The following is a 72,089-nucleotide window of genomic DNA, read 5'->3' on the forward strand; positions in this document are numbered from 1 at the left end:
GGAAAAATCCCATCTTGGCTTGATTTTCTCTAATAAATCATTTGGAATTTGATAAGCAAGCTGGTCTGGTGAGTATTTCCATTTTCCCAACTTATCCATCACTAGGTCTTCAATCTTCTTTTGCTCCTCTGTTGTCCTGATTTCATATTTTAATGATTTAAAAAAATTTATTCCAGCTCCTGCTTCTAGATCTTTTAATTTGTCTTGGAAGGTGGGTGGAGGTTTTTTTAATACAATGTCTCCTCCTACCTTTTCAATTTTTTTCCTTGAAGATCTCCTTGTGAATACTGCACTGGATGGCTTTTGGGGCTTGGTGATAATCACCTTGCCTTTCTTCCTTAATGGTTCTTCTTCCTCAAATTTTTCCTCATCCTCTCCTTCCACATCCTCTACTTCCTCATCTTCACCTTTTCCCTCAATTAACAAAAGGGTCTGGTTTTCAATTTTGCAATCCTCTTCTTTCCTTTGTTCACCGCCTAAGGAAGCTTTATTTCAAGTTCAATCTTGGCTTTTTGCTTCATCATATGTTCCAAAATATGTAGCCTTAGGATCAACTGGCTCATTAACAAGAGCTTCGATGATGTCCTTAGTTTCATCAATATTAACCTCATAACCAAGAGGTTTTACCCACGTAATTCTAGGCTCAACTGCCTAAATGTACATTTTATCACAATCCACCAGAAAACAAACATCATCCATATAATCTTCAACTAGTTTCTTGGTGATTTGGAACCTATTGTTCATTTTCTCTTTGAATGCATCAAAACAATTATCCATAATACTATTGTAGTTTTTACCCATTTCAGCAATAAACTCATTTATCTAATATAACACAAGAACATCTTTTCTCCACACAATAGTGCCTTTTGAAGGGAACAATTTATGAACATAAAAGAATAGACAAGTTAACAAGGAACCAAACTCACATGGGTTATTCTTTGAAGTCCTTATGCTTTCCATATTTTTGTTGGATTGTTTCAACAATAGCTCAGCAAGGTTGAATGATAAGTTGTTCTTTACCACCTTGTATGCCAAGTCCATAGCTTCACATGATACACTATTCAATCTACTAGAGCTATATATCTTGTGTGCAATGATGTGAATACCAAACTTCAACTCCATATCTAAAAAACTACTAATTTTCATTCCTCTATCATCCCATTCTACTAGGGTTTTCTTTTCAAGTTCAGCCCAACCTAGGGTTTTTGTCATTTTAGCCTTGGCTAGCATTGGGAGGCTAGTGATTCGATGAATCATCTTCTTTGTGACCAACACTGATTGTTCCAACCACAACTTCCCATTATGCACCTAACTAAGCATAAACCTAATCCATCTAACTTGAAATTCATGGAGCATGTGAGGGATGTGAGTTAACCCTTTGGTTTCTAGGTGTTGGTGCTCAGGTTTCAAAACTCCATTTATACACAGTTGGCCTAGGGCATCATCCATTTCCAACATACCAATCTCTTGAATAACACATTTGAAATGAGTGTGAATATCGTTGATTGGAAGTACCTTTAGAGGGATTTGAGATTGTGCTCCACTCAGATCTAGGGTTTTAGAGATTGCAGGAGTGAGCTTGAAATTCAGTGCTTTCCATTCCACTCCACAAACCAACATTTCAAATTCTCACTTAACTTTGTTGTTGTTGAATGCCATCTTCGCTTAGTAGGGTTTGAGGGAGTTTGAAAACTTTTGGTGGAAATTCGCTCAAATCACTTGGAAGCTCTAAAGATCACACTTTTGCAATAGCACTCAAAATTTCATAGTAAGAAATGACTTTGATTTCATGTTTTTTGTCAAAATTTCATCATAAATGCTTAGTACAAAAGGTAGATCGACTGACATCATGTTGATAGACTGTCATCCACTATACTTGCATTGAACACTCAGTGAAGTCTCATGACTTGGTAACCATATGCATCTTTTATACTCCTGACCTTGCTTGATAGAGTGTGTGACCCAACCTCACTTAGTACTCGGTAGACACTTGTACTCAATGATCCCTTTGTATCTTGAATATAGATTTGGATCATTTTGTTCTTTCAATTTGGAACTATTCTTGGATGTCTTCTTTGATAGCATAGTTCCAATTTCTCCTTTGAGAACTCAAGTAGAAATTATAGAGTCACCCAATTCTTGCATGACTTGATCATCATTACTTGGACTTGTATCCTTAGTAGACTTAGGAACCCATTGCTATCTCATCTTTTTTTAGATGTTATCAACTTTTGCCTTTTTCTCATCTTCAATTTTACTAGTATTCATGCATTTCTTGGCAAGATAATCAAGTTCTCTACAAATGAAACATCTTTTAGTAGTGTGTCTTTTCCTCAAATGATGCTTTACACAATTTATTCCAATGTGTCCAAATTCTCCACAATAATGACATCTACACTAGGTGTTGTAGTCCCAATCAAATATTACTTTCACAATTTTCTCTATTGGATTCAATACCTTGCATTCTAATGAGTTGTGTACATGTTTCTTACATTTGTGACATTTTCCTTCAAATCTTTGTTTCTCTTTGCATTCATTAGCCTTATGACCATGCTAATTGCAATTGTAGCATTTTCCATTGAATTTTGCTTTTTCCATTGCTCCAACATTTGTTTGATGTATGATCTATCTTACCACCATGATTGCAAGTAGGTCTTTGTTTCTTATGAGCTCCTATCTTGGATGATTCTCCTTCTGTATATCCAATTCCTACTTTTCCTTTCTTCCTATAGAGATTTTTCTCATTCAATTGATTCATGTTTGCTTGGGATTTCATCATTCTTTCATTGATTTTCTTCTCAGAGTTTAGATCATTTTGTAATCTTTCATTGATTTTCCTTTTAGAATTTAGATTATTTCTCATTCTTTCATTGATTTGCCTTTTAGAATTTAGATCATTTCTCATTTTTTCATTTTCAAATCTTAGGCTCATGATTTCCTCATTTGCATTGGAGAACTGATCAATAAGGTCTACTTGCTAAAGGGATTGGTTCTGAATTTCATTGTTCCTTCTATCTATCTCTTCTTTTATCTTTTTTTTTTTAATTCCATGACTTCACATAACCTTATTGCCTGAATTTCTTGCTCTCTTTTAAGTTTTCTTACCTCTTCTTGTAGGGAACCATTCTTTTCTAGGAGTTCTTTGATTGCTTCATTTACTTTATGTGAATTTCTTGAATGAAGGTCTTCAATGTAGAGATGATCATTCATTTTAATTGCAAGTTCTTTTCTTCTTTTCAAGGATTGAGAGAGTTGCTCCTTTGCTTTCTTGAGTTAGGCAACTGCCATTTCCAAATCCAATGTCTCATTATCAATAGCTTTGTCAAGTCTAAATATCTCTATGGTCTTGATCTTTGCTCAAGCTATTAAACTTTCTTCTGAGAACCACAATGGTCTGATAACAATTGTTGAAAATATTCAAGACTATGTTAAGTTACTGAGAAGGGAGGGGTGAATTAGCAACTTCTAAAACTTCAACAATTTCAACTCCTAATCCAAAAATCCAATTAGCATATAATCCATCACATATAATTTGATCTAATTGTATGCATAAGAAATTGAAAACATGAAAGCATTTATAACACTGTGACACAAAGATTTGGTGACCTAGAAACTTTCCAAATAGAAAGTAAAATTGTGGTGGGGATGATACCCACAAACTTTAGTACTGCAATATTAAGTTAGATTGTTAAAGCTTACATTGATCACTTCTGATGATCTGCCCCTCTTAGGAGCAGTTGGGACTGCTAGGTCCACCTTGTTAAAGGATTTACAAACATATAATTAAGTATGCACTCAGTAAAGAGATTTACAAAAGACTGTTAGGTCTACCTTATTAAAGGATTTAACTAATCCATCTCTTAGGATGAAATAGTAGATGATCTCTAGTCTACAACTTGGTTTGTTGAATGAGATTTCTTTATGTACTAATCACCTTACTATGATAGATATGACTTTACTGCTCCTTATACTACTGTAGCGTTTGTAATTCACTCTTTATGCTCTTCTCTAATTTTATTCACTTATATTGCATTCACATTTACATCTTCATCATACTTTTTTTTCACTTTGGAAATGATACAATACATTACATATATACCAATCCAATTATACAAATTACAAAGTCGGCCACAATACAAGTTAACAAAAATATTACAAAGTCGCCCCACATGAAGACATTAAGGTTATGAATACTGACTTGGTGAGGTTCTGATACTCAACATCCACTGTCAATGCTCGGCATCGTCATGCACTTGGTAGATGTAGAAGCTCGATCCATACTAATCACTTCCAAGTAGTCTTGAACTTGTTCTGTACTGGTGACTCAATAGATACTATGAAACTCGTCATATAAATTGAATCACTTGGTTATCATGGCAAGACTTGGTAAATACTATCACCTCAAGTTCGGTATAAACTAAGTCACTTGGTTGATACTAAGAAGCTCAGTTAACACTAGACTCACATCACAAACGTTGCGAACTTGGTGAACACTACATAGCTCGGCTTGCACTGGTAAACTCGGCATACACTAAGATGCACGATTTACATTGTTGTTCTTCACTATAACTGTGATTTCTTGATAACCAATGAGATTTGTCCAAAGGACTTGGTAGCAACTGTAGAACTCAGTGACAACTGAAATACTTAGCAAACACTAAGAACTGTACGAAGAGCTCGGTAGCTATATACAATCTGAATAAGTGTGTGTCACTAATAAAAAACTTGACTGATATGTTGATAGTTTTCAACTTGAAAAAAATGGTTTATATAAGTGGTTGTTCCATTCCAAAATCAAATACAAAAATTGTTTTACTTGGCACATATACTTATTGTCATTCGGCTATGCTTTTTCTTCATGGTTTCTCTCGACATGAACTTCACTTGGCTTGAACTATTTTCTCTTATGATCTTCCCAACTTATATAGAACTCAGAAACAACTAGAATTCTTGGAGATTACAATGTTTTTGACAACTCCATCTGCCTCGACACATATTAAACGTGTATACTTCTGCTTAATGCAACTCGGCTTTCATTGTGGCTTGGTCGCAATATTGACTTACTAACTCTACCTAGTAAATGACTAAGTGTTTTGCACTAATAAACAATACTACTATTTCCTTTACGGTCAACAATCTCCCCCTTTGGAATTAGTGGAAAAAATACTTATCATGTTCAGAAATATTTCATAAAATACCTTCAAAAATGTGAACTCCCCCTTAGCGTGTACTCCATACCTATAGCTTGGTCATCATATCATTGTTACTTTACACTTTCAAAATCTTTTCCAAAATATATTTTTGTGATCAAAATCACTCATTACTACTCCATACTCCTTAGGCATAATATACATTATCTTCATACAAAAACTTGTATTTCCCCATTTTTTATCACTTATGTCGGGTAGTGACATTCAATTGTGTCTCGAGGAGTATACTAAACTCTTTCAAAAATGGGTGTTGAAATCTCATAACCATAAACATTGTGTTATCCCAATTTTTCTTGAGTGTCTCAAGAACCTGTCTCTCAATCTCCAATCTAGCTACAAGATTCACCATGTTGTCTGCAATAGACACTTGTGGACTTTGCATTAGGTCCTTTGAATCTTGTAAATGTCTCTGCATAACTTCCAAATGAGGTAATAATAAGGCTTGAATAGAAGTGGCCTTATTTCTAGTATTGTATTCCTCATGCAACAATTTTGTCTGTTTACCTTACAAAAATCTAATATTTGAAAAATAAATTGACCTAGAACTAGGATCCATGTTTAGATCAAATCCACACATCCGTAGATCCACATCTATTTTATCCATTTTCTCCCTTATCTCCTTTTTAAATCCTAGAACATTGAATATTTTAGAGAATAATGTATTGGTACTAGTTACTAATTGCTCCAAGTTAGTAATCAAAGTGTAGAGCTAAACCTTCTTAATAGCAATCTTAGGAGCAACCTTATCTAGTACTCTATTTTTAAATTTAATTTTTGATCACTGCATAAGTTTCTCTTATGTGTAGATATATCAAGGCCATTCCTCTTTTCCACTATCTTGATTAATTGCTCAATTATAGGAGCCTTCCCATCCAAATCATCAACAACAACAATATCGAGAGACATATCTCTAATGGCATATAATACTTGCCTTTGTTAATGTTCTTTCCTCATCTCCTCCCTCTTGGCCTTCCTATCCAACAAGTCACTCGATGTTCTCATCTGCTCAACACTCAATTTGGATGTGTCCCAATTTGGAATCACAATCTCCTCATCTAGACTAATTGGTCTACTCTTCATGGATTGAGGCGACTACTTCACCTTCTTCTTCAATCACTTCCCTTTAGAGTTTGGTGTGTTGGAACTCAACACGGATTGTTGTTCTTGCACTGGAACTTCTAGACTCAGCCTTTGTGGTTCCTCTTTCATTTCTTTGGCTTTCTTAGGCTCTGCATATATCTTTTTCTCCTCAAGTTTTGTTTTCTTATTGTGTTGGCTCAGTTGTCTTCTCTTTTTCATCACAAGATTTGAGTTCACTAGTTGAAATATGTTGTCTCGCCTCCTTTTCTCCCTCCTATAGAGGTCTTGAGGCATCTAGTCTAGTATCAGTAATAGATTGACCTCTTATGTCGTCTTGACACTTTTCATTCTTATCACCCTCAGTATTAACATTTGTATTGCCCTATGTGGAAATATATTTCTGTTATGGTTCTTGGGTGTTCTCACCTTCATTGATCAACACAGTCTATTGCTCACCTTCACCATATTCTCATCATCCTTATGAAAATATAGACTTAATGAAATAATACTAATAGGTGTTGAGTCTACATTTTGAGTGTTTACATGTGTTTCAATCTTAAGGTAATCTTTGACTTGCACAATCATAGGATTTAGATTCAACAAAACTTCATGTGATGACTTTAATAATAGAGCTTCCTCCTTCCTCTCTAGCTCGGTCAACATGTCTTCTTTTCTTGCACAACCTCAACATTATCTTCAGTTATCACATCTTTGACTAGACTTTCCTTGGGTTCATCTTCAATGGTGACAGTTTTGATTTGTTCTCCACATTGTGAATGGTATCATCATTAAAATCTTTAGTATTATCCAACTCAACCTTTTCTAGCTCATTATGCTCAACCTCTTTCTTCTTCTCATCGTCCACCATAAGCTCGTAAACTTTCTTCCAAATAATTTTACTCTCTTCAACCACATCCTCTACATTGTGTTTCAAACCAAAAAAATGATCTCCTCTTAGAGACAAACTTACTAGTGTATTGATTCATAGCTTTGGAGATTCACTTTCTATTCAACTCAGGCATAACATTTGCTAGAGTTCCTTCCCTTATCTACCTTTTAGTCTTCAAGGCATACTACCATCTCATCAATCTCATTATACAACTCATTAGGTATGAGGTTACCTAACTCCAATGGCATGTATTTGAATGTTGTCATTAATGCAAAACATTTGTAAGTATTTCTTCAACTTGAAAGATAGGGCACCAGATGAATCTCCTTTCATTGAAATCTCTGGATAAGCTTTGAATTTTGGTGGCTTAATAGCTTCATTCCTAATCAATTGAGCACTACTAACCTTTGATTCAATCTTCTTTTCTGTCGTTGATGAACTAGATTCCATTTCCTTTGACTAGGGTTTGATCTCAAAACTCTGCTTCACTTGGTTCAAACAAAAATCTCACAATCCACGTCAAACATTGATAATATACAAACAAATCTCACAAAATCACTCTACATTGCTCAAAAATTGCTCGAGCTCTATATACTATTGAAAACTCGAAAGCAAAGTGACCAAAATGATCGTCAAAATTTGTTAAATAGCTCAAAAATTTTGAATTTAGGGCCTCATTAATATTTCATACACATAGTGGGTGCACAACAATTGTCTTGACCAATACTGTAAAGCTCGGTAGTAAAAATTCAAACTTCTTCAAATCAGCCACATTTATGACTCGATAAATACTAAAAATTATGCTCGGTCACTAAACACTTTTCATCCTTCAATGCTAACACTTAGCCATCACAAAATTTACAACTCTACATTCAAACACATTCACTCTCCATACCACAAAATTTTCCTTATGCATCTAATATTATGCTAATTTGGACTTTTATGCATTCAATCTTAGGAAATGATGTATGATTTAGAAACTTGAAATACAGTTCCATACTTACTTCTTTATCTATTTTGTGGTGTTGGAATCACCTGATCCATTAGACTAGGTGATCACAACTGCATCATCGGCATTGTTGCTTCCATTAGATTTCTTCTTCTAGGATTGATTCGTATGGCTTCTCAATTCTTCAACATTAACCTATTCTTTTCTATTGTCCTCTTCATTATTGGATGTCAATGCTTGGTTCGTACAATCTCTACTTAAGTGACTAGTCTTCTAACAATGAAAACATACCAGAGAAAAGTTTCTCAATTTTCTTGTCCTTCCTCTTAGATCTATCCTTGCACAATGTGTTGCAATATGTTCATACTTTCCATACAACTAGCAATTGACCCAAGTATTATAATCCCAAATTATTGCATTACCTTGTCTAGTTGCATTGCCTTGACCTTTGGGTGTCCAACTTTTCTTTGCATTAGATATGCAATCTCCTGCATTGTGAGCATACTTCTAACATGTATAATAGTAACTTCAAATCTAGATGTGGTTGGTGTCTTACTAATCTTTGATCTACACTCATATGCTTGATGTCCATGCTTGTAGTGTTGCAAACAATTCTTCAAATTTTATGTTGTCATTGATGTTACACAAATATCAATATTAAGAGCATTCAGGCAATGAAGGACATATCAATTTTAACCGAGTTGGATAAAGTATTTAATTATTAGTGAAAAACTTGATTTGACATCTAAGGGCAGGGAATTTTTTTCATGTTAACTAATTCACCCCTCCCCTCTCAGTTACTATCTTTATTTCCAACAGGTAGATGATATGAACTTGTTATAGCCTAATCGGATAGTATAATGAGGTCTTCTCTGTGTTCTTAGCTATTCATCAAGTTGTCTCATGGCCTCTCCAAATCTATTCATTCTTTCAATGATTTAATTCTTAGCTCTCAATTCATTTTTCAGTTGATTATTCTTTGATCCCATATTTGCAATCCCTTCCACTTTCCTTGCAATTTCATGATTGGCACCTAGTAGTTGATTGACCATGTCAAATTGATTATGTGTCAACCTTCATACTTCATGGATCCTTTTGTCAAGTCTTGTAACCATCTACCTCTTATCTTCATGAGTCATTACCTTGTCTTTTTTAGCCTTTTTCCTTTGCTTAGTGATTTCACATAGCCTTACTGAGTGTATTTAATTTTCTGTCTTTAGTACTCTTACTTATTCATTCAAGATGTTGCTCTTCTCCAATAGATATGTTATTGTTGCATCAATTTCACTAGATCTGCCTTCATCACACAAATCCTCAATGTTTTCTTCATGGTATTGTGTGTCATTTTGTTGGATTTCCATATCCTTCCTTCTTTTTATGGATTTCTTCAATTCCTCCTTTGCATCCTTTACTTGTTCCAATGAAATCTGCAAATCTAGTTTTTGGTTCTCAATCACCTTTCCCAACTTGTAGGCTTCCATCTCCAAGATCTTTGACCCTCAACTGGTTAGACTTATTTCTTAGAGAACTCAGTTTTGATACCAATTGTTGGAAATCTAATGGGAAACTAAGATCTTGAGAGGGGGGTGAATTAGGATCTTCAAAACTTTTATCACTTTAGATACAAGCCATATAAAAATTATTTCGCCACATTAACTTTAACCATGCAACATCATGTAATAAAATGCAATATTAAATCTACCATCTACTTGCATGAATAAAATACATAACACAATAAATGATTATGCAAAAACCCTCCAAGGTGAAGGTAAAACTATGGTGGGGATGGCGCCCACAAAATCTTCACTACTACAACAATAAAGAGCTTGTTAGGGCTACAATTTTAATCACTTATGATGATATAGCCTATGAGGGGTCTGCTTTGCTAGGAGCTTATAGGACATTCAAGTCTACCTTGACTAAAGGATTTGAACTTCATAATTAAGTGAGCACTCTATTAAGAGATTTACAATAAGCTTGATAAAACCACAATTTTAAGAGATTTAGTTGATACACTTGTTAAAATGTAACAGTACCTTCATCCTTCGATTTGCACTAAAATGCTAATAACATATCTTCTCTATCCAAACTGTAATCACCTCTCTCTGACTAATTTGCAATAACTCCTTATTGCACTATTCAGTTTCCTTACTCTTTCTCAACATTTATTCACCTTCAGCTTCGCATTCATGTATTCATCTCACTCACAAAAACAATTTAACTTGAAACCCTTCTTTTATAGTGATGCAGGAGCATCTTGGGTGTGAGAGAAATCTTACATCACCCAAAAATACTTTTATTTTCAGCCTTTTCTATTTTAATCGTGACTAGTAAAGAGGGGATCACTATTTCTGGGAACTTACTAATTTTAGTAAGCTTGTCATACAAGCTTGAAATGTCCTAATTTCAAAGGTGGATATTTAGCTTGGATATATTAGCCTACCAGTTGAAGGTCAGTGCCATATCATGTGTATTAATGGATTTACTGTGAATTTTTTGTTTGCAATTTTGTTATATAAACTTCAAGCTCATTTTTGGAGGCCTTAGAGTGCCCGAAAGAGATGTAAAAACTTGATGGATGGGCGCTTGCACCAATTTGAGTCTGTAGGTCAAGAGCTAGGATTTTTGAAAAGTGGTTATAATAAACAATTGAAGTAATGGTTCGAGAGTTATGGCCTTCTGAAGTTGGTCTGGCCAAAATGTCCAAAATAAATGTTAAAAAAGTATTTGGCCACTTTATATGTATTGTTAGGGTCTATCGGCCATAGGTATTAAATTTGAGTGTCTAGAACCTTCCCAGGTAGCATAAAATTGCCCATTTAAGAAATGCATGAACATTGTCTAGGACAACTCTGGGTGATAGTTCACAACTTTGTCTTGCAAATTACTGTAATGAAGGTGCCCATGTGGGTTAGCATATTGTAATTGTAAATTTTACAATTCGCATTTGCAGCAATTATAAGAAACCCATTTTTTTTTCTCACAACTACTGTTGTTTCTTTGTTTATGTTATGTGTTTATGGTATTAAGGGGAGCCCCTTCATCATATAGCCTTTTGACGAATCTTCTAGATCTTGGTCAACAATTAAGATTCATCCTTTTTGTCGTTTAGTTTTTCCCATTTTTTGATTGGTTGATCATATAACATAGGGATTAATGATGTGTAATCAAAGGCGTAATTACTTCCTTGATTCTCTCCTCAAACATAGAAACACCTTTCCATCTCGGCAAAAATGGTCTACATAAGTGTTTGTGTCATTCCAAACTCAAAATAAGAAAAATTGTATTACTCGGCACATATACCTTATTATCACTTAGCTATACTTATTCTCCATGGTGTCTCTCAACATGAACTTCACTTGGCTTGAACTAGTTTCTCTTATGAACTTCTTGGCAATAACTAGAATGCTTGGCAACTACAATGTAAAGTCTATCTACCTTGACGCATACTGAACTTGTATACTTCTTCTTAGTGTAGCTCGATCTTCATTGTGGCTCGGTCACAATGCTGACTGACCATATGTACCTAGTAAATGACTAAGTATTTTTCACTAATAGACAATACTAAGATTGCCTTTAGGATCAACGAAAAGTTAGACTTTGAACCTTTGGTTGATCTAAGTCGAGAAGCCCCTGTGTGGGTTCATATGTCGAGTCTCCCACTCAAATACTGAGATGAACATATTTTTTGATGTTGGATTGGTAGTGCCTTTGGAAACTAAATTTTCACAAATGAAGTCACCAAGCCAAAATATAGGTTAGTGTTTGTTTGTTTATGTGTTAGTTTGGCTATCTTAAAACTCTACCCAATTATATTAAAATACAATCTAAATTGGGGAAGTGAACACAGGCACTAAAATATTAAAACATTATTGTCTTCTATCAAAAGTGTAACAGATCAAGTCATATGTTGTTTAATTGTAAAGCTCCCAAGAAGGAGCATAAAAAACTAAAAGATGTCTCTACCTCTCCTCTAAGGGTCACTACAACTCCAAAGGGTGTGGGTTCTAATCCTAATTATGTTGAGTACTCCTTCATAGATGAATTTTAAAAGCTATTGGAAACTCCTAAGAAAGTTGACCAAGACCAAGGGAAGGCTCCAACTAGTACTTTAGACAAGACTAATACTCTATAGGAGGGTGAAATATTTTCTACCATACCCTAGCCAGAGGTTATCTCAACCCCTCCTCAAGAAAGTGGGGTTGGCAATCAATTCAAACTATTTTTCATGCCCTACCTATAAGATAAACCTTCTCATCAATAGGAGGATCTACTAGTACCTTGACAAGTGATAATGATTGGGTGATCCATATTTTTAAAAAGAAACAAGAAGGCTAATGTTAGAACTAACACTGAAGTTGGTTAGTTGTTGTAACATGTCACAAGGCATTGTGAGGGAATTTCCAATGGTGGGTAGAGGACTCTAGTCTCCACAACCAAGACAAAGAAATAAAGTTCCTCTCCTATATCATGAGTGGGTTGAAGGGCTCCCAAAAACAAATTGCTTTAAACAATCTTACTTTAAATTTGATATTCTTCTCCTTCGAGAAACAATGGGATACACTCCTTCAGTGCTCTTGCAAGGTTTTTATGACTAGGACTGCACTTGTGCATGATTGAAGCTAATGGTGCTTCTAGTGGAATCGCCATCATGTGGAATTCATAGATGATTAATGGAGTTTTGACCCTCTCTAATCATGGTGTATTGGTTACCAAGTTCACCTCTAATAACTATGTTTGGTTCATAACTAATGCTCATGTGCTTTATTCCTGCACTAGCAAGAAAGAGGTTTGGAATGAGATCTCATCCCTTATTCAATAACTTAGTACCTCGCATTGGCTCCTTTTGACGAATTCAACTCACCATTGTCCCATCTAAAAATATGAGTGGTCTTAAGGACTATATTGGTAGTATGATTGACTTATTAGATTTCAATAATGCTACGAGGATAGTCGAAATTGATCTAACAAGATAATTTCTCACTTGGTCAAACAATAGGAAATGCATGAACCTCATTTAGGTTAGAGTGGATAGATTCCTCTCTTCTACTAACTAGGAGATGGGATTTAACTAATTCTTGATTGCTCCCCCTCAAATAGTGTTTTATAATAACCTACTCTTGTTGGAATGGAAGAATAGACAATAAAAGGGACATAGCTCATTTCTCTATAAAACCATCTCATTGCAAGTGGTGGGACTCATTGGTGTTTGAGACACCAATGAATCATGTGGCTCAAAAAAAAAGCATTGTAAGAAGGAATGGCACCGATTCACATTTTGGGGTAATTTTTAGCCAAAAAAAAGTCTATCTCTATTTAGGAACAAGTAGCTAGGGATGAGATTTTGGTGACAACGGATGTAGAAGATGAGGTTTGAAGATCCAAATGAAAAGGTATTAGGTATAGGGAGGAAATATTTTGGAAGTAGAGGTCCAGAGTCTAGTGGATGAAAGAAGGCGATAAAAACTCGAAGTTCTTTCATCGTTCATCTCACACACTATTGTCCTATAGCGGTTATTCAGATTACTTTTGCAAGGTCTTCGTAGATGATAGTTGTGATTTTAGTGGTGCTTTGGAATCCCATCCAGTGGGTTTCCTCCCAATGGTTATTACCGAGGTTGAAATGGGTAGTAAATGACACCAATTCCTGCAAGGAAGTGAGGACTGTCACGTTCTCTATGGGTGGTTTCAACATCCCAAGCACATGTGGTTTCCCTTTGGAATTCTTTTAGGAATTTCGGGATATATTTGGATTGGATTTGATTGCTACCACAAGAGATTTCTTCAAAAGAAGCAAACTTATTGAAGAATTAAATTGCCCTTTCATTTCCCTAAAATACCAAAAAAAAAAAGGAGTCACTCTCTCTTCATGATTTTAGGTCGATAAGTCTTTGTAAAACAATCTATAAAAAAATTCCCAAGTCTTAGTTAACAAAATTAAACCCAAAATGGACAATCTTTATAACTAAACTCAAAATGGTTTTGTCCTTGGGAAGCAAATCCTTGACATTGTCATTACTACCTATGAAGTCTTCCACTCCATGGAGAAATGCAGGTTGTTGAGGATGGCATTCAAACCATACATATCCAAAGCATGTGACCAAGTCAAATGTGATTTGCTTTTCAAAGTGTTTAAGAGGTTTGGCTTTGATATTAGGGTGATTGCCTTGATCAAGGAATGTGTGACGAGTGTCTATTATTTTGTCCTAGTCAATGGTGTTCCCAAGGGCTTCTTCAATGCAACTAGCAATATTAGGCATGGTGATCGCCTATCCTTGTACTTGTTTATTATATTAGCAGAAGGTGTAGGGAGATTATTTTTTCAAATGATAAATAAAAATAAACTTATTGAAGTTTCATACTTCCACCATGCTCCCTATTGTCCTATAGCGGTTATTGACAACACAATATGTTATATTTTTACATTAGTGCATGATAAATAGCGTGGAAATGCTTTCTCAGCCAATATACTTTTATGTTAGGAAAAAATATTAATTATTCCAAAAAAGAAAAATCTATTTTCTTAACACCTTTGATAGTCTCCTAAACAAAATAAGAAAAATTCTTGGACGCCAAAGTGATTATTTTCCTAATACGTATCTTGGGCTTCCACTCACAATCAAAGAGGTTTATAACTCCTTTTGGAACTCGATACTCAAGAAAGTGCAACAAACGTTGACCAGATGGAAGGGTAAACTTCTAAGCAATATTGGTAAATTGCAACTTTCAATGCATCTTCTACTTCCTCTCTTTCAAATCTGCAATTTTTCAACTTATTAAAATTGAGAGAATTCAAAGAAAAATCCTTTGGTCGTGTTTGGGGTAAAAGAAGAAGATGGCTTTAACCAAATAGGACTTTGTTTTCAAGCCAAAGACAATGGGAGTGGCATGATGTCTACAAAATACCTGAATAAGGAAAGGCTCTACTACTTCCTCAATATGCAGGGGCTCTCCAACAAGTTCGAGATACGAAATAGTATCCTTATTGTAGAACTTTGCTTTTGTGAGGCTTGAAATGGTGTGTTGGCGGATAGCCATATGATTCATGTTTAAGAGGATAATTGGCTAGATGAGGCACCTCTATCCTCACAACTGGCTCTTGTGTTTGAGGGAAGGACTAATTAATCGGTCTAGATCCTAGAAAAACATTTGGCTTTTTTGCCAGGGCCTTTGGCAACTAATGTCTTTGGCACTAATTTCACGAAGAAAACTCAACGATGTGAGAATTGTGATGTTTCCTACAGATGATAGCTTTGTCTGGCAAAGGAATGCAAGTGGTGGATTCACAATGAAGCCTTCCTATCTCCTTATTCATGAGGGTAATTGCAAAAAATTGTAGTAAAAAGTGGGGGACTCTCGTATTATCTGTAAGGTTAACCTATTCTTGGTAGAAAGTCATGAATAACAAAATTCTTACATAAGACAATCTCACTAAGTATATATTTCAATTGCCAAAATTGTGTCTTTTGCAATAGAATGAGGATTTTGTTGATCATCTACTCATACACTACATATTCACACGTAAACTATGACACGACTAACTGTGCTTGCTTCAAACTGAGTGGGTTATGAATAAAGTTGTTCAAAGAATTCAAGATTTGTTGAGGTTTGGAATGACAGCCTAATGTTGTTTTCATATTTTCCATAGAATATTGTTAGAAACTGTCACTAGGTGACCTTATTCCCCCATCACTCCCTCTCCTTTTGATCACCAAATCACAAGGGATTGGAGACTCTTGGTCTCCCTTGGGAAGTTTGATTTCTCCTATGCGTGGTTGGTCGAAACTTAGATTTGATGGTATCATGAAGTGCTCTCAGGGGTTGAATGTTGCTAGAGGGATAATAAGAATGGACATTGGGAAGAAAAAAAATTGCCTATAGTGATGCACTTCCCAAAAGGTGAATAACCAAACTAAGGGAATGGGCCCTTTGTGGGGACTCAAGGTTGTGCTCTCCATCTGTATTAGGACCTTTTCAATTGAAGGAGATTTCAAGCTCATCAATAATGTTGTTAAAGTGTTGTCCAAGACTCACTGGTCAGTTGAGGGCATTTTGTTAGATGTTCATATGCCCTTGTAGAGTTTTGACTCCTTTGTTATCAACAATGACAAGGAGATATTTTCGGCAGCAAACTCTCTTGTTGCTAATGGTTACGATCTAGAGGGGTTGAGGTGTTGGTGGAACCTCCACTCTCTCTCGCCTAACATTTAAACTCTCTTGAGTAGAGAACGGTCAACTTCCAATGGGGATTGCATGTAAAAGCTTGTATTGGAGGGAGTTCCTCATTTGTACTATATGGTGTTGAGTATTCAAAAACTAATATGTTATGTACTAGACGGGAATGTGGGACTGGTAGAATTATTTTGAATTTGAATAGGAAGTTGTCATGACAACGTTAGATTATGGAAAGGCCTCATCCAATGTGACATTAATTAATGTCTATAGTGTAATACATAGGTGACCCATATGTAATCATGAAAATATAATAACCTTAGAGTACCCTAAAATGATGAGATGGCATTACACAAGGATCACAAATGGTCACATTAGCATTTATAAATGCCCCTCTATTAACAGTGTGTATCATTTGTGTGTTGTATCGAAGACTCATTTGTGGGAAATTGAAGCTTGCATGAGCCTAATTTATGGGGGAAATGTTTTAATATCACCCAACCAAACAAACGGCGAGTTTTATTTCCTTTAATTAGTGTGTGATAATAGCAAGTTTCCCTTACCGTATCAAGGGTTACAGCTCTCTCCCTAAAGTTGATTACCTTGTGTATTCTATCATAGTGATGAGGGGTATCAAATCTGTATCAAACTTGGCAAGCAAGATGATTTCAAGTATGACCCGATAGTGTGTCATTTTTGCAAGGAATGGACGTTGCTAGCTTTATTGAATTCATTAACATAGTTGATGAGTGCTTGTCTGTCTAGTTTGCTAGCTCCTGCGACAATAGAAGAGTTTCAATTGGGGATAGATATCTCCTTTGAAATTAGTGAAGAGGTCATTGCCAAGGCTATTGGGTAATATATTAGTGGAAAGAAATGGAAGAAGATTGGTCGGTTAGTTGATAATGACAACTTGAATGGATTCCTTTAAAGGAACTAAGGATCTAGTCATAAAGCAGGGAGGACAATAGAGCCCAACTTGCACCACCTTAGGACCATGTTTGTCTAATGTTCATAAACTTTGTACAATGGAAGAGCACTTTGGAATTTATTTTCACCATATGCCTATTCATAACCAGTTTAGGTATCATGAAATCGTTGTCATTTTTTAGTTAAATTCGACTGAAAGTTGTGTTTGATTTTAAGGAACACTTAGGTTTCCAAGGCTAAAAACCAATCCCGTTGCATCAAGGACTTATCTTTAGGTTATACCAATTTCACTTATCTTTAGGTTATACTAATTTCACTTGACCCTTTGCCCTTCAAAACACAATATCTTAAATTTAATTTTAAGATTTTGAGTTCTTTAAAATAAACCCAATTAATAATTGTTAAAGACTATTTACATTTCCTTTTTTATGGAGTTTCTGAGAGACATGCAGCTTAAGAGCAACCTAGTTCCAGCAAGAGCCATCATGAAGAATTTTTTCTGCCCAATACAGGTACATGAGTCCATAGGTTGAAACCTCTTTAGCTAAGAGTCAAGGACTCAGGGATATCCAATCTGCCAAATTCGCCAGGGGCACAATCCCAACCTCATGCCTTCTGATATCAGAGCTTGGGACTCAATAAGACTTTATCCCTGGTGCACTCATTTGGAGTCATTCATGATGTCGGAGCTTGGCACTCAATAAGACTTTATCCCTGCTGCATTCATTTGGAATCATTCAACTTCACCTATTAATAGACCAAGAGATAACAATTACAAGACAAAAGGAACCACTTAGCCAGCCAGCATATTCAACCATTAATCAAAAAGGCACAGAAAAATGAATGCATTCACCAAATTTAAATAACTTTTTGGAAGTTTTTAACACAGTTTTTCCACCACATTTATATTAATAAACTTTTATATTATGTTACAAACAGACTTGTAAGACATTATATACTGTAAAAGTCAGATAGTAAAGACAAGGATGTTTGTCATTCTTCTTTACTAACAAAGACGCATTAGTTCACACCCTTTTTTTAATCAAATTGTGTGACATTAACAAATAGTAAAGACGAGGATGCTTGTCATTCTTCTTTAGTAACAAAGATACACTAGTTTACGTCCTTTTTCTGAATCAAATTATGTGACATTCTCTTCTATCAGTATTTCAGCTCACGCTCCATGATCCACCATCAAGATGTAAGAAGAGAGCTGATACATTTTTCTCCTTCAGTTCTCTTGCCGCATCCTTATTATCCAAAATGCCAATGCAAAAAGAATCTCTCAGTTTCATCCAGAAATAACAAAAATTCAACATCAACTGTCAATTTAACGTCTCTGCAAGATAAACGAGCCCCTTTGCTTTAACTATTCTGTATAAATGATTTAAAAAATGCATTCACTGATACAGATTTTAAAGAAAATTAAAAACCACATAAATTGAAATTCCAAAATAATTACAATCTGCCCACCAATTTACCAAATATCAAGCATGCTTGAAACTCTAAGTTTCTTTTTTCAACATATTCTTTAAAATTAATTCATATTCTGCATAAAATGTATGCCAAGTTACATATGATCGATAGAAAATTGACAAGTTATCAAAGAAAGAAAAAATAAAGGAAAAATAAACAGTAGAGAAAATGCGGTAAGTCTCTTTTTTAAGAAAGATTTAAAGCGAATATTGCCCATTTGGACCAATTGCAGTAAGACTTGTTCGAGGAAGATCAAGTGAAGAGAACAGCAGCTTTGATTATCAAACTTTAGAGAAGGAGAGACAAGTTAACAAACTTTGCAGCTAGATTAGTTCTGCTCCTGCCTTGGGGGGGTGATCGTGTAGGTCCCATAGGCTACTTTAGCCTTGTGGACGTCATTAAAATCTATCATATCATAATACTGGTAACTTCCCAAGCACAAATGACAAGAATCAAATAATTGCACATTAATCCCAAATGACAAGAATCAAAGTATTTGGCTGCAAACAGTTTCCATTGAGTTTATCTACGAGAAGGGCACAGCAGCCATGGCCTGCAAAGTACCCCAGCAAAGGATGTTTTGCTTCTCAAATTCTGAACACTATGAAAGGTTTAAAACAATGATTTAAACAATCTCCAACCAGCACTGGTGGTTAAATGTCCAAGGCACACAACTCACAACTAAGAGTGTGAAGTCGCAGATATCTTGTTGATATCTTGTTGCTTCTCTGAACAAGATATGGTTTGTTCCATTTTCAAGTATATGGTGACAGACAATTAAAAAGGATATGCCTAAAAGGCTAGAACCACAGAATCAAAATAGAAATGGCTGATCTGCAATGCTTGTGCATGCGAAAGAGAATTTATAAATAGTAGCAATGAGGGTGACACCGACTGCTCCATTCAACCCTCTAATTCATTTTGACAATATTTGAAATGATCCAACTGTCCCGGGCCCTTCCTTACTGAACAAAGGCCTAATCCAGTAAATTGAATCAGTTATGACTCATCAGATACAATGCTTTTTTGTTTTCCACTTTCCTATAGTTACAGAAAATTCCATCTAGAGTTTGAACATTACGTAAACCTGACGCTTTGGAAACTTCAATGAGAAATAGTCCAGCCAACGGTAATGCTGTGAGAAAATTATTCATACTACCGAGCCATTTCAATGAAAAATGTATTTCACTTTTCCCAAATCAGCGACTAAGCAACAAAATGTTGTCATTACATATAGCAATAAGTAGTGTTTGCATTTAGAGTACAAAAAGTCCAGTCAAGAGTCTTCAAAGAAGGGGGAAAATTACAATACTTCAGGTCGTCATTATCTGTCAAGTGTGAAATATTGTTTACAGAGAGTGATATTTTGACTGAACCAGCAGTCCTACCAAAAAAATGGATAGCACTCTAGTCTATGTATCTCATCAGGATTTAAAAGAAACTTATAACACATGTATTCTTCAGATCCTCATCGTCTTTGGAATGTAACATATGGACTGTAGAGACACATGATGCTTTGACAAGAACACCAAACATAAGCACCATCTTTAATTTCATCAGAATTTTAATGCTAAGTATAACAGCTGTTGTAACTAAGAGTTATGACTGAGAACAAAGTTCCTAGATCTAAGACCGTCCTAATGTATACCTACCGTCAAGTAATGTATAACTACTTAATGATTTATTTATTTTTGGCTAGATTAGGCTCAATCAAAGTTGCAGTATTTATATTAATTTTAATAAAATATTTATATCAGTGAATAGCATGGCCAGCCAAATACATACTATTTCATAGATATTGAAATAACAAAAGAATAACTAAAGAGTATCTGTGGAGTGATATTCCCATGTAATTAGGATAAAAATGATATGACTCCTATTCTAAAAACGTTTGGAAAAAACCACATATTTCAACTTACTCGCAAAATAGCATTCAGAAAATTCCTCTAGAATATAATAGCAGACATTTTCCAAAGTACACAATACATGAATGGGATAGATCAACATGAACAGTAATCAGTAAACAAGAAAATTGAAAAGAAGAGCCTCATAAAGAGGGATACAATAGTCTTAAAAGGAATAACAAATATTGTAGTTCCATAGGGCGCACATTAACAATGCCCAAGCCAAACAACAACTATAAACTTGGCCAGATATATCTGTAATGTAATAAAATAGAAGTAATCATACATATACATTCTCCGAACTTCAGTTCCAGACCGATAAAGAAAATTTGCAATTACAGCCAATAAACAGCAAGAGAACTGTAAGGTTTATGCCTTCCTTGCAGATTCCTGCCACATGAGGGAAGCCAAGTGCATAATATCTACAACAATTATAATCCTGCAATTCGCAAGGATCCACCTGACCAAACATTTCAAAAGAAATGTTCCATCCACAAAAGAAATCAATGATAGAGCCCTGATAGCATCTCCATGAAACTATACAGCAACTGACTGATGAATGCTGTAAACACGTAACACTGAGACAAATTCAATACTTTGAAGCATTCAATCAATTTTTGTATTACTCTGTGGTCGAATTTGTCTCAGTCTGTTTCTAGTCATGCGGATGGTTTGTTCTAGTTGAGGAGCCTGTTCTTTCTTGACTTCTTCCAGATCAACTTCCATCTCCTCCATACTCTCGCTGGTTGAAGAAGATACACTTACTACTGAGTCAGCAGGCGCTGGTTGTAGAGGCTGAGGGGATTGTGAAACTGCATCTTGTGTTGATTGGGAACTTACCGTTGAAATAGGCTGGCGATTGACTTTAGATGGTTGAGATTGACGAGGAGCTGTGGGAGGTCCAGCCTGTTGAGAACCTGAAATAGGTCCAGCCTGTCGAGAACTTGTGCCTGCTCCAACCTGCCGAGAACCCGCAGCTGGCACAGGTGGTGCAGACGGCAAAGCTGGCATAGCTGGTCGGGAAGGCTGAACAACCTGTATAAAGTGTAAAATTATCATGCTTCTCACAACATTCCAGAATCTGTTGATATGCAATTACAACAAGCACCACGAGATCCGAAACTGGACACTCCAAAATAGATTATAAAGTATAATCCGAATTGATAAAACTGCCCAGCTTAGAAATATTCTATGAGAAGAAGGCTAGCATATAAATATTATATTCTTAGTACAGATAGGTTTGCAGGTTCTAATCCTAGAAGCCAGGAGAAAAGAACATTAACAAAACATCTCAATTCTATCAACACTACAAACAGATACTAGCAAAAAGATACTTTTTACTCAAGTGATGCCACATTAAAATTATTTTGCTAATTGCTGCAAATTGCTAGGTAAATTGTTAAGTAATATGTATTCTTTAAAGTAGCAAAATCCTATTTAGAAATTCAAACAACCAGTTAATTCATTGTGTTGGCTCACTCATTGTGCTTATCAATGAATCATTCTATAAGAATTTCAATAAATTATTCTTTTGTATTTAAGTCGTGCACCTTATAGGTATAAATAAATGCAAATCTACAACACAAATGCAAATCTATGAGAAGAAGGCTAGCATTTAAATATTATTTTTTTAGTACAGATAGGTTCGCAGGTTACAATCCTAGAAGCCAGGAGAAAAGAACATCAACAAAACATCTCAATTCTATCAACACTACAAACAGATGCTAGCAAAAACATACTTTTTACTCAAGCGGTGCCACATTAAAATTATTTTGCTAATTGCTGCAAATTGTTAGGTAAATTGGTAAGTAATATGTATTCTTTAAAGTAGCAAAATCCTATTTAGAAATTCAAACAACCAGTTAATTTCATTGTGTTGGCTCACTACTCATTGTGCTTATTGATGAATCATTCTATAAGAATTTCAATAAAATATTCTTTTGTATTAAAGTCATGCACCTTATAGGTATAAATAAATGCAAATCTACAACACAAATGCAAATCTATGAGAAGAAGGCTAGCATATAAATATTATATTTTTAGTACAGATAGGTTCGCAGGTTACAATCCTAGAAGCCAGGAGAAAAGAACATCAACAAAACATCTCAATTCTATCAACACTACAAACAGATACTAGCAAAAACATACTTTTTACTCAAGCGGTGCCACATTAAAATTATTTTGCTAATTGCTGCAAATTGTTAGGTAAATTGGTAAGTAATATGTATTCTTTAAAGTAGCAAAATCCTATTTAGAAATTCAAACAACCAGTTAATTTCATTTTGTTGGCTCACTCGTTGTGCTTATCGATGAATCATTCTACAAGAATTTCAATAAAATATTCTTTTGTATTTAAGTCATGCACCTTATAGGTATAAATAAATGCAAATCTACAACACTGGTAGTCAGTCCTGGGCTCAGTTATTTACATTGAATTAGATATACTAAAAATCATATTTGAATATAATGTCATTATACAGAGAATTTGAGAAAAGGTGAGTGAATATTTAAGGCTAACAATTATGTTTTCGCCCACATTTTGCCTGTCAAATTTATTTGGGCCAGAGGTAACTCTCTTTTACTTGGGCCCGGTATCCAAATAGTGTGCTCAGTAATGTCAAACTCTGAAGTGTTAAAAATATACTTAAGGGGAAATTATTTTCTCTCCAATAATTACATCTATATTATATCTCACATAAAACCAAGAAAAGTAGCTTCCCAAAGGTCAAATTGAGGGGACCATGTGCCTAAGAAAAACCAAAAAATGATAATTATTTATGATATAAAATTTTCACTGTTAATGAAATGTAAAACAAGTTTTTGGGAAAATGTTCTTAAAATTTGGGTTGCTTTCTTCATTCAGCCCATTGTCACCAATGGCTGGGACACAAAGTACACTTTGGGTGTCATTAATTTTCATATACAGGGGCAGATCAGTAATACAACATTCATATCTGTGAACAACCACTGAGAAGCACCTGCCCATTTACACTATTACTGTGCATTGTGGATCTAATTCATGTTGGCATCACAAACAGACTAGCCCCTAGGATGACAGGCATTGATCAACTGGGGAGTAACATTGTTTCTCATGGCCCCATTGGCACTAGACATTCAGTCATTAACAGAAACTAATCCTACTTCAGTGCCACTCATGGTGATAAGTGATAAACAATAATGTCATTCATTACTCTAGATCAAGCAATCAACAAATACGTTCAGCAACATTGGCTTCAAGGGTTTAACCATTTTTGGTATACCCTCAGTTGTCCTTTTTGTTTTAGCTCTAGTCTTTGACTCTTTAGTTAATTTCAAAGCTGACAAATGTTTTACCCTGATAGTATATTGGAACTGAATGCACATTCAATTCCAATCAAGAAAATAAGTACACAAAATGATTCGCTACCAAAGGCTCTTGCTATGTCCATAGTTAACTTTTAGGAAGTCAGGTTCACCTGCCTGTGACCCTGGTACCAGTCTGGTTTGAACTGGGTCTACATCCAGGAAGTCAAGGAAGGCTGGTTCGTTTGGGCCAAACCCAGGTTGAATCAGGGCAGACCAAGTGCGAAGTGGGCAGAACAAATCACCAATCTAAACTATTTTCTTTTCACAAATTTAAGTGAGACTTAATTCTGGTCAAACTGGCATAAATTCCCATCACAGGTCCCAGCTGATTGTTTCTACTTTCTACTAGTCATGGTAGAGAACAAATGGGAGATGTGATTTTGATCTTTTATTACCTCACCAAATGTAACATATTGGGCAGCTTTTGCTAAGATGTTGGCACGTGTTTGATTAGTTGTTAGTATCAATTTAAATTTTAAAACTACATGTCAATTATGAAAATTAGTCTTTGGCCTCAAGAACTTTCTGGACTAAGTACATTTCCACAAAGAAACATTCTACAATTTAGTGCAGGAAACAATTATTACAGAATTTGAATAAGATCTTTAACATTACAAAACAAAATTTGATGCAGTTCAAATATTTATAACATCAAACTGAACTAGCCCTTAAGATTTCTTCCTATGAAATTTTTATATCAAATTGCTCATAATGACCCCTGTCCAATTAACTGCAAGCTCTCTACAGTGATCAAGTACAATTTTAAGCATGAAAATAATCTTCAATAGGTTAAGGGAGTTTCAAGCTACTTTTTTCACATTTTTCAAGCAGGATGTTAATATTATGATACTAGATCAGCTTCTATTATTAGTTAATGGTTATCTATTTGTAATCTATTGTTAATATTAGAATGTTTCTAATATTAGTTAGTTTGTAGTTATCTATTAGCTTTCTTTAGATTTCTTTTAGCTAGAATAGAGTGTTTCTATTCTTTATGTGTACTGTTCCGTTTCAGACTTTCACCCGAGCGACACAAATTGATATGACGGAATAATGTAGTAAGAGCCGTACACCCAAAGTAGGAGAGACGAGGCAATGGCCGTACAAAGTGAAGACCTTACTGCAATTTCAAATGCCATACTATGTGTCAGATGTCGTACGGAGTGTAGCTGAAGAAGGCCATATGATAGGCAAATTGACTATACGGGATTATGGCCATACGGTGAGGGGTTGCTGGCAATACGGTGAGATTACTAGGACGTATGATGGAAGAGGCGCATCCGCTTAGGGAGAATAGATGTCATACGGTGGTTAGTGGAGACAAACAATGGTATATGCAAGCCGTACAAGGAAATAGGCGTTCATACGGTAATGTTTGAAGGTCGTATAGTTGACTGGAAGGCCGTACGGTAGACTAGAACTCGTCCATACAATGACAGAGGGATAATGAAGGTCGTACGGGTGGGGAGAGAGTAGCACGAAGGTCACACAGTTAGGGATCTGAGACACAACCTTGTTCATACATAGAGGATGTTGACGAAATCCACACAATTAATAGAATCTTGATTGCGAATAATAATTGCAGAAGAGAATGCCCAATTGGCCAAATCCGACAAGAAATTACATGCAACAACAGAATAAGGTGAGGGTTGAATCCCACTGAAACCGCACGAGCCAAATAGGGAAGATCTTTCACTTCCAAAATGGCGAACAATTTCTAACTCCAACAGGAATCCACAATACAGAGAAATATATTCCAAAAGCATACCTAAGACTTCCTACAAGCTGTGCTTAAATACCCATCAGGAAACCATTCCGAGGGTGTACAAAGATAGCCGATGGCGACACAAACTTCAAACACAAAAATAAAAATGGGTCCGAGATAAACTAAATCAATCGGAACCCCTAAATACAAACATTAATAAGTTGGGCCCAAATTAATTAAAATTGGAAACATTACAAATCCTCGCCGCCCAAAAATTGCTTGTCCTCAAGCAATTCGCAACTCCAGGATCCAAAACCATGCACTGACGCAGATAGCCATATCTGCTAGAAACTCCATGCTTCTTCAGGATCACATGAGCATGATTGAATTCAACTCAAGTTAGTAGACCACCATCAGGATTCCGATGCACCACTCTGATATAAACATTGTCGTATCCTAAGTCACCAAGATCCCAAGGATGCCAATCATAACATATATCGTTGTCATCACATTCATCAATTTCTTTGTGTATGGTCATATACATAGATGTCCGTGTTGGTATAAACCCAACACTTCTAGCTGTAGATAAAACCTTGGCAGCACACAGATCCCTAGTTGAAACCTTGACGATGGATAGAACCTCGACAATGAGCAATGTCTCAACGATTGTAGCTGCACTGGCGGACACACAATGATGACATGGATGACCACGACGATGACAATGAGCACAAACTCGACAATGGACACAGACACGGACTCGACGTCGGTGATGGACAAGACAATGTCGGACACCACAATGACGATGACAAACACCAACTTGATGGACACGACGGTGACGGACATGGACTCGGCGTCGGTGACAAATACAATGATGATAGACACGACGATGACGGACATGAACTCAGCATCGGTGACAGACTCGATGGTGATAGACACCAACTTGACGGATACGATGGTGACAGACACGACGATGACGGACATGACGGTGACGGACACGACGACGGACATGGACTCAGCGTCCGTGACGGACATGATGGTGACAGACACGACGATGACGGACATGACGGTGACGGACACGACGACGGACATGGACTCAGCGTCCGTGATGGTGATGGACACCAACTTGACGGACACAACGGTGATGCCAACTTGACGGACACCAAATTGACGAACACGACAATGATGAACACGATGGTGACGGACATGACAGTAACAGACATGGACTCGGTGTCAGTGACGAACATGATGGTGATGGACACGATGGTGACAGACACGACAGTGACGAACATGGACTCAACGTCGATGACGGACACGACAGTGAGACATGGACCTTAGCAACAGACACCGCTTCTATGATGGACACAACTTCGGCAACTAATAAAGCTTCTTCAAGGGATATTGCGTTAGTGACAAGCACAACAGCATGATCCGTCCATATCTTCACAAGATCCATGCAAGCGACCTCTTCATTTTTTTGGTGTTCTCCCCATGTTGGTGTAGAAGGAAGTTTTACCAATTCCTCTTAGAGCAGCCCTGAAATAATGTCTTCCTTCTAGTGTAATGCATCGTCCTTATTGCTGCCATTTATTTTCTCCCACTTGTGCAAACGAGATATTAGTTTTTCTTCACAATGCTCGAAAATATGACTGACCAATTTACATGCGGCTATAGAGGGGACACATTCAAGATTACGAACAGCCCATAACATAGATGTGTTGGGTCGGGATATTTCATCCATCTCCTCAATGCACGAAATCATAAGACTCTCCATAGCAATTGGAATCTTAGTATCATGATCTTCCTTGATGGTGACCAAGAAGTGATGAAACATATCATGGACCAAATTTTGCAATTCGAGATCTAAGAGAGATTACTTACTTTGACATTTGCACAATTCTCCAATATTGTAGATCTCCTACCAAAAGGGTCACTACTGAAGTCATCAAGACTCTGAAAGCTGTCAACTATCAATTGCAATATCTCTATCATGGTGTTATCATCATACGGTGCTTCAGGAGCCAAAATTCTCAAGGCCTCACTAAGACATGTTGCAACTGCCAATCTTTTATCCTTGTCATGGTGTCTCAAAACCCTGGGTTGACTTAGGGCATCCTTAATCGGCGAGAGGATTCTCTGTATAAATCTTGAAGGTAATTGGTCCACCCAACACAAACATACTTCCAATATATCTAATGGAAGATCAACACCTTCGCTGAGCTCTTTGCCAATCCTTTGTAGTGTCTTCAACCACCACTCTCCATTGCTGTTCGGGGCCATAGTGTGATCCAAGTACCAAAATCTCTCAATCATCCCAACGGCCTAGCAAGATAATGATGAAAGGCCACACCACCCTACCAACTCATAACCAAGAATGCAACAATATGGAGACCAAGAGAAATAAAAAAATGCTTCACAAGCAATATTATTATACTTGAAAATCCTTACAAGACCCAAAAGATGATATCATAGATATGACTTCTTCAAAAAAGAAGTTTACAAATTCTTCAACATAAGAGAAATCCCAAATAAGAGTCTTCACACCAAGAGCTTCACCAAGAACTTCTACTTGAAGAGCTACTCCCTTAGAGCTTTCACACCTTGAAGTCTTCACGCCTTCTAGCTTCTACTTCTCGAGCTTGATTAGAAATGCTCATATGCCTTGCTTAAATAGGTACTTACCACCCAATACATGACTTATCCACAACCTTCTAGAATTCCACCTACACAATATCCACAACCTTCTACAACTTTCATAACCTTCTACAATATCCACAACTTTCTACAATATCCATAACTTTCTAGAATTCCACCAACACACCTCGATTAATGGAATGACAACTAGTTTTCTTATTTTTCTATTTATGCCACCTATGCACCTCGAAAATAGAAATTCCTCCTTTTTTTCTTTTCCTCCTTTTCCCCCTTTTTATTTTTTATTTTTTTTCCTCTAATTTTCGTCACTTTCTCTCTCCTCCAATTTTATTTTTTATTTTTTCAATTTTACATTCAATATGCCTCCCCTTTATTTTGGATGCAAGATGCTCCTGCATCAGACTCCCCAAGTCCAAAAAGATGTTCTAATAACTGGAAGAACATCTTTCGAGCTTCAGCACATAAATCCCAAACTAGTTCTTCACATATATGTCCTCCAAATCTTCAACTTGCACACTCTTTCCCTTCTTTTTCTTCTTCTCCTTCACATCCACCACAGGTGCTCCACAGGTCTACTTCCCATGCTGATTTTCAATCTTCTCAAAATTTGCCAACTCAACTCGACTGCCAATACTCAGGTTTCTCCTACCGAGCACTTCATTCTACAAAGGAATCAAGGAAAACTTCCTACCACCTTTCTCAATAGTAAACACATTCCTAACACAATCATGCATAGCCCTGCAATCATACTGCCAAGGTCTACCAAGTAACACATGACAACTGTTCATATCCACAATATCACACAATACTTGATCTTTATACTATCCAATCTGAAAATCAACAAGGCATTGCTCCCTCACTTCCAAAGCATGCTCACCTTGCAACCAGCCAATCCTATAAGGACAAGGATGTCTCAATCTCTTCAAACCAAGTTTTTGAACCATCTCCTCAGCAACAAGGTTATCAGTACTACCACCATCTATAATCACCTTGCAAACTTTCCCACCAGACTTACAACAAGTTTTGAACAAACTAGTCCTCTGACAAAAATCCAATGTCTTCTTACCCATCAGTACTCGCCGAGCCAACAAACTTTCTCCTTCCTCAGGCTGACTTTCCTGGACTTCAACCTCATTCACAACAGTAGCTGTCCTTCCAATAGAACATTCAAAAGATCTATGCCCTTCTTGACCACACTTGAAACAATTACCTCTGAATACACCTCCACCTGTTCAATAGGTTTTGGTTCACCTTCTGCTTTTGGTTTAGCTTGTACCAAACTATCTTGCTTCTCCTTCAGGGATAACTTTAAGGAACCCCCCCCCTCCCAAAATTTATAAAATTGTGGCGAATCACATGTCATTCGGGTGAAAAAAAATTAATAGTGTTGGCAAATTATGCGTCAATCGATGGATATTTGGTGGCGAATTTTTTAATAGTTTAGACAATTTTTATAAAATAATGGCGATTATAATTTTTGTTTTTAATAAAATTATTAATATTGATGGCGAATTATGTTTTGAAATGTAATTATGTACATGTATTATTTGAGAACTCAGAGCGTCTGATGATCCAAGATTAATCGCTGAGGTTTAATTTCGGCCAACATTTCTTGAAGGAAGAAGAACTGTCGAGGTAGTCACCGGAATGTTGACACGTATCAAGGTAAGTTGTCTGTGGAGTACAGTGTCACTTGTTAAAAAAAAAATTCACATAGGAAAATGGGAATTTGGCGAATGATGATCGTCGAAAGAGACACTCAATTAATTCCGTGGCGAATAAGAGTAAACATTAAAGAGAAATATGGGCGAAGAACCCGACTACCAAACTAAAATTACATAATAATAATGGTGAACGTTCCGACCACTATATGAGTATTTTATAAAATCTGGGCGAACCGGTCAACTAGTATACGGTGTTTTTTTTAGCCAATTTCTATAGCCCAATCGGGACATATTAGCCAATTGGCGAATAATAGCCACTAAAAAAATCCCTGTTCTCCTTCCCTCGGGAACTACCTTGATTCTTCCTCTTTAGCTTCTCCTCTCCTCTCAAAGCATATTGATAAGCATCCTCAACTGTGGAAATATTCAGCATACCAACCTCATCCTGAATATTGAATCTCAAACCATTAATGTACCGTGCTACCTTCTCCTTTGACAATTCTCTATGCCCAGACCGAATAGTCAACTTGTAGAACTCCTCGGTGTAATCCTTCACAGTCATATCCTTCTGTTTCAGATTCTGCAACCTCTTAAACAATTCAAGTTCATAATCAGCCAGAATGAACTTTGCCTTTAACTTAGTCACCATCAATTTCCATCTAGTGATCTTCATTTCACCTTCCTCTTCTCTGTCTCTTTTCAGTTCCTTCCACCAAAGAGCAACATGTCCCTTCAACTTAGTTTGTGCCAACCTTACTCTCAGTGGATCTTCAATACCCTCAAGCTCCAAGTAGTCCTCAAATTCACCAATCCAATCAATCAGGTCTTCAGGATTCAAAGTACTTAAAAAATTAGAAACCTCCATCTTATGCTTCAGCTTCAACTGAGATCCAGGTCGAACAAACTGACTAGCCCTAATTCCAATAGGTCTCTCCTCATGATCACTTCTCTCCTCACTAGCAGCTTCAAAGTCTTCGGCAACTTCGTCATATCTATCTTCAATACCCACATGCCTAGGTACACCACCCAAAGCACTCACAATTTCAGCAATCATGTCACTCTTCATCAATGCAATCTCTAATTTGAGCTCTGCTCTTATCTTCTCTAAGATTCTTTCTTCCATAGCTTCACTAAGGTCATCATTTTCTTTAGGGTCCAATCTTCTTGGAGGCATCTTCCAAAAATTTAGCAAACCCTAAGCAACAAATCCACCAATCTAAAAGATCAATCAGCCACAAGATCAACCTTCTTTGCAAATACTGGTGTAAACTGCCTCACGTTCGGCGATCTGTCCACACACTCAAGAACTCCCGCTCTGATACCACTTGATGAAGGGCCACACCACCCTACCAACTCATAACCAAGAATGCAACAATATGGAGACCAAGAGAAATAAAAAAATGCTTCACAAGCAATTTTATTATACTTGAAAATCCTTACAACACCCACAAGATAATATCATAGTTATGACTTCTTCAAAAAAGAAGTTTACAAATTCTTCAACATAAGAGAAATCCCAAATAAGAGTCTTCACACCAAGAGCTTCACCAAGAACTTCTACTTGAAGAGCTACTCCTTTAGAGCTTTCACACCTTGAAGTCTTCACGCCTTCTAGCTTCTACTTCTCGAGCTTGATTAGAAATGCTCATATGCCTTGCTTAAATAGGCACTTACCACCCAATACATGACTTATCCACAACTTTCTAGAATTCCACCTACACAATATCCACAACCTTCTACAACTTCCATAACCTTCTACAATATCCACAACTTTCTACAATATCCATAACTTTCTAGAATTCCACCAACACACCTCGATTAATGGAATGACAACTATTTTTCTTATTTTTCTATTTATGCCACCTATGCACCTTGAAAATAGAAATTCCTCCTTTTTTTCTTTTCCTCCTTTTTCCTCTTTTTATTTTTTTATTTTTTTCCTCTAATTTTCGTCACTTTCTCTCTCCTCCAATTGTTTTATTTTTATTTTTTTAATTTTACATTCAACATGCCTCCCCTTTATTTTGGATGCAAGATGCTCCTGCATCAAATAACCTGGGTCTGATACCACTGTACTGTTCTGTTTCAGACTTTCACCTAAGAGACACAAATTGATATGACGGAATAATGCAGTAAGAGCCGTACACCCAAAGCAGGAGAGACGAGGCAGTAGCCATACAAAGTGAAGACCTTACTACAATTTCAAACACCGTACTGTGTCAGATGTCGTACAAAGTGTACCTAAAGAAGGCCAAATTGACTATACGGGATTATGGCCATACGGTGAGGGGTTGCTGGCAGTACGATGAGATTACTAGGCCATACGATGGAAGAGGTGCATCCGTACATGGAGAATAGATGTCGTACGGTGGTCAATGGAGACAAACAATGGTATATGCAAGTCGTACAAGGAAATAGGTGTTTGTACGATAATGTTTGAAGGTCGTACAGCTGACTAGAAGGCCGTAAGGTAGACTAAAACTCATTTGTACAATGACAGAGGGATAATGAAGGCCGTACAGGTGGGGAGAGAAAGTAGCACGAAGGTCGCACAGTTAGGGATCTGAGACACAACCTTGTTCATACACAAAGAATGTTGAAGAAATCCACACAATTAATAGAATCTTGATTGCGAATAATAATTGCAGAAGAGAATGCCCAATTGGCCAAATACGACAAGAAATTACATGCAACAAGAAAATAGAGTGAGTTGAATCCCAACGAAACTGCACAAGCCAAATAGGGAAGATCTTTCACTTCCGAAATGGCGAACAATTCCGAACTCCAACAAGAATCCGCAATACAAAGAAATATATTCCAAAAGCATACCTAAGACTTCCTACAAGTTGTGCTTAAATACCCGTCGGGAAACCATTCCGAGGGTGTACAAAGATAGCTGACAGGGACACAAACTTCGAACACAAAAATAAAAATGGGTCTGAGATAAACTAAATCAATCAGGACCCCTAAATACAAACATTAATAACTTGGGCCCAAATTAATTAAAATTGGGAACATTACATTACGATCATTTGCTAAGGAAACATCATTTAATTCTTTTGTACATATTGACCTCTTACTCTCTATTAATAATAAGCAAGTATTTTACCAATTACATCGTAATATGGTATCAGAGCCAATACTCTAAAATTATTTTTTCTTGGTTGAAATTATCTGCCTTTTATGGTGAAAAAATAATACACACAACTGATCCCATTGGCATTGGCACTGTTTGTGAAGCAATAAATGTCATTGATGAATAAGATTTAGATAATCCATTAGATGATTGAAACCTAGTATAAAATCCCAATTGTTGAATGCTGAAACAAGATATGTGTGCAAAGTTCATAAATTTTCCCTCACATTTTTTGATGAGTTTTCATAATTTTTCTCTCGAAATTTTTCTAATTCTGTAATTTGCATAGTTGTGTGGGATTCCTTTGTGAGTTTATAATTTTTTCCTCTAAAATTATCTGGTGGGTTTTATCAGTTTTCCTTAAAAACGAAGCTTTGTTTTGTTTGATTTTGATAGACTTTTCACCTCAAAATTTGTGTTTGGTTTTTCCGATTTTTCTCCTAAAAAATTGCACTTTCTCATAGTCTGTTTTGGGGCATTGTGTTTATCTGCAAAGTTTGGAGGATTTGTTGATTTTTCCTCAATATCATGCTAGTTGTTCTTAGTGTTTGTATGTGTGTCCAAGGAAGAGCAGCTCCATTATCCAACATCAGGGTGGATATTTTACGATGATTTTTGGTCAAATGTTTTGTTGATTTTGGGAGGGTTAATGACAGACTCATCTTGGTGGCAAAGTCAGTGGTAGACTCTTGTGTCATTTTGCAAAGCATTTTGGCACCCTCCACTATTCCTTTTTGGACAGATTTTGTCTTCTTGGTTATTATCATTTTGCAAATCCGGGGAGGGTTTCAGCGGCAGCAAAATGTTTTGAAGAATTTGTGACCAAAAGATATCAGTTAGACAATAATCATTAAGGGAGGGTATTAGAATATTAGAATGTTTTTTTTAAATAGTCATCTTAGTTAGTCTTTAATTTATTAGGTAGTTTCTATTTCCGTCTTTAGTTCACATTTGTTTCTTTTAGAAACATTGTCTTTGTAAATCTATATAAGAAGCTTTATCTCCTTTGTTTAAATATTAATACAACTACAACAACATCAATTTACCATAACAGTAAGAGGCAATGCAAACTCATGTTATGAGGAATGAGTGGAATTGGTGCACTAAGACAAGACAACACAGTGGAAGAGGGTGAAAGAAATAGTGAGAGATAAATTTTGAAGTGATTCAAAATACACTATCTCTATCATTTTTTGGATTTCCGTGTGATCAAATATGGTGGGGAACGACCCTAACTTGTTTTAAGAGGAATGAGTGGAATTGGTGCGCTAAGACCAAGACAACACAATGGAAGAGGGTGAATGAAATAGTGAGAGATCAATTTTGAAGTGATTCAAAATACACTATCTCTATCATTATTTTGGATTTCCATGTGATCAGATATGGTGGGGGATGCCCCTACCCTTGGAGATGCATATGCGTCCATCAATTCTATGCTTGACCAATTGATGACTATTATGTGAGAGGAGTACCCACTATACCATTCTACAATGAGCACATTCGTGTGATCAAATATGATGGGGGATGCTCCTACCCTTGGAGATGCATATGAGTGCATCGATTCTATGCTTGACCAATTAATGACTATTATGTGAGAGGAGTACCCACTATACCATTCTACAATGAGCACATTTGGCCAATCATCTAAGACACCCTGAACACTCCCTCATACATGGTTGATTAAGTATTTAATCCAAAGCGGTACATGCCTGGACCTGGTAGAATTACATCAATTCGAAATGATGAGGTGAATGCAAGATTCTTCAAGTGCATTGATAGGATGTATAAATTGATGAAATTTGGCACTCGTAAGGGTTTTTCAAATGCAAAAAAGATGGATATAAGAATTATAGCATTGGAGGAACCAATTTTGTGGTGAAACTATCATGGAATACAGAAAGCAAAGATTACCACACTAGTCATTCCTCTGTTATCTCAAGTTTCTGATTCTTCAACTGTAGAGTGGAACTAGCCTATGTATAGCTTTATCTACTTTCTTAAGAGCAACAAACTTGCCTCTAGGAGAGCAAAGAAGTTGGTGGTTGTATGTAGTGCCTTGCATATCATTGCTACAAGACACACATGTACAAGGGGAAGCCCACAATGGGATAGAGCTATAGGAGCCAGCACAAATTGATAAGCATGAGATTGTAGTGGCCAAAGATGCAAAGTTGGTTGTTCATTTGGAGAATCTTGACCGCAAGGAGCCCAAATATTCCAATGATGAGAAGTCCACCTTGACCTATGATGATTATCGATCTCCCTTCACTACATTTTGACATTTTGTACTTGTTTTGATATCATGCTACTCATTCTAATCATCTTTATGATATTTTTGATATAAGATCAATCTTTTCTTTATATTTTTGACAATTTTATTTAGTATTCTAATTTCTAATACTCATGCTCATGTTCAATTTCAATGTTCAAGTATTTAGTATTTAGTATTTAGCATTTCATAGATAGCATTTTAAGTACTATAGGTATAGTATTTAGTATTTTACTTCTTAAACTCTTATACATCTTTGCATAACTAGCATTTCAAGTACTATATATAATAGTATATACAATAATGCCCCTTCTCCTCCACATTCTAAAAACCCAACCTATCATCCCTCGGTCCCCTAGGGCCCATATTACACTATTTATATATTGACAAAGATATTAAATATTCCCATCATTTACTCCTTGTTTAAAACTATCTCTAATTTGCACATGAAATAGAAACTTCACTGGAAAAAACTAACAATCTTGTAATAGTTTTCTATTGCAAGCAATGCAATTCTTTAAATCAAGCAAAGTATTTTCAGTTTATTGAAAATTGGGAATGGTGGCCTCATAGTTGAAAAACATGGACTTAACAAGCCAAAATTTTGACTCAGATGTAGAAGGCAAAATCTCTACATAAGGATAAATTCAAATAGTGTACAAAATATAGAATTCAAAAGGCTAATATGTAATTTCCCTAATAATTTGTACCAAAAAAGAACTAAACATTTTACAAGTTTTTTCCTTCAACTAAACCTCCTAAATGATAGCACCCTATCCTCGAGAATAAAGCATCCTCTTTAGAATATCATGATCATCTTGCAATCAAGCCCCTCTTGATGCTTTCACTTCCACTTTCACATGTTCTACTTCCACTACCTATGTTTGAGCTTCCCTCTTAAAATCAGCATCCTCTCCCACCAAAAATATCAATATGGACACTACCTACTCAACACATTAATCCATATATGAAAATATCATCAAAATCAGTCACATCATTTTTCTTCTTTTCCTCAACCATGTAATGTGAACATAAAGTTATTGCACCAAAACAAGGTTACTAAGGGCCTTTGGGTTCAAGAGATTGCACTTCTTCATATTAATGGTCTCAATCGTGAATCACACCCAAATGGACTACAAGCCTTAAATAAAATGTATAAAGCAAGACTTCAATAATTTTGTGTATCTACAAGTTTTATCACCCTTGTAAATCTACAACCCGTCAAAATTTTGTCTCTATTGATTTCATTAATCATCAACCTCCCCTCAACAGCCCTAAGAAATCAAGTTTTCAGTAATAAGTTACTGCATATATGTGTTATTTAAGTTGTTTATTCCAACTTCAATCAATTATATGTCAAGTCAGAACATATTTTTGCTTGTTTGAAAAAGGTAAAGTCTAATGGCCACCTTGGCCTCGCATATGGCCACATATAAATGCCCCATTGAAATTTTTCCCATCCACAAAGCGTGAGACTCTAACAAGAAGTTCTTGTTGGGAGGTTGGTGCCTTCGTCCCCTCTAAGTAAGGTATTGTTCAGCATAGACCAATGGATTTGTGACATGTGCTTAACCGCCTCCCGTGGATCCTTGCCCTTGGCTGTTGTAATGTTCATTGATAGCTCAAGCTTTAGGTGTAACAGCAACGGTGATTCCAACAAGTAGTATTAGAGCACTAGGTTATGGGTTCAAATCCCTCAGGTCATGCTGAGGGGGGGATTGTTGGGAGACTGGTGCCTCTGTCCCCTCTAAGTGAAGCTATTGTTCAGCATAGAACAATGGATTTGTGACATGTGCTTTACCGCCTCCCGTGGATCCTTGTCCTTCATTGTTGTAATGTTCATTGATAGCTCAAGCTTTTGGTGTAACAACAACGGTGATTCCAACAATTCTCTCACCAAAACTAAAGTGGCATGGATTCTTCAATTGCAGATAATAAAAAATCAAACAAATAATGAACAAAAGAACAATTAAAAAGTTTTTTATAACTTACATAAAATTGAGTTAATTACTTTGCATGCTTAGAAACATGGTTTAGGGATCTTGCCCATCCTCTTGAAAAGGATATCAAATATTGAACTCACAACCCTTTCCCTCCAACCTCCTTTTTGAGTACATAGACTCTAAAATGTAGTGCCCACAAACAATTTTTTAAGACATGTTACTTAATTAAATTGCCCTATATTGTAATGATATTGATAGCAAATTGTGTGGACTCTCCACCATACAAGCTCCTTTTACTTGTTGTGTTCTCTAATCAAGTTAAGTAACCAAGATTAATTGTGTGTTTTCCATGTTTCTCACCTATGCCACCACAATTTTCACCTATCCAAGTTTTCCTATACAAGGCGACCTTTAAATTGTGGAGTGCCTCACCTCAAAAAGTCTCCCTAATGATATATATGTTGTTGTAATGTTAAAACTTGGGCAAAATTCTCTACCCCCACTTCCATGACCACTTCATCTAATATTCTATAAAAGTATAAATATTCAATTTGTAGGAGGCATCAATTAACTTCAAGAACACCAATTATACATTTAAAACTTACATAAACTTGAGTTTTTTTTTTGGGGGGGCAAAGGTGGACGAGGCACCAAATATATATATAGAATAAATAACTGGATTCAAGGGCTCATTAGGGAAAGAATCCGGAAAGAAAATCCCAGCTTTGCATGCTTACAAACATTGTTTACAAATCTTGCGCATCCTCTTGAAAAATGTATCATAAAAAATTGAACTCACAACCCTTTCCCCCTCCAACGTTTTTTTTTTTAGTATGTAGGCTCTACAAAATCTAAAGCCCACGAATAGCTTTTTAAGACGTGTTACTTAGATTAAAATGCCCTTTATTGTAATGACATATATAGAAATTTGTGTGGGATCTCCACCATACAAGCTCCTTTTACTTGTTGTGTTTCTCTAATCAAGTTAAGTAACCAAGTGTAATTGTGTGTTTTCCATGTTTCTCAGCTATGCCACCATAATTTTCACCTATCCAAGTTTTCTTGTAGGCCTCCTTTGAATTGTGGGGTTTCTCACCTCAAAAAGTCTCCCTAAATGATATATATGTTGTTATATTGTTAAAACTTGGGCGACATTCTCTACACCCACTTCCATGACCACCTTATCTAATATACTATAAAAGCCAAAAATATTCACTTTGCAAGAGGCATCAATTAACTTCATGAACACCAATTATACATTTGAAGTCATTACGAAGTCAATCAAAATGCAATTTTGGCACCCACCCATAGATTAGATAAAAAGGTACCCTTTTTTCCTAAGTTCTCCTTCGATCTTCTATTTTGATCTCAATGTCTTTCACAACTTCATCAAACAAGAGTCCACTCAAAACATATGGACTAGATTGTGTCATGAACCTTCTCCATTAGCAATCAATGCATTGATTAAGATTATGAATATAGGTTCCTTGCAACATGGAAAGGTTGGATATGGTACCAATATGGCCTATCATTAGTTCACATAATATCCTTGAGCAAAGTTTGCATACTAAGCCTATTACAAAGAATGATGATTGTATCCTTCTAGAACTATCTCAAGTGAATAAGCCCCATATCAATCCATTAAAAGAAAGGACCTACTATATATGTCCCTAAGTTAAGCAGAATTCGTCAAAATTACAACTGTCCTATTTCTTTTGCTCCAATAAAGCAAAGTGGTCCTCACATTGCATATTGTCTCTATAACCAATAAATTACATCGCTACTCCTATTGTTATAAGACTTGTAGGGTGTTATGTTCCCCTGAGTTTCCAGGACAGGGACGGCAAGGAACAATGGGATGGCAAAAAAAAATTGCCAAATTTTTTTTATAATTTTTTTGGGGGTGGGGTTGCCAATTGTTTTTTTTTTTTTTTTTTGGGCGAGGGGGGGGCCAGTGGGGTGGGGCGCAAATGGAGACGGCTATATAACAATAGGGAAAAGTAAAATATATAGAAAATTTTAAAATATTTATAATAACACATGGATAAAGCATGTTCTTATACATAAAAATTTTAAAATATTTATAATAACACATGGATAAAGCATGTTCTTATACATAATAGAACCTTAAAATATAAGAATCAGGAGAATTCATTTGCCAAATTTGTGTTACTTTGGGAGTCGACATCTAATTTGTTCTAGAAGTCAAAGTTAGAGTCCACTAGGTGTCCCTAAGTCTTTGAGACGTTTCCAGGACAGGGACGGCTGAAAATTTACCGGGGACGTGTCCCTAAGTAACACTGGTAGGGTGATGTTTGAGACAATTCTACCTCCTCTTATTGTCAAACCATAACACTTACATGTCACCATTTCAGCCACTGAACTCAATGTGTCATGGCTCTGACCACAAGTATAGTTGCTTGCAAATGTGAAGTAAAAAAGAAATAACATAAAAAATTGTAATAACTAAGAAAATACTAATTCTAATAAACAAGTGCTTTCATTTAGAGGTTAGTGAGTCATTCCTCTTTTAGTACTAGTAATGGTATTTTAATATCCATGTTAATTTCAGTTGGTAATGGTAATTGATTACTTTAACCTTCAATACCCAACACAATAAAAGTAGATTCATAGAGATTACAAACATTTTAAAGAGTGAAGTTGTTTTTTAATTCTAGAGGCTTCTTATTTCTACAAAATTATTATATCTATAAACTGAAATATCACTTCCAAAGTGCCCCATAGTAAATTTTAGGATTCTCAGTGTGTTGCATATAAATCTCTACTATCCAATATTGTTCCAGTCAAACTATCAAATACACTCTTAATCTTTTAAAGATCTTAATCCAGTCAAACTCATCTCATGACTAGTGGAAAACAAAACTTTTTAAGAATTCTAGAAATGCAAGAAAATGGATCAAATCTGCATAGCTCAAGTATGCTTGAGCATTACATTCCATCTTATTCTCATCCCATAAGCAATCTTTTAGCAATGCATTGCCACTAATGAACTTCCCATTATGAAATAAGGATTTTTCACAAATTCACTCTCCACCACACATGTAACCCTAAGGGGCTTAGTATTTGTAGTGTCTGTGATTTTTCCATTAGCATCACTAATATTATAATATATAATACAATGTAATGTTCCAATCTAGAATAACTCTTATTTTTTCCTTTAAATATAATTCTAACTAAAAGATGATATTTGTATATATAACTCAATCAAAACTTATAAATTTTATTAAAATATTCAGTTTTATTACCTTGACATAATTCTGAAAATAGACTTATCTTTATTTTCTATCATAATTCTACTTTCCAATTGCAGCTGACTTTCCTTGAATGTAGTTCTTCATATCTAGACAAGTTATGGATTTTTGTCCAATAACTTGAAAGGAGAGATTAGGGTTTTTTGTCCTTAAGTCTCTTAATTTCCTTGGATGCTTTTTGCCTTCTTTGAAAGTAATATTTACTTTTAATGTCACAATATATTTATTCCCAATCAATGCCTTTTTCTTAATTAATGATTTCTCTTGTATACCCTATTGGTGAAAGTGTCACCGTCCTTCATACCATCACTGCCCTTGGAAATCAAATTTTTATTTTAATTAAATTATTTTCATAGCATTGCCTTATTAACATAGCTAGAACTATTTTTATCATATTATTGTTTGTATTGCCTTTTACGATATGAGCACTACTAGTCAATGATTTTAATATGCTACAATCTATGGCACTTTGGGAAGGACATGACAGTCCACCCTTCCTGAGATTGCTTGTCCTAAAGAAATGACAATCCAAAAAACTTCATCCAGGACCTCACTAATCTTGGTTTCTATAATGCTTTTGCTTCCTTAATACCTTGTATTCATATGTATAAGCTTCAGCATCATAAACAAATCTCTTTTAAATCTTGTTGTGAAGTTCATCTAGGAATTTGCATTTTCTAATAATGACCCCTTACTTATGTACCCTACGGACACATCCCCGGCAAAAAACCCCAAGTTTCCAAGACGAGGATGTCCCCGAGACAAGGTCACGAGTATGGGACATCCCCCGCCATCCCAAAAATGCCAAAAATCACAGGGGACATTTCAAGTACTCTGGAACGCCTGGGCAAAATAGAGGGACAATTTGTCCCCAGTACGGGAAGGGAATGTCCAAACGTCCCCCAACCGTACCCTATTTGTTCCATGCAAAAATGAAAAATTGTCTAGTGTACGCTCATTGCTACTCTATCCAAAAATCTTAGTCGGGAATATCATTTATCATTCACAATAGATTTTTCACTGAAATCCTCCAAAGAATCTGCGTTATACATTTCACCTAATATTTGTTGTAACTATTGGCGGAGTGGTAATTGATCATGATTATAGAGGTTTCTTAGCTGTTAACTTTAACGGCTCTACCTGCACATCTACCATGATACTTTCACCATGCATCTTATTCCAATTTTCACATTGCTGACTGCTAAATAAGATTTTGAGCATTCAAACTTTGGTGAAAGAGCTCTCAACAAACCTTGCTCATCTTATATTTCATTACTAGTTTTGGGAAAACTTGTCCTTCCTTGGAGTTTCAACAACAAATAAACATTTAAATGTTGTATGTTAAGGGTCTATAATGTTTAAATGACATGCTTTGTACTTACTTACATATGAATGACATGTATATTTGCAAATTTAAGTGTATATTTTAAAATTTCCCTATATATATATATATATAGAGAGAGAGAGAGAGAGATCTATATCTATATATATATATATAGTCGTCCCCCCCATCCCCAAAATCAACAAAAAGAATTGTCATCTCATAACCCATCCTGTCGTCCTGTCCCATAAACTTGGGAGAACACAGCCCAATACTATTTCCACTTTTGTTATAAAACTATTCAAAGATAATGCCCTTAACTGAAATATTTGTCATGGCTATCATTTTGCTTCCCTTTGCTCAAAAAGAAATATAAATGTTGTCTAGAAAGCTTCTTGCACCATCCCAAACGCCTTCTCAAGGACCAAAAAAGGAAAATGCATCTTCAATGTCCCAAACGGATATAAAAGGTTGAGAAAATAGGTAGCAACAGTACTAAAGGAAATAACACTTATTACCCCTGCATTTAAATTCCAATCAGCCATGTTAAAACATTGATTCCTTCCCAAAAGGTCCTATGTTGCCAATATTTAAAAAAGATCCTTCACAATCTCCACGCACTAAGAGCTTCAAGTTACCTCCACTCTTTTCATCTCCATCTTGCTTCGCACTCCATTGAAATGCCTTGAAAATATCGCCGACTTCCCATCATGTTAAAAAACTCAACTTCATCTTTTGAAAATCTTGATAGTATCTACCAGTGGAGTACAACTGCTTTTGGCCCAAAATTATCTTTGTATTGCCACATGGAAATCATCCTTAACTTGATATCCTTCCAGGATAAGTTAGGTGGTTGTATTTGTATCCTATGATGAATAACATCCCTAACAGTAAACCCATTAACTTTTGAGTAAATAGGCCTCTCCTTCCAACTAAATGAAAATCTATTAAACAATAAGTAGCTCTATTTCTTATCAAAATTGTCACCTTGTGAGTTGTTGATAGATGTTTTATGACCACGCCATCACTGAATAATAATACCAAGGTATCTTATCCTCTCTTGAGCAAACCCCATGTATGCAAAGATTGTGGAATTTCGTACAAGTGATTCCCGGGTCCATTGCTATCAGGTCCTAATGCATAGATAAGCTTAATGGTCGTTGTGAGTAACGCAAAAGGATTTGTGTTTGAATCATTCTTCACCTCTTTTGCAGTCTTGGTTGAAACTTCATCAAATATTGCAATCTCATGATGCTTCTTCCTTGAATGATGCAATAAGTAGCTCTATTTCTTATCACATGGTCACCTTGTAAGCTGTTGATAGATGTTTTATGAACACAGCATCACTGAATAATAATACCAAGGTATCTTATCCTCCCTTGAACAAAATCCCGTGTATGCAAAGATTGTGAAAGTTCATACAAGTGATTCCCAAGTCCATTGCTATCAGGTCTTAATGCATAGATAAGTTTAACGGTCATTGTGAGTAATGCAAAAGGATTTATGTTTGAATCGTTCTTCACCTCTTTTGCAGTCTTGGTTGAAACTTCATCAGATATTGCAATCTCGTGATGCTTCTTCCTTGAATGATGCAATAAGTAGCTCTATTTCTTATCACATTGTCACTTTGTGAGCTGTTGATAGATGTTTTATGACCACACCATCACTAAATAATAATACCAAGGTATCTTATCCTCTCTTGAGCAAAATCCCGTGCAAGTAAAGATTGTGAAAGTTCATACAAGTGATTCCCAGGTCCATTGTTATCAGGTCTTAATGCATAGATAATCTTAATGGTCGTTGTGAGTAACACAAAAGGATTTATGTTTGAACCATTCTTCACCTCTTTTGCAATCTTGGTTGAAACTTCATCAGATATTGCAATCTCGTGATGCTTCTTCCTTGAATGACGCAACTGAAATGAATTGAAAATAAACAAGGAATGGGTGAAAGAAATCTAGTCTACTCCTTCGAACAATGATATCAATGGATAGTGCTCATATCATGATATACACCATCATAACAAACAATGCCCATTTAAGGATTGAAGTTAAGCATCCATATATCAAGGGTCCAAACTAAGATTACATTGCAACTTATCAACAAGATACAAAAAGTAGCCATGCAAACTCATCAAACACCATTACATTCTCCATTGAAATCAAAGCAGTTTATCTAACAATTGTGAAATTGGAAGAACACCATGCAAAGTTAAAATAAACATGAACACATCATATCTTCAATGAAATACAAGGGTCAGAAGACAACATTGATGTTCTCGTGTGACAATTCTATTATGCCACCACTAAAGTGGAATCCAATCCAAAAGTAGAATAGCAACCTTAATGTCTTCCTCTTCTATCATAGGACTAAGTGAGAGATATGTATCAAATTCTTGCACTCTAGTTGTGACTCTTTTTGATCCATCAAATGTGCTTATTCTTTGTTGTGAATCCCTATTTCCTTGTGTCATGATTTGTCTTCCCTAAATCCATTCCTAGGATTGCAAAACTATATGAAATGAATATCACGTCTAACACCAAGATCAGTCCTTGTATATTCATCAAATCTATGAAGGCCTTAAACACTCCGTAATATGAAACTTCTTGGTGTGGTTCTATTCTTAGGCCACTACCTTCTATCCCATGGTTTTGCATTTTTCTATGAGAATTATTCATCTTTTGCATCATTTAGATGAGAAATAAATTGGTTATCAAATAGTGTTTCATCACTTGTTCATATCATTCAGCCATATGTTAATAAACATCTTCAGCTCATCCTGATCAGCCACCTTGATTTCACTGCTAATTTCCTTGCTTACCTCTCGTGGGTAGATATAGACTAGAAAGATGGAAAGCTTTTTGTGCTCCAATACCAACTGCAATGTCCTATTCTAGAGCATTTCTTATTTTTGCCTTAACACAATAATTCCAACTAAGACCAACACTCATTTATATTTATAATATAACTTAATCAAAAATTATGAGTTTTATCATCGTATTCAGTTATATCACTTTGACATAATTCTGAAAATAGACTTATCTTGATGTTCCACTACAATTCTCCTTCCTATTTGCAGCTATTTTTCCTTAAATGTTGCCTTACATATCTAAACAAGTTCTATGGTTTGCATCCAATTACTTAATAGAAGCATGAGTTTTTCACCCTTTTGTCTCTTAATTTCCTTGACTGGTTTTCATCCCCTTTGGCTATAATATTTATCTGCAAAGTCACATGTATTTAATTCACCATATGATATCTTTTAATAAATTAAATAATTTCTCATCTTTACACTATTGGTGAAATAGTCACCAATTTTCATTCCATTGCTGCCCTCTGAAAACAATTAATTAAATTATTTTGCTAGTGCTACCCTATGAAAATCGCTGGAACTACTTTATCATATTGTTAATTGTATTGGGTTTTACGATATGGTTGCTGTTTTAATATTCTGTGATCTGTGGCATTCTGGCAGGGCCGTGAGAAACAAAGTCCTCCCTATTAATGAAACCAATGTTACCCCAGCTGGGACGGCGGGACGTCGGAACGAGTTTTTAGGATGAGGGGAAAATGGACCTCATTTTAGCTACGTCGAGGGCATGGCTAGGGGATGGTGGCAAGGGAGGACGGGGCAGGGAGGAGTGTTGTATAGTATACATATACAACTTTAAAGGCTTGTTATGAAATGATGTTTCGGTAGAACATACCAAATTAAAATACTTGAACATGGCCAAATTGCAACATGAACTAGACCCATTGAACATTCAACATAGTAACAAATTACATACCCAATAGTAACATTCAAAAAACAAAAGTCTAATAGAAATCCACGTTCCCATACTCGCGATAGCATGGTTGCAGAATGGTGGATGTGGGGGTACTTGGGTACATGAGTACCAAATGCGGGGACAGGTACTCTGAAGTTTGGGAGGGGGTGCGAGTCCCCGTGTAACACTGATCAGAACAAAAATTCAACCACCTATTGAGTTGTGAAATCTTGCGACTCACCTAGATGCAAATCATATGGGATGGACCTTATGACAAAAGTTTGTAAGAAATTTATCCACAAGAGCATTGATAATGTGAAAACTTGGTAGGTTTTGGCCAATCTCGAGGGAAACATATAATTACTATTAATGCTTAATAAATTTAATTAAGCTTATCTGCAAACCCAGAAAATAATAGCCAAATACAAGTTCTCTTTTTTGTCAATTAATGAGTCTAACATTGGCAGATATTATGAGCAATTAGCTGATTTACAAAAAATCCCACATTAGGATCCATAAAATATGCCCGTCAATGGCAAATTTTGTATTATTTTGTGATGAAATTTTCAATGGCAAATTTTGATAACAAGTGTATTTCCTTATAAGTATAGTCAACCAAATTATATAATTAAAATTAAATTGCTTGATATTATTGCAGAATGAAGCAATTAGTTTCAATCAGCTCATGAAATTTAAAATTCTACAGAATCACAAAATATTTATGAATAATCATAAATGTCAAAGCTTTGCATGGACCAGTTTTAATTGGACTTAGTCCACAATTTTACTTTAGACTAAACAATCTGACACGACTAATTACTTCGACCAACAAACAAGAATTTGATTTGGCATTAATGAAAAGCTGGTTGTAGTGTGGCACTTCTGAAGATCATTCAATATCACCTCACTGGGTATAATTATATATTACTAATCAAAGATACAGCACAATGACCATTAGGTTTCAATGGACTTTAAGGGAAATAAATTTGCTTAAATTATTTAACAATAGTCAATGACCATTTGTGGGCATTGATAACTGATGTAATACACAATATTTAAGTGTCACAGATTAGATCGAACTTGTCACTTGTAACAGTATCTGACACCTTCTTCCCAGAATGATGGTTGTTGAGGTGGGCATGCCACTAGCCATTTAGCAGCATTAACATTTAACATTCATGATACCTTATGAAAAGTGGATAGTGATTTTCAACAGAATACTAACATCATTCAAGAGAATGCTGACTGCATCAAATAATATCAAAGATTGAGGTGCATAAATTGTAAATATATTAAGTTATTATTACTTATTTAGTAAGAAATTGCAAACAATAAGATTAAATAATGCATGTGTGAACATGTTATTTATCACCTGCAAATGAAGCTATATCTGTTTTAGAAATAAAAGATTAAATTTAATCAACAATCCTGCCGCCTGTGTCATTATGAAGAGGAACTAAGTAAAATTTATATAATGACTCATTTTGATTGTTCTTTTTCTTTAAATCTTATCCTTCATTTCTTGTCCTTTCTGATTTGTGTTTCTCTATGGTTTTCCTTGATTCCCTATTACAATGCATTGAGATAAATTTAGTTAATAACTGCATTATTATTACTTTAGGTTAGAAAATAACCACAGAAAACTAAATATATTGCTAAACAATTATTTTGATTGTGTTGAATGGCTTCACAAACACAAAAAAATTCCAAGAAATTAACAAAACAAAACAGCACAAAAACATCTACGATTAAAACAAATATATTTCACAGTTAATAAAAGGATATTGATTCTGCTTTATGGTTCCTTATATTTGTGAAGAACTTCTAATAGAGAATGAATGCCTAAATTTTCATATTATCACATTTAGGTAAAAAAAAAATTAGAAAAAATTATATAAAAGATTTTGCATTAATAAAACAAATATGACGAGCTTTAGTACAAATAAATTGTCACTAAACAGGAAATTAAGTTTATGATTGAAAAACCTGGACAAGCCTAGCCTTTGATGACTGTGTGGCAACGTACTGCAGCACATCAAATATTCTAGCTTGTAGATAAGATGAGGACTTCCGCCCATACAGAACTGCCATATCCCCAGCCCTTGTCTTAAATTCATGTAAACTTCTATCAATATCAACTTCATGTTTTGCTACAAAAGGTCTCACAAAAGTTTCATATACATAGCTTGTTCCCTGAAAATAGTACCAAACAACAGTTGCCTTCTATTCGTGAGAATTAGAAACAGAAGTGTACAATACAGAAGATATATTGAGGTCTTTTGACAATATACAAGGAAAGCTCTGCAATTGTAGAAACTTTAACGATATTTAGGGAAATTCTTCAAAGAATGTTAAAGGAATTGAGTACCTTTGTCTTAGGATACCACAGATACAAAATGAATGCAACTTTAGCTTCACCATACATGGGTAACCTGCATGTGTAACAATTCAATCTAACCCACTTAGTGGAGAGGTCAATAGTATAAGCTAAAGAATACATATAATTCTTTGAGGTATTAAGCATCCAGTTACATGTATGGGCAAACAAGATATTCATCCTATTCCAAAATGTGTAAATACAAGAGAATATATAAAACTGAAAAAAATAAATGATGTTCAAAACATATGGTCATTTTGACCTTCTATCATCCAAGAAATATTTTCACACCCCAAAAGAAAGTCTTGTGTTATACGCTTGCAAAATTAAATGTTCTTAAATACATGCAGATCTCTAGAAACAAGACTCCAATGAATAAATCCATGTGATTTAGTTAAAATGAAAATCTTATTCTCTTCACATTTTACATTTACAATTAAAATAACAAACATGAAACCCAAAAAGTACTTCGACTTTCATAAACCAGCAAGGAGAATGAATTTCAGCTTGTCAAAAACAGGGACACAAATTCTGCTATATAAGGCAAAAAACAAAGAATGGGGACAACAGAAAAAGGTTTTATTGGATCCACATGTTGTAGATAAATGTATACTACTTTCTTGCCATTGTTGTTTTCCTTAGCTAAGAGGTCTGGAGATAACATCAGGCAGCATGAATTGCACTTCCTATGTATAAGATTTGAGGAAAGGAAGCACAGTTCCTTGGCTTTATCCAGAGTTTTAAACAATGTCAAACTTTCCTTGTATCAACTAAGACTTCTTCAGCAAGTAATAAAAATAGTATTTAGGTATGAAGATATGATATTAGTGTTTATTAAATTATTTAAAATAGAAACAAACATTGAGTGCAGCCCACAATATTGAATCATACCTTAATTGATGCAAATAACTATTTTTTGATAAATAATTATTACTTTAAGTTTTATATGCCACTTATTTTTAAAGATGCAAATCATCCAATTTTAATTTTGTACATGTAAAATTGCATTGGCAAATTTTTTAAGCCAAAGAGGAAAGAAGGCATATACATACCATGAAACAAAAGTATCTAAAACTCTTTCAAGTACAGTAAGTGTTGCAATTATGATCCTGTAAACAAAAGGCCAAAAAAACTCTCAGCATCTACAGTTATCCATTCAAACAGCAATGTAATATATTATATATTCACTCTCAGCAAATGCTGAGAAATCCTAATTAAAGAATGCAGCTTTGAACATAAACTAATATTGTATCATAATCATTTATGTATTCACTAATACGTAAAATGGGCCACTAATGCAAAGACATGAGCAAATAATGTATCAAGATTCCATAGTACCACAGGCCATGATAACAGTTTAAAATTTAGATAGTAAGGTTAAACCCGAATGCATATTAAATAATAGCTGACACTAATACCATGATACTATTTGAAACTTGAAGCTTCTTTTGCAGGAAAATTTGTTACCAGATACAAATTGTAAGGAGTTTGAATGAAAACACTCAATTAACTAATCCAAAATGCAAATGATTTATGAAAGTATTATGACACTAATACCATGATACTATTTGAAACTTTAAGCTTCTTTTGCAGGAAAGTTTGTTACCAGATACAAATTGTAAGGAGTTTGAATGAAAACACTCAATTAACTAAACCAAAATGCAAATAATTTGAGAAAGTATTATGATCAAAGTCAATATTTGTTGACTATGTAGCCTTATAAGAATGATGCATAAATCCTCCCAAACCCTATCTTCTATGAAAAACATTAAGGAGGTTGTAAATTATCCAGGAAGATATGGCAGGTACGACCATGTAGGACACCAGATTAAGGTTAGAGTCTTTTTAAAATGAAGAGTTTTTTCACAGCTGCAAATCAGTCACAGCCCACCATCAGTTTAATGTAGGGTTTGCTTGAACATTGCACTGGACTTGCAAGATTCCTTTCGGGAAAGATTTGGATGCTGGAACACAATACAGTCAAAAAAATGGCAGGTTAGAATAGGCACATTCTTGTGCCTTTCTAAAAGAACAGCATATTTTCCAGCTAATGCCATGTCCCTTCTTAATTCAGCTTTCAGCAACCTCCCAAGCAACAGTGTTTCTTAACACCACATAAATATAGATATAGAGTAATTATTACATATTTAAATTATAAACATATTAATAAAAATGAATTTTCAAATTTCAAACTAGCCACCAAGAATAAAAGCTATGGGCCCACAATGTATGAAAGGTGTATAAACAAATTCCACTTCTCAATCTTGGCATCAATAATCATTTTTCCTATTGCATAGCTGGCATTTCCAGCAACTAACTGCCCAGAATGAAACCTATCTCAATTGGCTGATCTGAGGTAGGATGAAAAGTCTCGCGGTGCTAATCAGAAACCTTAATATTTTGAGGATAAGGCTTGGGTTTGCCAAACAGGTTCAGGCATTCAGTGTGGCAAGTTATTGACATGAGATACCTGATGATTACCAAGGACAGCAGATTGCTGTTCCGCATTAGTCTAACACCTGAAGTGGCAAGTCTGGGTTAGATCTGAATAGGTGGAGCTTGAATCATCCCCACAGGCCAGAGGCCACCCTATTGCCAACACAGGAGCACTAAGCAGCAGCATATCATCAAGGTGTAGTTGTATTTCAGACCAACCACCAAATATAAAACCTATGAGCCCAAAAAGTGCAAAACATGTATAAAAAAATCCCACTTAATTTTGGCATCAACGATCATTTTTCCTGTTGTATAACTGGCATTTCCAGCAACTAGCTGCACAGAATGAAACATTTCTCAATTGGCTGATCTAAGGTAGGATGCAAAGCCTCGCAATGCTAATCAGAAACCTTGATTTTTTGAGGATAAAACCATAATTTTTTTAGGATAAGGCTTGAGTTTGCCAAACAGGTCTAGGCATTGAGTGTAGCAAGTTATTTATTTGGAGATAGCTGATGATTACCAAGGATAGCAGATTACTGTTCCACGGGAGTCCATACATCTGAAGTGGCAAGTCTGAGTTAGAACTGACTCAGTGGACCTTGAATCATCCCCGCGGGCCATAGGCTACCCTATTGCCAACACAGGAGCACTATGCAGCAGCGTATACTCAAGGTGCAGTATTTCAGATCAACTATCCACAAATCAAGGCAGCTTGGAACATCACAGCATCCAGCTGTCCTAGCCGCAGGCCTTTCTATGTCATAACCAACAGGTTGTTTTTTCTTCAGGCCATGCCACTTCTTACCCACATCCCTGCAACTTACCTCCAGCATGCTGCCCAGTGAACATCATTTCCCTGCTCAGAGCAGCATCATGCTTCTTCACACAGGCACCGACCAGGAAGAGGGAAGCAGCTCACAAACATGCTTCTTCCCAAACAACCAGATGTTATTTGAAAGGAAGCAGCTCACACTCAGGTTTCTCACATAGAAAATTCAAAAAAAACAATAACCCAGCTTCCTCACAGCTATAAAAGACTGCCATCTTCAGATATAGTGTGTGTTTATAAATCTTAGGGGAGCAATCAGTTGAAGGGAATTAATGCTATAAGATCATTGAAACTTCAAATTTAACTACAGCACTGTTGATATATGTGATTTACAATCCCTTACCATTCGGATCTGAGCTATAGTTAACTGATCTTCTATTTAATCTCTATTTGACTATCTATCTTATATTTGGAAAAGTAACTTCGATGATAAAAATTGCATAACAGACTGCAATCAGGGAATTGCATCACTCATCATGGTACAGGGGTTGACAACACATTTTAGAAACAGGGTTCTTTTGGCTGCTGCCTATGATGCTCTCTGCCTGAAAAACAAGAAAGATGATTGGCATCTGCTTCTTAACCACCAATATATACCGATTAATGGGTGAAGCTTATCCATATCATATAGTTCAATGAATCTTTATGGAATTATTGTAATCTCCTCTGTTTTTCCAGCAGAAAAAAGAACAACAGGAAATACAGGACTGCCTTCTATCTTTTGGCATGGTTCTTTGGCATGAGAGAAACAGACGTCCCCTTCACAAATAAAAGCATGGTTATAATCTCCTCTGTTCTTCCAGCAGAAAAAGAAACAACTGGAAATACAGGACTGCCTCCTATCTTTTGGCATGGTTCTTTGGCATGAAAGAAACAGACATCCCCTTCACAAATAAAAGCATGAATGTAGAAATACTCATACAGCAGCGAGAAACAACAGGGTTAGAAACAACAAAAGCTAAAGCCAAGAACAATCCCTTTCTAATGTAAATAGTATTAGTTATTTGAGAAGGGTTCAAGGTTGCTTGTTACTTGTGCAAAACATAATTTCAGTAAAAGTGGATATGTTTCCTAGATATATTTGCACATGATATTGTCGAATTCCAATTGCATATCATAATATGCTAAACATTGGACATAATTGGTGCAGACATGTCAGCACTGTGGAATAATATGATAACCATTAGATATATAATTGCTCTGAAAGTCCTCTGCCTTCATTCAGAAGTTACAGCATTCTTCCTGAATTCTTTCGGAATGGATAACATTTGTACAAGATTTTAAAAAGTCCCCCTTGTCCAAAACAGTGGCACAGAAAAAGCCACAGATTGTGAGCAGATTTAATCTTGCTTGATGCCAGGACCCGTTTATGTTGTAGGAAACCTTAGATCAAATGGCAGAAGGATTATTGTATACTGTAAAAGCTTCGAGGGAGACAAAAATTGTAAAACAAGTCTGATTGGTTGAGTTCTCATCAGAGAGTACTGTACAAGCTCACAAATGGCATTCAATGTTAGAAGGAACAGTTTGACTGGTTCAAAGAAAATAAAACCTCACAGTAAAGCACGCAATGAATGTAACACTAAAACAAACTACAAGCTTCTAAATTTAACAATATGCTTTAAGCATAAAAAGCCTTCACATTATAATTTGTTAACTACCAGACTCCTGTAATTACAAATCAACTCTACCATGTGGCAGAAGCCCTCAACCTAGGTATACAATATGGACTAACTCTAAGTTCCATGTTGCAAAAAACACAATGCACTCATTTGATTAGGATGGCAAACATCGGACTAAAAGACCATAAGGGTTCTCCAATAAAGCATTTTCAATGACATCTTTAACTGGTTTCTGGGTCCATCAGCAGTCCAAAGAAATTATGCAATATTTAGACTCTTCCAGCTCACCTACCGTGTATTTCACGTGCTTCTCAATAATGATATACAAATGTGGTTTTCTTTTATGAATATTATTGTCAAACCATGAGTCATTTTTGCATGGGCAGGGCATAAAATACAAACAACTGTTCCAAACCATGTTCTGTTGTTTAAAAAAAGATATTCGAGGATTGACAATTACACAGACTCAGGGAACACAGACATCTTGCAGAGTTTTTGTAATACTTCCTAACAAATTTTGTGTGACATAAGGTATGCCCCTTCCTCTGATGACTATTTTGTGAAAGCAATGATATTTTTGTGGCAATCAATTTTCACTTTAATAAATATGCAAAATACTTGATTTAATAAAAGTCAATCTAAATATAAGAGAACAGTACACATCAAGCTTAGATGTATCTTAATTGCAAGTTAAGATGGATTACCAATACTGGCACCAGAAAATGAGTTGCTCTATCTCCGGCTTATTTTTTTCCACAATTTTGAAGCACTCGAATGCTGGATATGCATAACCAAGTATCAATCTGCAACCCACATGTCAGCCAGGATTCAAATACCAAAGCTTTACAAAAAAAAAAGTTTATAAGTGGCCAGCAGCATAAACTGTATAACTTACATGACGATTCTGGTAATAAAAGAAGTCATCGTTCAAATCCAGAAAAAAATTTATTGTGTCAAAGTTCAGCAGCCTTTAACTTTCAGAGGAATCTATTGAGAACAATCTAGCAACTTCAATTGAAGAAGAATCCAGTGCCCATTCTCTGGAAGGAAATTCTAGCAAAATCAATCACAGATAATAAAGATATTGGAATGCAGGCATTTGAAAAATCATCTACTAAACCTTCATTAACTAGATGTAACTTCAATAGGTAGGATTATGAATTTTTAATAAACAAATATATAATAATAAAAATTTATTTAATATATTGTTCTGTCAAAAATATTGGTTCCTTTGAAAGTTTCAAACAGTCACAGAAATTGCTCAAAAATCTAGTCCTCTACCTTGACTACTGCATTCATCATGGGCTCTTAGCAAAAAAAACTGATTTTTGATACTAAATTTCTTATTATACTATTCTAAGATCAAGGCACAGAACCTTTATTAAGAATAATTGACATTGATACCAAAAAGAACACAACATGAAGTCACAGAAATTTACGGCAGAAACATAAACTATTATTAAGAATAATTGACGTTGATACCAAAAAGAACACAACATGAAGTCAGAAAAATTTTACACAATAAACATATACTACTGCATATTCAAGGTTGAATTGTCGCATTGTAACATATGATATTTTCTCCATTGCTAGTAATGCATTATTGTTGATGTATGTATTACACCTGACCCAATAAAAATATTAGTATGATTTTGCACCTAGTTATTAAGTTATAGTGTAAGACAATAAGGAATATTGAAATTCTTTTGCCTAGGTAGCCAATAATGAGACATATACACCTTAACTTAAGATACATAAGTGCCACCACTCCCTCATCAAGTCTTGATTGATGGCAGTTAAACGACACCTCTCCTGATTGGGAGAATCAGACCTTTTGGACATGTTATCTCCTTTTTTCATGGATTCAAGAGGCTTACAAATTTGTAAAATCTCTTTATTAATTTGCTCATCGGATTGAATATATAATAGCAAAATTCTTCAACATTAGTTCCTGTATTTTTATTTTGTTTCACACAAAATTTTACATGATCTCAAAGCCACAATGTTATAGGGTTGGTTCATTTTTAGGTTTTCTGACATATCTAGTGAATGGTGGAGCTAATATGAGCTCACCATTGTGTTTAGAATAGCCAATAGACTTCAAAATGCCCACCTTTTTATGCATTTGCAAATGCACTAAGGAGCGCAATAGACTAATCCAAATGAGCACCATAAGATCTTCTAGGTCACATGCTTGGTGGCAAGTCAAAGCACCACCAAATAGAAAGATCATGTTGACAAGGATAAGAAGCAAAGCAAGTCCACTAAGAGAAACACATCAACTAATTACTAATTACCATGAATCCTCCTTAAACTCCAAAGCTGAACCTGAGATTGTAGCGGAGTAAATCTGACCCTATAGAAAGAGAATTCTTCCTTTGAGAGCTAGTTTCACAGCATACATTAAGGTATCTCCAACCAGTTAAGCCAATGAAGATATCTAATTGTTGATTAAGCTAGAGAAAATTCTAGTTACAGAATTGGATAATGCGGACAACAAGGGGTTCTTAGTCCAAATCTAAGAGTCTTGACCAAGGACGCCAACATGTCACACAAACCTCCATGCAACACATTGCAGTCTTGTACGAACTGAAACATGCAAGACTCAGAATTTGGTAAGAACCCAACTCTGTCTTCCAGATAATCTACGAAGTCAGAAATATAACAAAAGGTATTAAATGACAAAGATGAACAAAAATGAAATAGAAACAACATAAGCAAAACCTTGTGCATTTGAATGCTTCCAATAAACCTACACAAATACAAGAGAGAAAAAATGTTTGGGGCTGTTTGGAGACTTGCCTCAATTAAGTCCCTGCTTTGGTGTTTCCAACTGCACAGCAGCCAGCTAGATAAATTGTTAAATGAATGGCAAATGATTTGATAGATAAAGGATATGATAAATTAAATATGCTCAGAAGGGTCAATATAGATAAAAAGATAGTTTGAGGTAGGCTTGAAAAACAGAAGAGAGACACATAGATTACTATGGCAGTTGGGAGTTGTAACAAATTTGAAATTAGAGACTACTGTAGCAAGCAAGAGAGACGGCAAGAGAAAACTATGAAAGCCAAGAGAGTGTTAACATTTTGTGTGCCACAACCAAGAGAAAATCAGGAGAAGCTAGAGATTTTGGAAGCAGGTGAAAAGATAAATTTAATAATAAACGCGGATAAACTAGGCTTCCAAGCCATTCTAGAAGATTCGAAGCCATTTCCACCAACCAAATTGGGCAAGACAAGTCAAAACATTTGAACACTACAATGTCGGAGGATGCATGAACAACACGCCAATGCTTGCACGATGCACTAGCATCCAAACAAATTATGCTAAACAATGACAAAAAACAAGAGAGATGTGTGGTGCAAGGGTTAAAACAGGCCTACAAAAATTCTAGGCAAATGGACACTAAAGTAGCTATAAAAGTCCAGGTAAAAAATTGCAAAGCAGTATGCAATTTTTGATTCTACAAAGATCAACACTTCTCTTAATGATTAATCAAGAGAGGTCTACACATGGCTATTTAAAAGATTCTAGACATTAAAAATCTAAAAGTGTGAAGTAGTAGATTGATTAGTTGACAAATCTTTTTGAGGGAACCATATCTCCATTTGAAACTCCTTTTCCATTGATTTTTCTACATTTCCTACTATAACACACATAGGAAACTGCAAAGCATTCATAGTTGAAGCTGACAATACAAGGACTTGGGTTTTTTATTCTAGAATTTCCCTCTGCATGTGGCCATTGTACAAGATTTGATTTACATATTACAATCATTTTTCCCGCCAAAAATCTTGATGGGTGACTACTCTTCAAATGTCTATGTGAAAGGCCCTCTTGGCATAGGTTAAAGGACACTTGATGATGTCCTATGTACCTTCATACACTACTCTCCCTTACATCTATTAGATCATTCACAGTGGGGCAGATGAGAGTGTTCAGTTTTCTCCAAATTTCATTGTGATTCAAGAACTTCAAATTCAAGACATTGTTACAATAAAAAAGACAAATCACAAGTCAAAGCTTCAAATTCATGCCTTAAACTTTACAATTATCATAAGTGTAATATTGTGCCTATTTGATTAAGAGTCCTCTGTGCACCTTCATACACTACTCTCCCATACATCTATTAGACCATTCATGCGGGGACAGAGAAGAGTGTTCAATTTTCTCCAAATTTCATTGTAATTCAAGAATTTCAAATTCAGGGCATTGTTACAATAAAGAAGACAAACCAAGAGTCAAGGATCTGTGTGTTACATTTTACAATTATCATTAGTGTAATAATGTACCTTGATGATTAAGTTTACTTAATATGTTATAAATATTTCAATCCTTCAACTAGGTAGCTAGCAATGACATATGTAGTCCTTGACTTGAGGCACAATAGACCCCATTGCCTCAGCTATCCTTGATTGATTTAATTAGGTGCCACCTCTTTTTAGTCAAGTCCACCTCCATCTCAATTAGACTAAGCTGGCTCCATCCTAATTGAAAATGACAGAGAGTTGCACTCGTACCTCTTGGACTTGCCATCTCCTTGACTCGTGGATCCAAGAGCCCCATATATCTGTATGTTTCTCTTTTTATATTTGCTCAAATTTATTGAAACAAGAGAGCAATTTCTTCAATCTGGTTGTGTAGCTAATCCATAAACATTAAGTCCAGTGTTGTATTATGTTTATTACAGTAAGGTCATATCAAATGTAACTGTAGTGCAATCCAGCGATCTCTAGAGGAAATGTGGGAATTTCACAAAAAACCATGCATTCAACATCATTTTTGATTGAGAAAATCATTTCAGAAAGATATTGGAGCCATTTTAATAAGTAAATATTTGTCCATGTCCAGTGACATATGCTTCATGTCCATGTCCAGTGACATATGTTACAATAAAGAAGACAAACCACGAGTCAAGGATCTGTGTGTTACATTTTACAATTATCATTAGTGTAATAATGTACCTTGATGATTAAGTTTACTTAATATGTTATAAATATTTCAATCCTTCAACTAGGTAGCTAGCAATGACATATGTAGTCCTTGACTTGAGGCACAATAGACCCCATTGCCTCAGCTATCCTTGATTGATTTAATTAGGTGCCACCTCTTTTTAGTCAAGTCCACCTCCATCTCAATTAGACTAAGCTGGCTCCATCCTAATTGAAAATGACAGAGAGTTGCACTCATACCTCTTGGACTTGCCATCTCCTTGACTCATGGATCCAAGAGCCCCATATATCTGTATGTTTCTCTTTTTATATTTGCTCAAATTTATTGAAACAAGAGAGCAATTTCTTCAATCTGGTTGTGTAGCTAATCCATAAACATTAAGTCCAGTGTTGTATTATGTTTATTACAGTAAGGTCATATCAAATGTAACTGTAGTGCAATCCAGCGATCTCTAGAGGAAATGTGGGAATTTCACAAAAAACCATGCATTCAACATCATTTTTGATTGAGAAAATCATTTCAGAAAGATATTGGAGCCATTTTAATAAGTAAATATTTGTCCATGTCCAGTGACATATGCTTCAGGCCAAATGTAGATGTAATTAATATGGAAGCTTCTACAAAAAGAATTTGCTGGGTTTAGACAAGTATTTTCAGCCTTTTGATATAACTTTCTATTATAAATTCACATACATAAATAACACCTTCCCAGCCCTTGGCAGAGTCAGTTGAGAAATAATCTACACAGTTCTTATTCTAGAAGATTGTATCTGCTATCACTTTCTATGTGAAACTGCTGACTCAACTGCAAATGGTGTAACAATAATGTCAGATAACAATGCAGCGCAAGATCAAGATCTCTAGAAATAAATTAAGGCTTCCAGCAAAGCGTTATCATTTGTCAGACATCATTTCCGAAAAAACTGGGGTCATGTTAAGGTAAAAGGGTTCGCACAGTGAATGATGCTGTACAGCGCATGCCGAATTCCTAGAACGTTTCTGTCATAGATTGTAAAGTCTGAACACGGAATTGGCATTCATCAGCTATTTATCCACGGAGAAAACAAAAACCCTATCAGGAAAAAATCCACTCTCGTAGTCAAAAATTAAGCTCATTTCCCGTTACAATTACTTTGTCGTGCTTATTTTCTTAAGTAGATGAAAATAGTTTCAAGACGATTATTCGTCATACTTTAGTTTACACAAATAACTAATTATGAGCAAATTCGTTGTCATAATTTAACAGTAAGCGGATTTTCCTTCACAGAGAATGTGCCATGATTTAAAGAGAATCAGACATGTTTCCATGCCAAAAAAGGATTTTCACGACAAATTTACCATCATATTTTAAGATGCAGACGATATTCTTGCACGAATCTGCGGCTATAGAATATCAGCAGCTTTCTCTGACATACCGTAGAGTCTCCAAGAGGATTTGCCGTGGATTATTCATGATTTCGTACTTATAATAATTCCAAAATCACAACGTTCTACTTACAAATACGTATGTCTAACACAAATAAATGCTTTTCACCTGGGATTTCCAAGTATTAGATACTTTTTTCCAAAACAAAACAGTTTTAGGCCATTTTCTTCAGAATGAACTACAAGTACAGTATTTCAAGGGCAAACGATAGGGTTTCAGACAAATTGAGAAGAACACTTCAGAAAACCACAACCATCCTACTTCAGATTTGAAATGAATATAAACGTTGTTTCTAGGGCTGAAATACACATCGAACCGTTTAGCGATCATTTGATCTAGGATATTGCAGAAAAAACCGTCAATTTAACGGCTTAAGATTTTAAATCCAAAGCATTTGGAATGGAGAACGAGTACCTGCTTGTGACAAAAAAAAATTGCAGAAATTACAGGCACGAACCCTTTGAGAGTGCGCTCTACGAAAGCAATCGCAGAGCTTAAACGTCGATTATTTATGCGGGAATACTAAATCGCTCTAGGCGTGACATGCGGCTTATTTATCCGTAGTATGATGAGTTTTTTATTTGATCGGACGGGCAGAAGTGACTTGGCTACCTTTCGAATATAGCCGTTAAGTACAATAATCTACGGTGCAGATGCGTCCGGACAGCATTTTCGTAATTTTTTAAAATAAATTATTAAATTGATTTAGATTATTCTCTTTAATAATAATAAGATTTTGAAAATGATTGGTTAACGCGGACTTCGTTGCAAGAAAAGGATTTGGCATCCCCTTTAATTTAATTTTTTAGCTAAATTATGAAGAGAAAATGTAGATTTTTAAGAAATAAGACAATTTGTATGTAAAAGTAACTTTATCCATTTGAGGATTTGTTGTTACCGAATAGTATGGACAACTATTCTCCAATGACATATGCAAGGCACAAAAGCATAAGTAGACATGATGTCCGTTGTGCCAATTTATGTAGCCCTTCGAAGGTTTGTGTGGAGGTAATTATTACTTTCATGTGATATGTAAGTGTACTTTCTAAAAACAAAAACAAAAATAATAATAATAATATTGTATTATTAATTATATTTTAATAAGTTGTAATAATTATGTCGATAGGAAGATATATTTTGATAATATATTGAAAGGTATAAATAAAATTATGAGTAATAGAATAGGGATGTAATGTTAAATGGTCAAAAGAAGAAAATTAACTTATAAAGACATTGGTTAATGATATAACGTAATTTAAGTTATGATTAAAAAGACATTGATTGATGATATATTGTATTGATGTATATAACACAAGTTGCATGGTTGTGAAATATTATTTTTATAGAACTGAACTATTTGATGGCACATGAAAATCGTTAACTAAATACGTTTGTTATGTATAATATGTTTCTTGGTAATCATTGTTGAGGTTTTATGATACACGTTATTTGTTTTCAAGACATATAAAACCATAGCAAATTGATGTTTTCATAATGTTGAGTGGAGTGTAGGTGATGTTGTTGATCAATATTTAGGCTCGAGTCTTGAAATTGGTTGACTATATTTGATCTTGCAATGGTCTCGAGTAGATTTTTGCTAAAGAGAAATTTGTAAGAATGGAACTGATGCTACAAGAATAATTAAGGAGTAAGGTTGTAAGAGTTGTGCACCTTCATTTTTTAGACGTGGTTATTACAATCAAGCTCTCTCATTTTTCCTTATCATTATGTATGGGTCCTTTTGCATGTTAAATTATCACTCGAAGGAGAATGTTGATTGAACATATTAGATTGAATGGTTTCACTATTTGTTATATCCAAGAATGTGATCAATCAACAATGATATCTATGAGCCAAACCCAATACTATCCACTCTTAACATGGTATAATGTAGTTTAAGAAGACTTATAAGGAACAATGATTAAATGCCTAGTTTATATGACAAACTTTTGAAGTAATTCTATAGCTGGAAGTAAGAGGCAGGATGTGAAATTTAATCAGAAGAAATTAAAGAATTTTCAAGCATTATATATATATATATATATATATATATATATATATATATATATATATATATATATATATATATATATATATATATATATATATATATATATAAAATTTGTGCCTATTTTATTTTTAGTGTTAGTATAATAGCAAAATATGTTTGACAATGTATGATCATGACAACCTTAAGAGGTTGATTGTTTTGAATTGAGAACATCTTGTTAAAGTTGATTTTTTAATGGTATAAAGTAGATAATTGTATAGAAAAATGCAATAGTGGAATTCATGTGTTGTAAATGATGAGGAGAAATATGATGGAGATATAGTTAAGAGTTGACTATTTTGATCTATTAGAGAGACAATTCTTGTAGTCCACTCATTGTTTTTTTAATTGTACATGGCTTATTTTTCATTTTGGAGTGCCTCTCAAAGGAGAAGACTCTCAATATGGTTGTGAATGTTAGCCTCCACGTTTCCATTTATCCAATATCAATCATTGCCTTGTATTATTAGGCCTTGGGGTTTGTGTATGGTTATGGCTCATGCTATTGTGAAGGGTATTTGTCTTCAGCTTCTATAGAGGGCTATGTATACTACTTATGACACTAAATTATGATCCTCAATAAAGGCAATAATAATTATTGTAATATGAGAAAAAGATCCTACATTGATCTATGAAAAAAAATTATCAGTTGTAATCATAAAATATTAGAACACAAGATGACTAGAGATGTTTGTACTTGGCTAGCATCCTCAAGGGAGAGCCAAATTTCTTAGGTTTTATTCCTTTGTTTTGAAAGAGGAGTGACTAATAGCAAGGTGTTGTAATTAACCCCAAAATATTGAAACCTAATTTTATTTAACAACAAGTTACAAGGACATATATCATAGTTTATCAAAATCAAATATAGGTTTAGAAAGAGGGAATAAAGATGAACCTATCACAACAAGTTTCTTTCTATATTTAACTAGTGTGGATAGTTATTAGGGAAAGACAAGTTATGGTATTTTTTGTGGCTACAAGCTCCTTCATTAGCAATGTGCACTCACCATGGTGGGTGCATGCCTATATTGGTGCATATTTGGAGTTTCTTTAGTGGTGTCTGCAGTGTGGGGATTTTTTGGGATCTTGATGTGATTCCCACTCCATGTAAATAGGTTTAATGTGGAATTTGGGTGCAAACTTTATAGATTGAGCTTTTACTTTGCATGGAAAAGCCTAGAGGCATCTTGAGAAAGCAGAGTCTTCTTTTCATAGATGATGTGCTAAGGGGAAGTTTAGTTTTGTTTGTACATGAGAACCCCTTTTTTGGTTTGAACATTATAAGTATTAGAGAATTCTTCCCAAATGGAGAAATTTATGCCTACAAAGGTTAATTTAGATATGTTATAAGGAGTGAGATTGGGCCTATCCTAGTGACTCAACCTTATTCTATTAAATGTAATATTAATTATCCAACTAATCATGTTTTAATTTGTAAATTCATAGGGATCTAGGTATCTCTACCCTTCTTGAAATTATGGACACATCACACATGGAAATGGAGTTATTATTGGTTGTAAACAATTATATTTTAGTGATATTTTCATGTATGTTAAACAAAAATAACGCTTTTAAAGGGTGGCCATATTCTACAACCAAATTGGTATTATTTTAAAGTCATGGCATGTTTGATTTAACCCCAAAAAAGATTTTCCTTCAAGGTTCTAATTTGGGTTAGGTTTTTGTGGTTCCACTATAATTTGGAGATATGAAATAGACTCAACCTAGTTGTAGTATACCTTGGAAAGCTAGTAGGCCCTTTGTTCCAAACCAAGGACAAAAGTGTTATCATTTATGATCATGTCTATGTTGAAATTGGTTAGATTGGGCCTTTACCTAATTTTATGGAAATTTGTCTTGGATTAAACAATTAGATTATTATGGATTCTTGTGAGAGATGTTTTTTTTCAACTACTACTCATGGAAAATGGATCAATGAGATTGACTCAAAAACTACATAGTTGAATCCTAATAGTGATATCATTATTTAACTTTTTATGGGAAATACCTCATCCTTGTCAATTGATGTGATTAAGGGGATTTGTAATTGATGGTTCACTAGGCACAATGCTTGTTGATTTTTTTTGCAAATGGGGTTGCAAGAAAAGTGGCTTTAACCTTGGAGGAAACTTTTTGGTTAAACATACTTGAGCTAGAGTAGTCCCACAATGGGTGGCCTCTCGAGAAGTCTTAGTGCTTCACCTTTGTGAGCATCACCTATATGAAATCATTGTTATGTATTATATTTATTCTCATGATAAATGGGTTCTTATGAACTATATTCAAGGAATATGGGTCAATAGTTTGACTCAAAAACTACATAGTTGAGTAGTGATAGAAATATCAAAACTTTAATTTTGATGTCGAATTCATTGTGAACGTGGTCATTTGTGGTGAATGCATCCAAATTCAACCGATGCAAGAACAACCAATAATCTCTCTTCTTGTTAATCACTTATGCAAGATATAGAAAAAAATCTCACATGGTGGAAGATAAACATGGGTTTTTTTTGGTCCGATCAGCAAGTAATGGTGGAGGACATAAGAGAACTATAAAGTATATACAAATTGAAGAGGTCTTTAATAGGTTTGATGCACTATAGGAATTGGATCAAGTTGATGATGCTTTAATAGGCATGCATATTTGTCAAGATGCTCAAGGAATAGTTCAACTTAATATTGAGAAGGATACCAACCCCCATGTCAGAATTTTTGATGCAAAACTTGAGGACCAACTAGATACAAATATTCTTCTAGTGACTACAAGCCTATTGGAAAGAAATGGAAGCAAATAAGTAAATATGTGTTCAAATCTTTCTAGCTCATGGACTAATTCAACAAAATAATTTTTGGGTGGTAATAAATATTGTAAGGGATCCCAACTAGCATTGGTTCTATCACAATTTTTTTTTTAAAAAGGTGCTTTGGAAAAACCTCTCATGACAAAGGGGAGAAATAAAGATTAGGAACAAGTGAAGTTAATTTGTGAGTCATTGGCTTAGTTGATAGAAATTTAGCTCAGGTGAGCAATTAGATGTTGTCATTAATGGAAACAATATATATTGTTAAGGCTTCTCATGTTTAAGACAAAGTTTTGGTATCATATTGTGGAGAAATTGTCTAATTATAACCAAGCAAAGCAAGTAACAATGATAGAGTTTGCATCAACAAGCTTCACTGGAAGCAGATGAAAGGCCATGATTTTGGAATATGTTACTATAGTGTGTATATGTGATGTACTTATGCCCGCTTATGTTAATATGACATTTGGTATGATTTTTGGATAAAATACTGAAAGATAGTTTGTTATCGCAAAACTAGAGCATGTGGGAAAATTTGGTAAATTGGCTAAGGTATTGAATTGTCTTGACAATTCAAGAACTTAACAATATAGGGATGGCATCCTAGATATTTGACCCAACTTAGCATATTGTGATAATAAGTTGTGGAAATGTGTAAGTTAGTTATTCAAGTTGATTAGATAGAGAGTTGAGGAAAAGGGTATATAAGGAGAACTTTATGATATACAAAGATATATGTGATTATGATATGCTATGATTATGTTATGTAAGCTTTATTTATGACGATATACAAATATTTTTCTAGTTAGAATAGAGAGTAGGTATATGGGTATGATTAGATGCAACAAACACACAAGGACTAATTATATATTGAAGATATCAATAATGTTAGTTTTGGTAATTATTTATACCACTTGCAATAGTTGTATATTATTGTGAGAGTAGTGAGCTCATTTTTTATTAATACTCCTAGGATGGTTGAGGTCTCTAACAAGGACAAATGTTTTAAAAGTATGTAATAGACTCCTCACAAAGTCAAAACCTCTTGTAGGGTATTTTTTATTAGTGCATCATTTTGTGGGTACCATCCCCATTGGGGTTTTCTCTTGGCCAGGGTTTCTTCGATTAAAAAAATATGGTGTTACAACTTTCTCTATGGGAATTTTCTTTATTTCTATTTAATATATTATTTTATGCATGTTTATGGTTTATAGATGAAATCCATCAGTAGACAAAAAGTATTGGAATACCAATTCACTCCCCTCTTAGTATTCTTGATTTCTAACAATGGTTTGGTTTTGTAAAGACCATTGATTATCATTTATCTCCTAAAAAATTATTGTGATATATTATAATATAACTTGGTTGAATACATCCCTACAAAAAAGGTTTTTTAATAGTTGATTAGTTCTAATTATTCTTATGTGGTCTTTATTTATGAACCTAAGTTATTGGCGAATGGTATGCTAAGGTATCTAAAATTTGGACTTAGAAGTCATTGTCAGTGCATTGGGGTATAAGACAACTTAGGGGATCTAGCTTTATTTTTTGGACCCATGCAAAGTAGTACCTCTTTGGTAGATTCTAAGTCTTTAAATTTTGTGGCTATTGTGAGCTATGAATTTGGTGAGAGTATCATTCTCACAAATTTGTATGCTTATTCAAAATTCATTTTAAAATATGTGCTTTGTTTTCATATAAGATATGTTCAATCTCATTCCACTTGGTACTCCTAGATTATTGTAGGGGATTTCAATGAAATACATTTGTTGGATTAAAAAAGGGGAGGCAATGTCGAAATTAATTTGATGCTAAGAGATAATATTGAGTTCCCATGGATTGTGGATGTTAATCCCACCAATGGTTTATTTACTTGGAAACATAAAAGATGCGAAGAAGAGGTTCTAATAAAGAAATTAGATATATTTTTGGTCTCTTGTTACTAGACAGGTTGTAGAAATTGGGTAACTAACTTTTATATCTTAAAAAATAGAAAGGATCCAATCATTGGCTCATCGAGTTTAGTGCTACTTACTTTTAGGTCTCAAAAACCCTATTCTTTAAGTTTCAACTTATGCAACTTAGAGATTCTTCTTGCAAGGACCTTATGATGAGTTGGTGGTAGGAGGGGAAACTATCTTATGATACTACAATATACTCATATTTCAAGAAACTTTAATCTGTTGAGTATAAGATTAAAATGTGAAACAAGAGGCTCTTTGGCAATATCTTATAATCAAATTTGGAGGTGCAATCTCAAGTGGATTCTATTATTTGGCATATCAAAGATAAGGGAGTTTAAGAGTTTTATGTAGGGAGAAGTCTATCACAATAAGGGAATTAGAGGAATGTAAGCTTCATAAGGATATCTACTGGAAGAAAAAGGCTAGAGTGGATTGGCTTCAAGAAGGTGACCAAATTAAAAAGTTATTTCACAACTCTATAAAGGACAAGGGACATGGTAATACCATCATAACCTCCTAGGAAATCCCCATCTCCTCTACTAAGGAGATTTCTTATGAGTTGATTAGGTTTTATGATACCTTTTTTATTAAACATTATTTGGTTGCCAACATGGAAGAAGGTTTACTAGTAGATTGTATTTCAACTCTTTTTTTACTTCAATAAATGAGAATCTCTGTACACCTATTTCCTTGGAGAAAGTTGGATGGATGTTGTATGGATTAAATAAAGGTAAATATTTTGCCCTGTATGGATTCCTTATCAAGTTCTATCAAAATTTTGGGATGCATTTAAGTTACAACTCTTGGAGGCAGTGTACGGATCTCATATAAACAAGTAGGTGCTAAGGGGTATGGATACTACTTCCTTGCTATTATACCTAAAAATGAGGGAGCCAACTCTTTTAGTTCCTTTTTTCCCATTGCTCTTGGTAGTTTAGTTTACACAATAGTTACAAAATTGATTTTTAATAAACTCAAATTTTCCTAAGTTGATCTTTGAAGAGTTAGGAGCTTTTATAGATGGGAGAAAATTTCTTGACATAGTTGTAATAACATTTTAAGTTGTACATTGTATGGAAATTTAAAAGTAAAAGTCTATATTTATAAGACTAGACATGGCCAAGGCTTATGATAGAGTCAAATGGAAATTTCTTCATCAAATCCTTGAAGCTTTTGGTTTTGGTAGGGAATGGATAAATATGGTTGAGTGGTATTACTATCCCGTGTTTTGAGTTGTTCTTATCAATATTGAACCCACTAAACTTTTTGGAGATTTAAAAGGATTAAGGTAAGGTAATCCTCTTTCCCCACACTTGTTTATCATTATAGAATAAAGCTTAGGAAGGTATATTAAATATCAAGAAAGGAAAGGTTTAATCCAAGGTTGGAAATGGGGCAATGGTCTTCCTAGTCCTTCTCACCTTCTATCTATGGATCACACAATTTTTATGGGTGTGTCTAAACTTCTCGAGGATGTTGAATTTAGAAAACCCCTTATTGGTGTAATTAAATATTATTAATTACACTATACTTAAGCTTACTTAAGATAATGCATTACATAATAGTTTGCATTATAGACACCTGGGAATTTTCATCTTATTTTCACACATGGTGTAGGAGAATTCCACTTTAGGTGGTAATAGTTGTTATCTCTTTCCACTTTATGTGTGATATTCACATTTAGAACTCTTGTCACATTATCGTGCTCTCATTGTTATAGAGTTTTGCACATACTTCATTGTACAACGGAGGATGATCACCTTTAGTGGACAGGGGATTTCACCTAGTGTGGGTGTGTTTGTGATAGATTAGTTATGCTTCTCACTTATTTTTTATGCGTTGCCTATATATCCAAGTAAATCTACAATGTATTCAATTGGATGTTATTCATTACTGGTCATTATTAAATCTAGTAAGTTTCATATCATATTTGTCTCTCTTATTTGTGTTATTCATCAGGCTTCTAGATCTTGACACATTCCTTCTTTGCCTTAGGTAAATTCTTCATTAAATAGTCTATTTGGAGAGAATTTTTATTGCTTGGAGGAGGGACAAGTTGTGGATATGAGGAATAGCTTCTTTTGGGCATGTCATATGTCCTTAGAGTTACATTAAGGTGGTCATTTTGGCAAAAAAAATTACTGTAAGTTTAGCTATATTTTGTGAAAGTTATTTTTGAGAAAACAAAAATTGGTTGATCAGGCCATACCACCTAATCTACCCATTATTGATATTATTCATGAAATATTAAAAATATATTTTTGGATCTACATTTATTTTACGATATTGTGGGGAAAAAATGAGGCTCTGATCTAGTTATTTGTCATCCTCGCCTTAGTTTACACTAAGATCATATCAAACAACATTATTGTAAATGTGACTTTCTCTTAAATATTGGTAGCTACAACCATGTAGGTTTCTATCTCTTTTGTTTTTTTAAGTGTGCATCACTATATATAAAGAGGTTTGGATATTAAAAACCCATCGATGTGGGATCTTTTTTATAGTGGATCCAAGTGGCCTGCAACCCCTCTATCACTCACTTGCATTAGATTTTATCATGAAACTCATACAAAAAAGGCTCTCTTTTTCCATATATACCCACAACTCCCTCATATGACATAGTGGCCTTCCCTCTAATTGGTTAGATAACAACAACCACATTTTTCAATGAAAGCTTGGTGGCAATCACCTAGACATATATGACAACCAATACTCCTTTATTGTAACCCATTCCACATCTTAGAGTAATTCCCTGTATAGTTGTTAAGCTTGTTTTAGCTAGCATTTATTGCTCAATATTTTTAGCATTAACTTGCGGAGCTAGTGGCCCCATGGAAACAAAAATTGTCGCTTATTTTTAAGCACCACTGCTAAATGAAAGTTTGCATAATATTTGTTGGATACAAATTTTAGAAGAGAAAATTTAGGCAAATAAAAAGAATATAGGAGGTGAAGACATCGATCATTTTTTCAATAAATAGTGGCTTCTTATTTTCAACCCTTATTTTTTCAAAGCTTATGTTGAGACTTTAAGCAATCGTTGCTCCATTATTGTAGGAGAAAAATCCAATTTCTCCTTTCCTCCAAACTTAAAAATTCCATAGGAACACTCTAGCTACATAAATTGTCTATAAAAAATTCCATGAGGACATGGGGTTGGACGTGTATTACTAAATTCGGATACTTAAAAGCTTATTCTTATTTGTTGTCTCGCATAGGTTTTTTCTTCATAGTGGGTAGGTGCCTTTGTTGATTTGTATCATCTATTGGACTAATTTCTCTTCTTTGGAGGCTTGTGTGATTGTAAGTGTCTTTACCTATCTTTGGCAACGCCACATTTTATGAGTTTACATATCTATTTTCTATTAGTAGAAGCTACTACCCTCTATTTCTTATTGGCCTTCTTCCATTTTCTAATCCACATATTCTCATAATAATCTTAATATAATTTAGCCCAAAATTTTGGACCTTGTGTAACACAACTTTCTCCAAATCAATGATATCTTTTTCATTGATTATCATAGAGCATTTCGGCAATCCTTAAACATCACATGCTAAGGCAAAAAATAAGCTTCTAAAAAAATAGTTAACTTTGACTATTTAACACCTCTAGCCTAGGAATCAAGCCTTAGTGTGTTATGTTCAAGCTATCCAATTGTATTTTGGTCATTGTGTTCATTTTCCTAAGAAGATGCTTCATTCATGCAACCGATGTGTGGCACCATGCCTCTGTGGCACCTCAACTGACAAATTTTCTATATCATTATACCAAAACCTCATCTCCAACAAACACAACAAATCACATCCTAGTTAACACCTCTGATTTTGAAATGTGACATCTTTTTATTCATTATTAATTTCACACTTGTTCAAATGTCATTTTATACTAGTTCTTGCCATAACATAGAAATATTGCCTATGACTAGCACAGTAATTAGTGATTAAATTAAATGCCAAAAGCCAATCATATTTTGGTATTTTTTAGATGTTTGTTAAATTATAATTGAATGTTATGTTTAATTAGAGAAAGACGTAAGTTTTTTAACTATAAAATATATGAAAAGTATTATTTGATTGGGCTAGAGTAGGTGGCATTAGATTGTCTAAATGTTTTACAGAGTACAAAGTAAGAGAATGCACATTTGGAAAGGCCTCTAGTAATGTGTTGTAGGAGGTAGTACTAAAAATGGAGAGGGAACTGACAAAGAATAGAGAGACATAATTTTAACAAAGCAATAAGGTTTTTTTATTAGAATTGCTAAATGGTTTTCCAAATACCAATTCAAGAGAATAATAACAAACCATAGGCTCTGTTAAGGAATTGGGATATTGTTAATAATAATAAACTAATGGAGTATGAGATGTAAATCCTTCCACGTGCCTCCAACCCACTCTCACATTTTTCATGATTTTCTATACTAGGGAAATGTTGAGGAAATATCGAGGTGCTCCCTTGTTCATTGCCCATTAAACAACCTTGAAACCACATGACAAAAGAAAATCTAGCTAATGGGTGTTGTAATTTGAATGCTACTCTTTCTAGACCCTGGGTAAAAAGAGATTACAAAGTTATTGAATATCTAGCTTGGTAGTCTAAATGTTGGACTATTAAAGATTGAGTCTACAATGGAAATATTGGAAATTAAATCCTTAATTATCTAAGATTACTCTACATATGTCCAATGTTATAAGTGCTTGATTGCTTAAATATTTTCCCTAGGGTTCCTATTTGAGAAGAGATTAGATTGATGTAGGGTGTGTAGAGTCATATTTGGGCGGTTTTTTCCTTTTATAATTTCTTTTAGCCTCGCATGCAAACTAGTGTTTGGTTTTCTTTGGAGGTTTAATGGTTGTCAATAATTTTTTTAAATTATTAATATAAGAACAAAAAAAAATTGAAACTATATTTTTTCATGGGTTAATAACATTATATTTAGCTTTGATTATTGTGGGTTTATAGAATGTGATGACTAGATACCCTTTCTTTTATTTAGGGTTACCAACAATAGATCAGAGTTTGTTCATTTGTAGTTGATTACAATATTTTATTTAGGTTACATACTTTAATATGTCTCTTTAAGGTTTTTTTATACATTAGTCATTGTGAAGTCTGGTTAAGTGTGATATTTCAAATTTTCATCTGCAATGATTATGTCTTCATTAGAGTACCTCTCCTAGTTATTAGATTAATTTGGACTTTTGTGGTAATTATTCATTAATTTGTTCTATAGTAGTTGGGTATAAATGTTTGATATAAGTTACAATTTTCTACTTGGGAGATCCTCAATATAGAAAATGGAAAATTGTCTTGGCTTGTTTATGCATTCTTTGATGGTTGTATTTTTATGCATTGACATGTATTAAATGCTAATAGAATGATGAAGAGGAATTCTATCATTTATAGATAAAATATTAATAATCAAATTTTTGGATGAGATTCGCAACCATGTACCAATATCAAATGACATAGCTTAAAATGTATTGATTGGCATACACAAGCGAACTATTATGTTCTCTACTTTTGTACAAAATGTAGTTGTGTGTTGTTAATTATGGTAGATCTCTCCATCATGTTGCAATTTAAGTTCTCAAATCAACTAGTTAACCTTGATGCAATGCTCAGCATTATGATGCACAGGTTCTGAATCTCTTGCAAAATATTTTAAGCATATAATTTGTTTGGACTATTATTATATTGTATTTATTTTTATTTTTGTATGTTTCAATTTTCCTTAAAGAAGAAAGATCTAGATTTAATTCATATGAGTCCTATGTTGTGATCATTTTCCTTGTAGAAACCATGGAGTCAATTAAAAAAAGTTGCTAAATTTAAGCTTGAGCTGATTGTTGAGGAGTGGAACCTACTTTTAGTTGGATACAAGATTGTTGTTGGATTTTGGAGCATAGAGAGCTTCATGACACATATTTCCATCCATTG

The 72,089-nt window shown here is 34.8% G+C and overlaps 1 protein-coding gene across 2 annotated transcripts; it reads right to left on the minus strand.

The window, feature by feature from the left end:
• Positions 1-20,738: 20,738 nt before the first annotated feature.
• LOC149528317 (HVA22-like protein j) lies at positions 20,739-59,857 on the minus strand. Of its 2 annotated transcripts, none has more exons than XM_089811552.1 (7): positions 59,748-59,857; positions 53,847-53,991; positions 53,656-53,754; positions 49,114-49,170; positions 48,053-48,116; positions 47,671-47,877; positions 20,739-21,645 (listed from the first exon to the last, which is right to left on the minus strand). In XM_089811552.1, the coding sequence occupies exons 2-7, from the start codon at positions 53,873-53,875 to the stop codon at positions 21,217-21,219; spliced, it is 885 nt and encodes a 294-aa protein (XP_089667678.1). In that variant the 5' UTR covers positions 53,876-53,991; positions 59,748-59,857; the 3' UTR covers positions 20,739-21,216. The 2 variants fall into 2 exon arrangements, with proteins under 2 accessions (XP_089667678.1, XP_089667679.1); XM_089811553.1 differs by having other exon boundaries at positions 53,847-54,004.
• Positions 59,858-72,089: the final 12,232 nt, after the last annotated feature.

The sequence above is a fragment of the Cupressus sempervirens genome, chromosome 11, assembly GCF_028749045.1.
Source record: "Cupressus sempervirens isolate cs-2001-9-10 chromosome 11, ASM2874904v1, whole genome shotgun sequence".
Lineage (NCBI taxonomy): Eukaryota > Viridiplantae > Streptophyta > Pinopsida > Cupressales > Cupressaceae > Cupressus > Cupressus sempervirens.

Coding starts and splice junctions, on each gene's coding strand:
- LOC149528317 (XM_089811552.1), bottom strand. CDS start 53,875: ATGACTTCTTTTATTACCAGAATCGTCAT. Junction 53,755..53,846: donor TTTATTACCAGAATCGTCAT/GTAAGTTATACA, acceptor TGTGGGTTGCAG/ATTGATACTTGGTTATGCAT. Junction 48,117..49,113: donor TTAGATACTTTTGTTTCATG/GTATGTATATGC, acceptor TTACACATGCAG/GTTACCCATGTATGGTGAAG.